The 72,089-nt window shown below is 47.6% G+C and overlaps 1 protein-coding gene across 1 annotated transcript in view; it reads right to left on the bottom strand.

Annotated features, from left to right (window-relative positions):
- The window catches only part of SDC2 (syndecan 2), a 127,331-nt gene extending 126,636 nt beyond the window's left edge, over positions 1-695 (bottom strand). Inside the window, exon 1 of the mRNA XM_075316233.1 lies at positions 316-695. Within this exon, the coding sequence (XP_075172348.1) occupies positions 316-375 (60 nt within the window). The 5' untranslated portion in view covers positions 376-695. The remainder of the gene's footprint in view (positions 1-315) is intronic.
- Between the last annotated feature and the right edge of the window lie 71,394 nt (positions 696-72,089).

Here is a 72,089-nt window from a genome sequence, read left to right as displayed (position 1 = left end):
GAGCCCATCCATAAGAGACCCTGTAGCCATTTGTTACAGCAGATTGCAGATAGTGACTTTTTATCATCGTCCAAGAATTTGTTACAAACTATTTATTTCCAAATAGAAAGTAGCAGGAAACTTTCTGCAACATTTGCTCCTCAGCTGCACATTAACCCACTCACACTTCAGCCTGTGGGTTATTTCTGAAACTACAACTCCCAGCATGCCTTGGCAGCCTGCATCCTGGGACTTGTAGTTTCCAGACTCAAGAATGTTGCTGTAAACAGGAGCAAAGAATAAAGTAGCATTGAGTAAAAAGCCGAAGGCACTCACCGTCTCCGCAGACACCAGGGCCAGCAGGGCAAAGCTTAGTAGTATCCACATATTCCTCATGATTCCCCAGTAAGGCTGTGCGGGTGACACCAGAGACACAGGAGAAAGTTGCGCAGCTCGCTCACTTGTTGCTGTCGGACTCCCCAGCAATGTCTGCCTCCGGAGTGTCCAGGCGCTGCCGCAGCACAGCGCACCGCCGCCGCCTCGGTGGACTAGGCTATAACTGTGATATCACAGCGCACTTCTCCCGGAGTGTGCGGCTGCAGAATGAGGCTCCGGCTCCGTGCGCTCCTCTCCCCCCTCAGTCTGTTCCTCCCTCAGTCTCCTCAGCAATCTGTAGAGATGGAGTAGTGCGACTCCTAGTTAAAACCCGGGAGAATGAGCAGCGCAGGAAGTGACATTCCTCCTCACAGCTCCTCCATGGCCTCCTCCTCCTCCTCAGCTCACAGTCACTGCAAGCCACATTTCTTACTGCAATTTCACAAAATGAGGTGCAAAAGAAAATGGCAGAGATTTACTGAGGAGCTGGTATGGGTGGCAACACTCACCTGTGCCAGGATCATTATTTCTCACACTCATTTTTTTTTTATTTGAGTAATGCCCCTTCCTTAAAGGGGTATTCACCTACCTTAAAGGGGTATTCACATCTCTAAGATCCTATCCCAATATGTAGTAGGAATAATAATAATAATAATATAATATTATTATTTCATTAATAAATAATTAATATTGAATAATATTAGCAAATCCCTCCAATTAGAAATGTAGTATATTTGGGCGGCACGGTGGCTCAGTGGTTAGCACTGCAGTCTTGTGGTGGCTCAGTGGTTAGCACTGCAATCTTGTGGTGGCTCAGTGGTTAGCACTGCAGTCTTGTGGGGGCTCAGTGGTTGGCACTGCAGTCTTGTGGGGGCTCAGTGGTTAGCACTGCAGTCTTGTGGTGGCTCAGTAGTTAGCACTGCAGTCTTGTGGTGGCTCAGTGGTTAGCACTGCAGTCTTGTGGTGGCTCAGTGGTTAGCACTGCAGTCTTGTGGTGGCTCAGTGGTTAGCACTGCAGTCTTGTGGTGGCTCAGTGGTTAGCACTGCAGTCTTGTGGTGGCTCAGTGGTTAGCACTGCAGTCTTGCAGAACTTGGGTCCTGGGTTCTAGTCACACTAAGGACACCATCTGCAAGGAGTTTGTATGCTCTCCCCGTGTTTGCTTGGGTTTCCTCCAGGTTCTCTGATTTCCTCCCACACTCCAAAAACATACCGATAGGGAATATAGATTGTGAGCCCCAATGGGGACAGTGTTGCCAATGTATGTAAAGCGCTATGGAATTAATAGCGCTATATAAATGAATAAATATTATCATTATTCTGGTTCAGTTTGTCTCTTACCTCATGTGCAGGGCATTACAGTTTAAGTATCCATATCGCTATATTTAAGGTGCCAATCACCCCGGTAACGTAGGGATTATTAGGCTATGCGCCCACGGGACAACGTACCTGCGGATTTACCTGGATTTTCTAGATAAATCCACAGGTTCTAGCAAGTACAGACACTCCCCATGTTATCCTATGGGATTTGGTGCGGTATATGCTGTGGATTTTCCGCAGCAGCACGTAACTGCATGTCAATTATTCCTGCAGAAATATCTGCGGAATTCCCGCTCCTCCACTATGGAGATACAGGAAGGGAATTCCACAGATATTTCCTCACTTGTCCCACAGGTTTACCGCAACAACTCCGCACATATACCGCAGCAATGGATAGCTGCGGACTCCAGACAGCAGTTACGGTAAACCTGCGTACAAACCTGCAGAAATATCCACGGGCACATAGCCTCAAGGCCGCTTTACATGCTGCGATATCGGTACCGATATCGCTAGTGTGGGTACCCGCCCCCATCGGTTGTGCGACACGGGCAAATCGCTGCCCGTGCTGCACAACATCGCCCGGACCCGTCACACAGACTTACCTGCCCGGCGACGTCGCTGTGACTGGCAAACCGCCTCCTTTCTAAGGGGGCGGTTCGTTCAGCGTCACAGCGACGTCACTAAGCGTCACTGAACCAATGCTCGATAGAAGCGGAATGGCGGAGATGAGCGGGACGTAACATCCCGCCCACCTCCTTCCTTCCTCATAGCGGTCGGGAGGCAGGTAAGGAGAGCTTCCTCGATCCTGCGGTGTCACACGGAGCGATGTGTGCTGCTGCAGGAACGAGGAACAACATCGTTACTACTGCAGTAACGATATTTGAGAATGGACCCCCGTGTCACCGGAGAGCGATTTTGCACGTTTTTGCAACGATGCAAAATCATCGGTGTCACACGCAGCGGCATCGCTAAAGCGACCGGATGTGCGTCACTAATTCCGTGACCCCAACGAGATCGCTTGAGCAATGTCGTAGCGTGTAAAGCCCGCTTTAGGGCTATCAAGTGATAATACACCCTTAGGCCATGTGGCCAGCCCGCACATGTGCATACCGTGATCTCCGGCACCACTTTATTGAAGACACTGCAGAGAGGACTATGAGCGGCATCAGCATGTGGCTCAATTTATTTTTTCTTTACATCTGCACACGCGCCCCTGACTCTCATAGTCTTCACCGCAGTATCTTCAATAAATTGGTGCCAGAGATCAAGGTGCATGCACGGATTCTGGCACCATTAAAAATGCAGTGCATTTCTGGAACTTTAATTACAGATATTTCAGCGACCAAGCATCCGCTCTTTCTACAGCAGGTACGCCTGGATTCAGCATCATAATGCCTGTATGGCACTGACTTTACTTCATATAACACAATCCTGGTGGTAGGTTCTCTTTAATATCTAATATTCATCATTGATTTTTTTGTTTCTAGGTGGCTATCATAGAGTACACCACTTGTTCTATACTCTATGTGTATCTTATTTAGTGCTCCTTTTTGTCTATTGACCCATTAACGACTATGAGCCGTAATCTTAAGTTATAGCGATCGCGCTATAACTTTACTCACAGGCCAATACCGGAAGTCACGTGACGTGATCATGTGAATCCAGTGGTTGCCATGGTAGCACAAGGTCATGTGATGACTCTTGTGCTCACATGACTCAGGTCCTGTAAGAAACAGTTGAGTGCTGCTTAATACAAGAGATGATCATTTCTCCCGGTCTGAGCGGTGCTGCTCTGATCAGCAGAAATGAATGAGCGATCAGACCACTGATCGTTATAGTCCCCTAGGGGACCTAGTAAAATAAAAAAAAAGTTTAACAAAAAAGTTTTAAAAAAATAAAAAAAAACCCCAAAAGTTAAAATCACCCCGAATTCACCCCATTGAAAATTAAAAGGTTACAAAAACAAAAAATACACACACATTTGGTATTGCCACTTTCAGAAATGCTCGATCTATGAAAATATAAAATCAATTAACCTGATTGGTAAATGGCGTAGCGGCAAAGAAAATTCCAAATGCCAAAAATATGTTTTTTGGTCGCCACAAATTTTGCGCTAAATGCAATAATAGGCAATCAAAATGTAGCATTTGCGCAAAAATGGTATGCTTAAGAACGTCTGTTTGAGACGCAAAAAATAAGCCATCACTGAGCCATAGATCCCAAAAAATGGGAACGCTACAGGTCGTGGAAAATGGTGCAAAACGTATACCACTTTTTTCGGAAAAACTCTGATTTTTTTAACCCCTTAGATAAAAGTAAATCTATACATGTTTCATGTCTACGAATTTGCACCGACCTGAGACATCACACCGACACATCAGTTTTACCATATAGGGAACACAGTGAATAAAATATCTCAATAACAATGCCATTTTCCAGTACACTATATGGTAAAACTCATGGTTTAGTTTAAAAGTACAGCTCGTTCAGCGAAAAAACGAGCCCTCACATGACCATATTGCCTGAAAAATAAAAGAGTTACATCACTCAAGAAGAATGGTGGAAAAAAAATGGAAGGTATACAAACAATATCAAGATCTATTTGACCAAAGGAACAGTGATTGACCTGGAGGAGTGAACCTGAACATCTACTGAGTCTTCACTAAAGCCACTGGAAGTGGAGCTAGGCTAACATGCTGGTAGGTAGCCAACAAGGGCAGCCCCAGGGGAAAATCGGCAGCTGGTGCCATGAGTATATACACCAATAGTCTCTGATAGTAGGAGCAACAATCAGTATTGTAGGTTCGGTCGAGACAGGTAGTTGCAGTAGCAGAGGCTGAGAGAGGTAGTTGCAGCTGATGAGATGGGCAGTTGCAACAGCGGAGGCCGAGATTGGCAGCCGGTAACGTAGGAGTGGCCGGTGTGCACAATTGCAGCAGCAGTAGTAGGTATGGATAGTTACAGCAGCAGCGAAGTTGTCATGCACTGGAACACAGAAGAGCTTCTGTAATACAGCACACAGAGCAATAACAGCAGCGGCAGCACAAAGGGACATGAGACCCAGCAAGACTAGGAACACGTTGCCCAGGCATCTCCCTTAAGGGGAAGGTGCCTTAAATACCTGATGCCTCTCGGACATAGGCTGAGAGTTGCTGCTAGTTAGGGCATACTGCCCTTTTATGAGGACACTACCAGGAGGCCTGAGCAGCGTGCACAGGCCCCAGGAGTTGGCAGCATTAGCAGGGGAGGGGGCTGTCAGATGTGGGCAGCTGAGAAGGTGAGATTGATGATGTCCCTGCCAGGGAAGAGGTGAAGAATAGCGCGAGTACACCAGTACAGGCATTGAAAATGTGTATTTTACATAGCACTCTTTTTTGTCTTTTAATATATATTTAATAAAGATTTAGCTTCTTTTCTTTGGGGGGAGGTTTATTTGCTTTGGTTGGTTACTTAGGGCCCCTTTACAATATATATATTTTGACGGTTTTCTTGAAAAGGCGATAATTTCAACTTTTTCTATTGTTTTACATTTTATATGTAGAACTTGAATGCTTGTACAATATACTGGAATTTCGCATTTCATCGGAAAATTAGCTATGAACTGGGGTGGGCTGGTCAGAGGGGCAGATACCCCCCAGGCTAGTCTCCTAGTAATTGTTTAGGGCTCCATGGTTCCCTGGTACTTCAGTAGCATTGACTTTTAAATCACCGTAGGATGCATGAGGCGTGGTTCATTTAACAGATTGTGATTGAGATGCAGATGATTTAATGCAAGGTACAAAAGCATCAGGCGGCCCAAAACAGTTACTAGGATAGCACTTGTTTACGGCTGCATGGTTTCCGCATGTTTTAGTGGCGCTGTTACTTTAATTATTTTGCCACGACAAAATTTGGAGTATGCACACACGCAACAACACGATGTGTGCGTCTGAAGATGCTTCTTGTTAACTGCTGGAGATGAGCACAGGTCTCTTAGGCACAGCAAGATGAGACTGTGTATAAGGGAGGCCAAGGGGAACAATATACTGCATGATGGGGCTGTATTCAACGGGTGTTGAAAGGAGCAATATACTGCTGGATGGAGGCTGTATATAGAGGGGTAAAGATAAATAATATACTATAGTATGGGAACTTTATATACAGTGGGCTGAGTGGAGCCATGTACTGTAAGATGGGAGCTGTATGTATAGTGGGCCAAGAGCAGCAATGTACAGCAGGATGGGATCGGTATATATAGGGGGCTGATAGGAGCAATACACTGCAGAATGGGAATTGTGTATATAGGAGTCTCAGAGAAGAGGTATTCTGCAGGATTAGACTGTATATACAGAGGCCAAGAAGAGCAATGTACTGCAGGTTGGGGACTGCATATACAGGAGGCTGAGAGAAGCAATGTCCTTTAGGATGGGGGCAGTATATATAGTGGGCCAAAAGCAGCAGAGTACAGCAGGATAGAGTATGTATATACAGGAGGTGAGAGAAGCAATATACTGCTGAATCGGGGTTGTATATACAGGTAATGAGACAAGTGATATACTGCAGGATGGGGCTGTATGTACAGTGGGCCAAGAAGAGTGATGTACTGTAGTTTGGGGACTATATATTCAGGGGTCTGAGAGAAGCAATATACTGAAGGATGGCGGCTGTACATACAGTGGACTGAGAGGAGCAATATACTGTAGAATAGGGCTGAGATAAACGGTATACTGCAGGATGGGGTTGTATATACATGAGGCTGAGAGGAGAAATGTACTGCAGGATGGGGCTATATATACAGGGGTCTGAGAGAAGCAATGTACTGTAGGATGAGGGCTGTATATATAGTGGGCCCAAAGAAGTAACGTACAGTAGGATGTACCATCCCCCTGAAAAAGCAAAACTACAAACATGCGAAACGCACATTGAACTTCTCTTTATGTCTGGCTAACTAGGTTTGGTGTATTTTATGATGGGTCAGATGGATTTCATTATCCTATATACAATGAAGGAAATAATTATTTGATCCCTTGCTGATTTTGTTTGCCCACTGACAAAGACATGAACAGTCTATAATTTTAAGGGTAGGTTAATTTTAACAGTGAGAGATAGAATATCCAAAATAAAATCCAGAAAATCATATTGTATAAATTATATCAAATTCTTTGCATTTCCCCTCTGGCAATCAAGAGTTAATACTGATTCTTCTTATATAATGTTATAGTTAGGGATGAGCGAACCCGAACTGTAAAGATTAAGGTCGCCCTTCTCTTAAAGATGGTCCTTGCTGCACTAGTGACTCTGCCTGTTTGTCCAAGTGTCTGTCCCTGCCCTGAGGGTCAGCAACCACAGACCCAGTCGCTGTCCTGGCACTGGCATCTGCCTCGCGGTGGGCGCTTAGTGAAGCTCATCCCACTAAAGGGAAAACCTGGCTTCTCCCTGTGGTCCAGTGGTTCATGGCTGCTTGCCACTTTACCATCTGAAGCAGTGAGCATTACAGATTGATCAGGACATGGACTACGCTTAGGGGTACTTCACACACAGCGAGATCGCTGCTGAGTCACGTTTTTTGTGACCTCATTAGCGATCTCGCTGTGTGTGACACTGAGCAGCGATCTGGCCCCTGCTGTGAGATCGCTGCTCGTTACACACAGTGTTGGTTCGTTTTTTTTATTGTTGCTCTCCCGCTGTGAAGCACACATCGCTGTGTGTGACAGCGAGAGAGCAACAATCCTGAATGTGCAGGGAGCAGGAGCCGGTGTGGCGCCCCTGAGGCTTCCGTCGCCACAGGACATTGCACCCCATCCAGCGGTGTGATGCCCCATTCTGGGTGAGGAAAGGAGTGAACACCGGTCCCCTGGTAAATCTACACAACACCCATTGTTAGGTACATACTGGGACCAGGGACAGTGGCAGTTACCCTCCCATGCTGCATGCTGGGAGGGGCCGTAAGACCCATCCCTGCTCCTATAGGGTACAGCTTAGCAACTGGGGAGGTGGGAGGAGCCACCAGAGAGCAGTCAGAGAAAGGAAGGTCAAGTTAGTTTCAGTTTACCTCAGAGAGTGAGAGAGTGAGGAGACAGCATGTAGCTGTGAAAGAGAAAGGAGCTCTGTGAGCTCAGAGTGTCCGCAACAGAGAAAGAAAGCAACAGAAGAAGGAGAGAGAGTGGGGAAGGAGGAGGAGGCCTGCAGGAGGCAGGCAAGGAGGAGAGAAGGAAAGAGAGCTCCAAGTCAGTCAGGAGCTGAGAAGAAGAAAGAGACGCTTCCTGGTGAAGATCCTGGGACTCAGAGGGTCCAGGTGACACCAAGCAGAGAGAAGAAGGGATTCCAGGGCCACGGATAGCTGTAGAGCTGTGGTGGCCTGTTCCACAGGAACATCGGTGGAGGGATCAAGCTGCAACAGGGGACGGTCCCTAGAAACCGGAGGAGTGCAAAATCATCTCCAAACAGTAAAAACCGAGGCCCAGGGAAAGTTGTAAACTCCCCGGGCCACAGCCCACAGCAGAACCTCTAGAAAAGGGAGAATCATCCGACAGGTGACCCCCCAGCCTGGAGGCTGTAGTGGAGGCCGAGCAGGTTCATCCTAAAAGAGCTAGGCTTAGGAAGACAGCTGAAGACAGAGACACCTTAGAGAGAAGGGTACCGGTATTTACTCCAAGAATCACCCAGAAATGGCGGAGGTCCCTGACAGTGGGTTCCAGTTGTCTGAGGGCACCAGTGTGCACATACCAGGACGTGTGAGTAAAGAACTTGAAACTGCACCCTTGGAGTGGTCTCTGTTATTTTATCTGCTTAGCCTTCCATTACACCATAGACTCTCACGAGCACCAACTGTGCCCCGGGGCACCGCTCCACCTGTGGGGAGAAGTACCACCATTGCTGCCATAACATCACCCCAGAGGCCTCACACAGCAGCGGCGGCTTAATAGCCGCATACCACAGGTGGCGTCACGAACACAAACTTTATTCAAACCCCAAGTCACCAGCCATATTTAAACTGACACCCACCAGGGCCACGGAGTCGGGCCACGCCACCACTGACGTCCCCCGGACTAGTCCGGCCCGGCACCGGGTGTCCCATAGCCCTGGGGTGGGCGAGTCACCGGCGTCTGACAGCCTGCAGTAAGCTGTAACCAAGGTAAACATCGGGTAGCCAAGGTGGTTACCCGATATATACCTTCGTTACCAGCCTCCGCAGCTCTCACGCTGCCAGTGCCAGCTCCTGCTCCCTGCACACGCTAAGTTTAGCGGTGTGAGCTGGTAACTAAGGTAAACATCGGGTAACCATATCCGATGTTTACCTTAGTTACCAGTGTCCGCAGCTTCCAGATGCCGGCTCCGTGCAAGCGCAGCATCGCTTGCACGTCGCTGCTGCCTGGGGGCTGGTCGCTGGTGAGATTTGCCTGTTCGACAGCTCACCAGCGACCATGTAGCGATGCAGCAGCGATCCTGACCAGGTCAGATCGCTGGTCGGATAGCTGCTGCATCGCTAAAGTGTGAAGGTACCCTAAGGCCCGTTTCACACGTCAGTGAAAAACAGTGACGTTTTTCACTGGCGTGTAAAACACGCACATGTTCCTGCGTGTGCTGTGAATCACGGCACACGTGGGTTGTCTAAGTGCAATCCGGGCTCCGTTCTCCGTGGCCCGTGATTGCACTTAGAAATCAACTCACCTGCGCCCGCTCCCGCTGTCCATGGTGCTGATCGCTCCCGCGACGCAGCATCCAGCCGGCGCTGACCCCCGCAGCAGCTGCTTCCGGGTCGGCTGTGTCGCGCATAATGAATATGCGCGACAGTAATCAGCCGGCACAGAAGGAGCAGGGAGAACGGGCTGCAGAGGACATCGCTGGACGCCGGGTGAGTTAAAATGTTATTATTATTTTAAATGCACGTTTTTTTCTGGCATGTGTTTCACGGACCACACCACTGCGTGGTCCGTGGAATATCAGTGATGCCAGAACAAAATGGACATGTCTCCGTGCAGCAATCACGCACACGCGGGTACGCTGCACGGAGACACGTGCAGTGAAAAATCACTGACGTGTGAGCAGACCCATTCATTATAATGGGTCTGCGTATGTCAGTGATTCTGGTACGTTTAAAAAAAAGCACAAACGTACCAGAATCACTGACGTGTGAAAGGGGCTTTACTCTGGCTCTGTGAGTGTTTTCTGAGCCGGGCTGTGTCATATCTGCTGCGACTTCTCTTTTGCAGTTGCGCCAAGGAGTCCAGACTGTGTGTTAATATGTAGTTCAATTCCGCACTCTCTCTTCTCAACTTAGATGGAATAATCAGGCACTAGTGTCCGCCTTTTGGGAAGGTGTATCTGGGAAAATTAAGAATGAACTGGCTGTCCGCGACATTTCTGTTACTCTGGATCTTATCTCTTATCTCCTTAGCCACATGGGTCGATTACAGGTTCCAGGAACAATCCAAGGAAGTATACCATGTAAGGAGACCTACGCGCCTGGTTCCAGCCTTCCAGAGAACGTTGGCTCCTCAGGCTCCAGCTTCTGCCCCGGTTCCTGAACCCTTGCAGGCGAATGACATCAAGATGTGTGAACAACGACAAGGACATCGCCAAGCCTTGGAGTTGTGCTTCTACTCGTGCTGTGGAGGAGCAGAGCACTTCATCCAGACCTGTTATTTGAGACCGGAACCCTCTTACCTTGGCTCAGTAGGGGGAGTCTCCCATTGTGAAAGCAGTTCCTTTTCTGTGCCTTGTCTGTGTCCATATCATATGGAGGAGTTTAGTTCTCTGAAATGGCTCATCTGAACTCCAGTTCTGTTGGAAGTTTCGTTCAGCGAGCTGTAGTCGATCGTTACCAGATTCCCATTCGATGCCTTCTGAAGCCCTTGTTGGTGTCGTCTGTGAATGGAATGCTCCTATCCGAACCCAGAGGTTTTGTTTCTGAGCCTGTGCAACTACATGTGGGAGATACGCATTCGAAGATTTCCTTCCTTGTTCTTCCAAATTTGTTTTGTACGTTTCTTCTAGGTCTGCCTTAGCTCCATGCTCATGAGCCAGTTCTGGATTGGAAATCTGGTAAGGTACTCCGTTGGGGGAAGAGATGCCATGTGAAGTGTCTGGTTAATGTCCATCCATCCAGGTCTTCTAAGGTACCATCTTGCCATACGCTCCTGTCTTCTGCCTGTCAGCCAGCTACCATTGACTTCTTCTAGAAGAAAGAGGAATCTCAAGGTGTCCGTGAATCCTCTGTGATGTCTGTCCCAGTTACCGGTTCCATATCTTAGCGTAAGCCTTCTAAACAAAGGTCATCCAGCTACCCCTTCCACCAGCCATCTCTTCTTCATCAACTCTGAGGACATAATTCTGGAGAGGAGATCTCCTTCTGGCTTGGTGAAGAGGGGGTGTAAGGAGGAGGGTACTGTAGCTCCGGCATACTGTAGCGTCTGCGTTTCTTCACCGCTCGCCTTCCTCCCTGCAGGAACGCCCAGTCACTCACCACTGCAGCCTGCCCGCACCACACTGCATGGCTTCCCCGCGGTCCTCCACTTGGGTGTTCCCCGCTTCTCTCTCCCGGGACCTGTGCACTCTGCACAGGCCCTCTGGGAGTGCTTCTATGATGTGCGCGTGCACTGCTAACCTCCTCTTAAAGGGCCAGTGTGCCATTTCCTGGAAATGCCTCTTAGCCTATTGATGAGAGACACTGGGTACTTAAGGCACTATCCAACTAGGGGAGGTGCCTGATCAATGGGATTAGTTAGTGGTTTGTTCCCTAGCCAGCTAGTTGTCAGATCGCCTTGTCCACTGTACTTCTCCGTTACAGTGCACAGTGTCCTGTTCGTACCCCGGTGTCCATGCCACCTGCATCAGCTACCCTATTGGTTCCAGCATTACTAATGACTGTGTCCGCCCACCCTGGCCATGCCACCTGCCTAAGCTACCCTGGTGGTCCCGGCTATACTAGTGACTTTGTCCACTAAGCCCGGCAATGCCACCTGCCTCAGCTACCTCATGGTCTCAGCTATACTATTGATGTTTTCCGTTTTACCTGGCCATACTCTCTGCCTCAGACTTCCCGGTGGTCCTTGCTGCACTAGAGAATTCTGCCTGTTTGTCCCTGTGTCCGTCCTTGCCCTGGGAGTCAGCTGCCACAGTCCCGTCGCTGCCCTGGGAGTGGCACCTGGCATCTGCCTTGCGGTGGGTGTTAGTCAAGCCCCTCCCACTAAAGGGAAAGCCCGGGGTCTCCCTGTGGTCCAGTGAGTCTACTCCTGCTTGCCACTTTACCATCTGCAGTGGTGAGCATTATACATTGCATCCCCCATCCAACCTCTGTGCTAGTGTCTGTGATTGGTTGCACACTGCTATACACCTCCCACCCTGTGTCCGTATCTGTGATTGGTTGCAGTCAGTTTGCTGTATGGTAGTTCAAAAATAATGAAATAATTTAAAAAAATGACTTGGGCTTCCGCCATATTTTGATAGTGAGCACGTGTAACACAATAACTACAGGCTGCAGCACACACCTGTGAGCTTTACCGTGGCTGGATATCAAACTGGAGGGCATCATACAGCATTTTGTTGTTTTTTTTTTTAAATCAATTAAATAAATATTTAAAGAAAAAAAAAAGACAAAGGTTCCCCTTCATTTTTGATAACCAACTATGGTCAAGCAGACATTGGGGCCTGGTATTATCAGGATGGGAGGAGTCATTGTTATTGGGCCCCCTAGCTTAAGAATACCAACCTGCAGCTGCACAGAATTGGCACATCACATTAGATGTGCCAATCCTGGTGCTTTACCCAGCTCATCCAGTTTGCACTGGTGCGGTGCAATTGAGGTAATATATGGGGTTAATGACTGTTGTGATTTGTCAATAAATTACAGCTGTCATCAAGCACTGGATTAGTAATGGGAGGCATCTATGAGACATCCTCATTACTAATCCTGTGTTTAAAAAGAAATAAACACAAACACAGAAAAAATCCTTTATTCTAAATAAAATACAAACATCCTCTTTCACCCTTTATTTAAATCCAAAAACACCCTTGCAGATTCAACGAAATTCATACAAAGCCCCACGACAATTCTCAGCTCTGCTACATCCAGAGGCTGCAGAGAGGGAAAACATGTTTGCTCTCTGCAGTCTCCGTGAATCACAGGCAGCCGATGGGGACCTGGCTGTGAGCAGGAAAAATCACTCAGTTCACCTGAAGTCACACCCGGGTTCCCACAGTGTGACCTTGAGGTGACCTGACTGCCAAACTGTTGGATTGCAAGACATGGCATAAAGGAGTACTGTTCTACAGAAGGCGGGTGTATACCAGGGACTGAGAGAAGCAATGTACTTCAGGATGAGGCTGTGTATAAAATGGCTGAGACAAGTTATGTACTGCAGGGTGGGATTGTAAATAGAGATGGCTAGGAGGAGTAAATCATTTGCAGCCTCATTAAAATCTGCTACATGCTGGAGAAAAGTTGGGAAATGGTCTGGTTTGGTAACTTACATATTTTCCAACATGGTGGCAACTGACTAACATACAACTTTGTGATTACTGTAATGCCAGCGTCCCTCCATTGCCCCACTTCCCCTTCTGCGCAGGTCTCCTGGCAACGTGTTTAAGACGCATGTATTCACCAGACTTCTTAAAAGGAAATGTGCGCACTCTGGAAGTGTCCCCAGTTTATGACTGGGAAGCACTGGATATTTAAGGCACCCTCCCCTGTAGGGAGGTGTCTGAGCAATGTACGTTACTAGTTTACTAGTCTGTGCCTACTAGTAACGTTGTCTAGTCCCTGTGTACCTGAATCTGTACTCCGTAATCTATACTCACATTAACCCAGGGTACCTGAACCCATACTCCTGAGACCTTAAACCTGACACCGTCCTGTGATCCCCCACCCGTCTTGTGATCGGTACTGCTAGATCGTCTTCAGTACTTGTACCCGACCTGCCTGTCCGTGTTCCTGAGTCCATCCTGCCTGTCCATGAACCCAAACCAAATCTGTCTGTATCTGGAGTCTATAGGCAAGTCAGCCCATCCTCAGCATCGGAGGTTCTGGTGAAAACCAGATAGGTACTTAGTCATGCCCTTCCTGGGGTACGTAGGCCTGGTTTGTGGCACAGTAAGTCCACACTTGCTAGCAAGTCAGTTACTCTTTATTTCCTTTTCCTGGTAGGTAGTGAGTGACACGCCCGCGGGATCTTGAGAACTACTCATCACCGGGCCGGTGTTGGGGGTTTAGGTTGTCACAGTGGCCTGGCCCGGCTCCGTGATCCCGTGGTGTCAACCAAAATGGTAGGGATGGGATGATGGCGATAATGAGAGTAGTTGTCTTTCGTGATGCCACCTGTGGTATGCGGCTATAAGGGGAGCTGCCGCTGCACAAGGTCTCTCTCTGCTGGGGCAAATGGTAATGCAGATCAGATATTGCAGCTCTCCACAGGCAGAGCTAGGCCACAGGGAGGATGTTGAGAGTAGTTGTCCAACCACTGTGGGAAGCGCAGGACGCGGTAAGGATCAGACGACCCAGCGGTTGCAGTTTAACCCTTTCACGACCGGCCGATTTTTCGCTTTCCGTTTTTTTTTTTCGCCATTCTTTTTCTGAGAGACGTAACTTTTTTATTTTTCAGTCAATATGGTCATGTGAGGGCTCATTTTTTGCGGAACGAGCTGTACTTTTAAATGAAACCATCAGTTTTACCATATTGTGTACTAGAAAATGGCAAAAAAATTCCAAATGCTGAAAAATAGCAAAAAAAGTGCGATAGCACTATGGTTTTTGAGATATTTTATTCACTGTGTTCACTATATGGTAAAACTGATGTGTGGGTGTGATGCCTCAGGTCAGTGCGAGTTCGTAGACACCAAACATGTATAGGTTTACTTTTATATAAGGGGTTAAAAAAAAATCGGAAGTTTGTCCGAAAAAAGTGGCGCACGTTTTACGCCATATTCCGTGACCCGTAGCGTTCTCATTTTTCGGGATCTTAGGCTCAATGACGGCTTATTTTTTGCGTCTCGAGCTGACGTTTTTAACGGTACCATTTTTGCGCAGATGCTACGTTTTGATCGCCTCTTATTGCATTTTGCGCAAAAGTTGTGGCGACAAAAAAACGTCGTTTTGGCGTTTGGAATTTTTTTGCCGCTACGCCGTTTACTGATCAGATTAATTGATTTTATATTTTGATAGATCGGGCGTTTCTGAACGCGGCGATACCAAATGTGTGTATATTTTTTATTTTTTTAACCCTTTAATTTTCAATGGGGCGAATGGGGGGTGATTTGAACTTTTAGGTTTTTTTGTTTTTTTTTAATTTTTTAAAACTTATTTTTTAACTTTTTTTTTTTATTTTACTAGTCCCCCTAGGGGGCTATTGCGATCAACATTCCGATCGCTCTGCAGTATCTGCTGATCACAGCCACAAGGCTGTAAACAGCAGATACGCTGTCTTTCTCTTTTGCTGTGCCCCGGGCACAGCGAAAGTGAAACCAAGTCATGTGTAGTACAGGAGTCATCACATGACCCTGTGCTACCATGACAACTATCGGGAGTCACGTGATCGCGTCACGTGACTTCCGGTTTCGGGTGGTAAGTAAATGCTTACCGCAATCGCGCTTATAATGGCGCTGTCATGTATTGACAGCGCCATATAAGGGGTTAATCGGCACGAGCAGATAACGATTCTGCTCGTGCCTAGCAGGCACACATCTCAGCTGTGAAAATCAGCTGAGATGTGTGCCGATCGCGGCATGCTGCCGCCGAAGGACCGCGGGCAGTAAGATTATGTCATTTAGGACGTAATTTTACTGCCCGCGGTCGTTAAGGGGTTAAAGTGTTTACTCACTGAGTTGCTCCAGCCGTTGGACTGCCAGACTCCGCTGTGTTGGGCTCCAGACAATCCCGGATTGTTCTGGGGCTGGTACTGGAGGATACTTTGTGAGTCCTTCTCCCTGCGCTGTGTTTTTTGAGTCCCTGCGACTTGAAGCTACACAGGGACCTGAGTCCTTGGGGTGGTTATGTGTAGCCCAGGGAATGGGACTGTCCCGGACAGTGTATCACTGGGGAATGTCACTTTGGTGGCCGTTACCCGGGCCCGTGCCCTGGGTGCTTTTTAATTGGGAGTATTTACAGGGGAGATTAAAGTCATTTGTGTGACGCCACCTTAATATGGGGAAACCACCGCTGCTGGATTGGTTACTCCCAGGGCTGGTGGTAATGGCAGCTGTGGTGGTAGGGCCTCCACAGGTAGGGCTGAGCCCGGGGAGATGTATGATGGAATAATAAGGGAGGCCACACCGTAGGTTGTAATTAACAGTCTCTACTCACTTCGGACTCTTGGACGGCTGGTTCAGGTCCCTGTATTGCCAGTGCCAGTTGATGACTTGGTTGCTTTGTCCCCGACACTCTCAGTGGGGTTGAGTCCCCATAGTGTGGAGCATTTGGGGCCCGACTGTCCCTTTTTAGTGGCAGTCTCCTTCTCCGTACAGGCAATGTGGACCCTGTAGGGCTGGTCTGTGTCCCGAACCCTGATTCTTGCTTTACTGCTTATGCCCCCGGATTTGTGGGTCAGTGAGGTCCGTGAAGGTCCCCTCACTGTGCAGGTATTTGCCAGGCCGTCTGGAACTGTCGCCTGACCTAGGGCCCGTGTACCGTGCGTGCTCTGGTCCCAGCGGTACTCGGTTGTACCCGCCCTGGCGACCACTCTCCTGTGCCACCGTTACACGATCCAGCTCTAGGCACGTCTGTTCACTTCACTCTCTACTTCAGACTCACTGCTGTCCCCTCCCACCAGGCTGTCTAGTTCCCTAGTCAGGCTCCGCCCTCTAGGTGGCCCTTCCCTTTGTCTGACTAGGCAGTGTCCCTGGTGTGGAGTGGTAACTAGGATTTTGGTGTGTCTAGGTGTTGCTGGCACAGGTGTTCCTGGGCCCAGGGGTAGGCCCTGCATCCCTGTGAGGATGCAGTTCCTAGTAGTGCCCTGAGTAGTTCAGGGGCACTACGGTTATGTTCTCCGTCTAGCAGGCAGCGCAAGTCCGTTGATAGGCCACCCTATGGTCACGGCTCCTGGCTCTATATGCTGCTTTGCCCCGGGTGCGGTTGTGCGCCAGAATATTTGAATTGGTGGATTCTACTGGCAGGCCGTAAATTTCCCACCAGCCTAGGGCTTCGCACCCTGAGATGTGCGCCGGTCTTGAGGGAGCTATCAGCTCTCCCCTCAGCGACCGTATTCTCCTGCGTCTCACTTGGTTCCCGGTGGTGACAAGACTGAATAAGTGTGTGTGTGGCTCCTGCGTCCCAGATCAGTCACCCCGCCCCCTCGAGTACCTGAGCTAGTGGGTGGCAGGCCCCAGATGATATGGTGACCATCCTAAATGACCCTGTCCTGGCCTGTTTGAAGTTCGCCACTGACCATCTGGGTGATCCAGAGGAGGCATGGGAGAAAGTCTTGTGTTCAGATGAGACCAAAATGGAACTTTTTGGTATCAACTCCACTCACCATGTTTGATAGAAGGATGAGTACAACCCTAAGAACACCGTCCCATCCATGAAGCATGGGGGTGGAAACATCATTCTTTGGGGTGCTTTTCTGGAAAGGGGACAGAACGACTGCACTGTATTAAAGGGAAGATGGATGAGGTCATGTACTGCAAGATTTCGACCAACAACCTTCTTCCCTCAATAAGAGCATTGAAAATGGTTCATGGCTGATTCTGCCAGCATGACAATGACCCAAAACAAACAGCCAGGGCAACTAAGGTGTGGCTCCGTAAGAAACATTTCAAGGTCCTGAAGTCTCCAGACCTGAACCCAATAGAAAATCTTTGGCGGAAGCAGAAACTTAATGTTACCCATTGACCAACCGATACCTGACAGATCTGGAGAAAATCTGTATGGAGGAGTGGGCCAAAATCCTTGCTGCAGTGTGTGCAAACCTGGTCAAGAAATATAGGAAACATTGACCTCTGTAATTGCAAACATAGATTTCTACCAAATATTAAGTTTTGTTTTTCTATTTTATCAAATATTTATTTCATGCACTAAAATGCAAATTCATTATTTAAAAATCATACAATGTGATTTTCTGGATTTGTTTTGTATTCTGTCTGTCACAGTTGAAGTGTACCTACAATAAAACTAACAGATTTCTCCATTCTTTGTAGGTGGGATAACTTACAAAATCGGCAGCGTATCAAATACTGTTTGATTTCTGTGAATAGGTTGTGTTATGATTTCATATTATATAAAGCCTTTGTTTTTATATGTCATTTGTAGAAGGATACAAAAATCCTATACTTACAAAAATACCAATATATATTAAAAAATGTCTATTATATGAACCTTTCGTGGCTTACTATTGGTTTAAGGCTGCTTTACATGCAGCGACATCGCTAGCGATGTCGCTCGTGAAAGCACCCACTCCCGACGTTTATGCGTCACGGGTAAATCGCTGCCCGTGGTGTACAAAATCGCTAGTATCCGTCACACATACTTACCTTCTTAACGACGTCGCTGAAAAAAACTGAGATAAAAAGGCAATTTGGATGTAATTTCACACAAAATCCCCAAAATGTTGTAGATAGAATTATTCAAACCTTTCCAAAATGGTGGGTAAACAACTTTGCTTGAAGCATGTGATGCTTGTTCAAACTCACTTGTGACAAGTAACAGGTGTGGGCAATATGAAAATCACACCTGAAACCAGACAAAAAAGGGAGAAGTTGACTCAATCTTGTATTTCTGTGTGCCACACTAAGCAGAGGAGAAAAGAACTGTCTGAAGACTTGGGAACCAAACTTGTTGAAAAATATCAACAATCTCAAGGTTACATGTCATTTCCAGAAATCTTGATGTTCCTTTGTCCATGGTGCACAACATAAACAAGAAGTTTACAACCCATGGCACTGTAGCTAATCTCCCTGTACATGGATGGCAGAGAAAAATTGTTGAAAGGTTGCAACGTAGGATTGTCTGGATGGTGGATAAGCAACAACAATTAAGTTCAAAAGTTCCAAAAAATGCAAACTGTCCTGTAGGCTCAGGGTGCATCAGGATTAGTGTGATCTATCCATCAACATTTGAATTAAATTAAACACTACGGCAAGAGACTCAGGTGGACCCCACTGCTGTCACAGACATAAAAAAGCTTGATTGCAGTTTGCAAAACTATATGCGAGAAAGCTAAAAATCCTTCTTGAAAAGCATCTTGTCAACAGATGAGACCAAGATACAGCTTTTTGGTAAAGCACATCATTCTACTGTTTACTGAAAATGGAATGAGGCCTACAAAGAAAAGAACACAGTACCTACAGTCAAATATGGTGGACGCTCAAAGATATTTTGGGGTTGTTTTGCTGCTTCTGGCACTGTGCCTTGATTGTGTGCAAGGTATCATGAAATCTGAAGATTACCAAAGGATTTTGGGTTGCAATGTAATGTCCAGTGTCAAAAAGCTAGGTTTACATCCTACGTCACAGGTCTTCCAGCAGGACAATGACCCCAAACATACTTCAAGAAGCCCCCAGAATTGGATAGAACCAAAGCTCTAGAGGGTTCTGAAGTGGCAGCAATGAGTCCAAATCTAAATCCCATTGAAAACCTGTTGAGAAATCTTAAAATTGCTGTTTGAGAAAAGCCGCCTTCAAATATGAGAGAGCTGGAGCAGTTTGCAAAAGAAGAGTCCAAAATTCCAGTTGAGAGGGGTAAGAAGCTTGTGGATGGTTATAGAAAGCAATTGGGTGCAGTAATTTATTGCAAGGGCTGTGTAACTAAATATTAAGTTGAGGGTGCTAAGGGTACTTTCACACTTGCGTTGAACGGTATCCGTTGCATTGCGTTGTGTAACGGATGCAACGGATGTGTTGCATATAGTGGCACAACGGATGCAACGGATGCTGCAAAACAATGCAATTAGTTTTGATTTTTTTTTTACAGTTTTACCAGCGGCAGACTAATGTAAACGATCAGCTGATCGCTCCCAGTAGCCGGCCGCCGGGTGATCAGCTGATCGCTCCCTGCAGCCGGCCGCCGGGTGATCAGCTGATCGCTCCCAGTAGCCGGCCGCCGGGTGATCAGCTGATCGCTCCCTGCAGCCGGCCGCCGGGTGATCAGCTGAGCGCTGTCACTTGCCGGCACCCGGGCATGCCGGCGGGCGGGTGCTCAGCTGAGCGCTGTCACTTGCCGGCGGCCGGGCATGCCGGCAGCCGGGCATGCCAGCGGGCGGGCGCTCAACTGAGCGCTGTCACTTGCCGGCGGCCGGGCATGCCGGCGGCCGGGCATGCCAGCGGGCGGGCGCTCAACTGAACGTTCGGCCACCGCGAGCCAAAATAAAGTTTGATTTAAAAAAAAAAAAAAAGAGCATGCGCAGTGGAATCCAGAGGATTCCGCTGCTCAAAATAACGTTACATGCTGCGTTCCTCCCGCTGGGCGGAAGCAACGGAGCGTCGCCCAGCGGAAGCAACGCAGGTCCTTTTGGTACAATCCGTCACCCATACAAGTCTATGGGAAACAGCGGAATCCGTTAACGGATTCCGCTGTTTTCCAAAAGGGCGGATTGTAGCGGAAGGAAATAAACGCAAGTGTGAAAGTACCCTAACACTTTAGTCCATTTTTGGAGCTTTGTATGAAATTATGTCCAATTTGCATTTTTTCTCTCAGTTTTTTGCTGTTGTTCCAATACATACAGAGGCAATAAACAATTGTATGACAAAACATGTGTAATTGCAATAATTTTCTGGGAGGAATATTTCATTTTCTGGCACAGTTTCAAGGGTGTCAACACTTTCGGCCGTGACTGTATATTACTTTTCATTCCATTTTTGGGAGGCAGCAATTTTTGGCATTATTTCTTATTTTTTGTTTACAGCGTACACTGTGTAGGAGAATGATCATACAGTATGAGTCATTAAAACGTAGTTCATACTTATTTTGTATAGGTTTTTTTATTGATTGTTTTTGTCATAAAGCATCTTACATTGTTGGAATGTGATTTTTTTTAATTTTTTTGTTTGTGTTGTGAATTGAGATTTTTTTTATTTTATTTTTTCAATTCTAACATTTTTATTCTCACAAGGGCACCTCGCTTTCCATGTATGATATATCCCTCACTCATATTTCTGCACATCCTTATGGCATATTTATTAGCAGTCTCATTAGCGCTTACATTTTTGGGCTTTTTTCTCCCTTAATTTTGATATTTAGTTATTTCACAGTAGAGGCCATTCCCATGTTTAAACCTGAATCCTCCATGAGGAGAGAACAAGCAGTGAGAATCTGAGGTATGTTTAGTAATAGAATTCATATTTTTATTTCAATGAATTCTTTGAACTCTTGGAATTCCTTCCTTTCTTCCTTTGTTCTCGGTATAGTAAAACCTGTCTTCATACCACAAAGCTTTACTTCAGCCTATGAGAAACAATATCAGTACTGTACTAAGGTCACGGTTATGATAGTTGAGCATTTTCTCATGCCAGATTGAAGTATTGCATTTTTCCGAAATATGGTGGACTGTAAGGTGTATACGTAAAGGCAACCATTAGAGTTGAGCGAGTATCTAACTATTCGTACTTGCTATACCCATAACGAGTACTGTCTAATACTTGCGTATTCGTTCCGAATAGCATGTGCAATGCAAGTCAATGGGGAAAAACTCACAAAGTAACGAGTAGCCCGAATGCTGTACTATTCGTGCGAGTAGCGAATAGTGTGGCGTTCGGGTTACTCGTCGTTACATTGCGAGTTTTTCCCCGTTGACTTGCATTGTACACACTATTCTTTACGAATACATGAGTATTAGACAGTACTCATTATGAGTATAGCGAGTACGAATAGTGAGGTACTCACTCAACTCTAGTAACCATTCTTGGAGCTATGGGACCCTTGGCTATGGAAGGTTCGTAGCTTCGGTATGTTATGTTTGCTTACATAAAGTTCATATTCAGATTCAAAATAGCTTTATTGACAGATCCAAGTACATGTTGGCAATGACAAGCAAGTAGTAAAAATGGGGATAGCAGTTCGTCCATGGTGGGGTATAGAGGCCCATCCAGGGTTAGGGGAAAGAGGTTCCTCCAGGGTGGGGGATGGAGGCTCCTCCAGGGTGGGAGTTGGAGGCTCCTCCAGGGTGGGGTATAAAAGTCCATGACATATCAGGCTCCTCTTAGGGGTACTTTGCACGTTGCAACATCGCTAGCCGATGATAGCGATGCCTAGCGCGATAGTACCCGCCCCCGTCGCACATGCGATATCTTGTGATAGGTGCCATAGCGAACATTATCGCTAAGGCAGCTTCACACGCACTTACCTGCCCTGCGACGTCGCTCTGGCCGGCGACCCGCCTCCTTTCTAAGGGGGCGGGTCGTGCGGTGTCACAGCGACGTCACACGGCAGGCGGCCAATAGAAGCGGAGGGGGCGGAGATGATCGGGACGTAAACATCACGCTCACCTCCTTCCTTCCCTCCGCATACCTGTTGGAGGCAGGTAAGGAGAAGTTCCTCGCTCCTGCGGCTTCATACACAGCGATGTGTTCTGCCGCAGGAACGAGGAACAACATCGTACCTGTCGCTGCAGCGAAATTATGAAAATGACCGACACTACACAGATCACCGATTTACGACGCTTTTGCGATCTATTCTCGGTGCATCTAGGCTTTACATGTTGCGACGTCGTTACCGGTGTCGGATGTGCGTCACTTTCGATTTGACCCCGGTGATATCGCAGCAGCGATGTCGCAACGTGCAAAGTACCCCTTAGGTTTCCATGCTTGTAGCACATTGCCTGACCCACTGTGGTTTGACAAATCTACCAGCAACACCAAATACCCTGTTAGGGTATGTGCGCACGTTGCTTTTTACCTGCTTTTTACCTGCTTTTTTGCTGCTTTTTCTTCTGCGCTGTTTAATGCCAAAATGGATGTGTTCTTCTATTCAAGCAAAGTCTATGGGAATTTGGGTTTCTTGTTCACACTATGTTGTTCAAAATGCTGCCTTTTTGTGGCAGAACTTTGGTCAAAAACTCAGCTTTTCAAAGAAGCAACATGTCAATTGTTTTTGCCATTTGGGTTTTCCACTGCAAAGCTGAGTTTTTGACCAAAGTTCTGCCACAAAAAGGCAGCATTTTGAACAACATAGTGTGAACAAGAAACCCAAATTCCCATAGACTTTGCTTGAATAGAAGAACACATCCATTTTGGCATTAAACAGCGCAGAAGAAAAAGCGGCAAAAAAGCAGGTAAAAAGCAGGTAAAAAGCAACGTGCGCACATACCCTTAGACATGACACTGCCGGCTAGACAAAACAGTACTCCCATTGGCAGTTCTTGCCACTTGTTCAATTTGTTGACCCGAAATCAATGTAATCTGGGATTAGGGTGTCTGCCTGAGAAAGGATATAGTTTGGGTACAACTGAATCAAGCTGTTCAGATGGTGTGTCTGTGTTTTTGAAGTGCGCCAGATTATCGCAATGTCAGAAAAAATTATCTGGTTCATAATGTCAAATATACTTTAGGTGTTGCTGCATCTGCCTCGGCTTCTTGTTGTAACCCTTTTGCTGGCACAGTTGTGGAAATACTGTATCTGCGTGTATTGCAGATTTGTCTGCTGGTCACGCATGCAGACGTTTGATTGTTGAAAGATTTGCTGAACAAGTAACAGAGCTTATCCTGGAAGTAAGCCAATTTGGACTCCTTTTCAGAAGGTGAAAAAAAATTCCCCAATTTGCTTCTAAAACAGAAATCTAAAAGCGTAGCTATCCAATATCATGTTAACAATGCTCATGCCCTCCAGCATGACCAAGGGACCCATTGTTTCATTGTTATAACCTTACTAAAATAATTGATTGTCATGGCACTGGGTTCTTAGGACACTCTCCCACTAAGGGAGGTGCCTGAGCAACATTTTCACTTAGATTGTTCCTGCTTGCTAACTAGTTAACAAGTCCCAAACCTCCTGTTCCTGTCACCTGTACCTGTGCACTCTTTCCTAGACCCTCTGTACCTGCTTGCCTCAGATGCCCAGTCCGTATCAGCCATCCAGCCTGCAACTGCCTGCACTAAAGACTCTACCTGTCTGTAACTTATCCCGTCCCTCCCCTGGGAGTCAGCTGCCACAGTCCCGGACACTGCCTTGGGAGTGGCACCTGGCATCTACCAACAGCTAAACCCATCGGCTCTGGTGTATACCCAGTAATAATAATAATAATAATTATTCATTTATATAGCGCTATTAATTCCACAGCGCTTTACAAACAATGGCAACTCTGTCCCTATTGGGGCTCACAATCTAAAATCCATATCAGTATGTTTTTTTCTTTTTTGGACTGTGGGAGGAAACCTGAGTACCCGGAGGAAACCCACGCAAACACGGGGAGAACATACAAACTCCTTGCAGATGGTGTCCTTGATGGGATTTGAAACCAGGACCCCAGCGCTGCAAGACTGCAGTGCTAACCACTGAGCCACCGTGCCGCCACCATAGGTCCATAGTTAAACCTCTACCACGTCAGTGTAAGCGCAGGTCCCCCTGTGGTCAACTGGGTCCACTAGCGCTCGCCGCCTGTGTAACAGTTTGTGGAATAGTTTGTCCAGGCCATGGATCCCGCTGACTCCTATACTCTGTCCCTGTACAAACTATACCATGAGATGTCGTGCATGCGGAAACAAGGCCAAATCCTGGCCCACCTACAGTTGCTGAATGTCAGCCTGAATGCTTCAGCTCCGTCCATATCCGGACATTGTCTGTCTGCTCCATCTCGTTTCGACAGCGACCCAAAGCAATGCTGAGGGTTCATCAAACAGTGCACTTTGAACTGTTGGCCCACCAATTTTCTTCAGTCTAGGCAAAAGTAGCATTCCTGATGTCGCACCTCGGTGGGAAGGCAAGGGACCCGGTTACCTCTAACGTCCTGGACTTCCTGGAGGCCTTTCAGAAACTTGCTTATGAGCCTGGCCAAGTATCTTCTGATCCATCCTCTCTTCTGCAGTTGCATCAAGGAGTTCAAACTGTGGGTTAGTATGCAGTTCAGTTCTGCACCCTCTCCTCAGAACAGTTATGGAATAATCAGACGCTGGTGGTCTTTTGGGAAAGTCTATCTGGTAGTATTAATGATGAACTGGCCAGCCATGATATACGCTGGATGATCTGATTTCCTTGGCTACTCGGGTCGAATTGCAAGTTTCAGGAACTTTCTATGGAATTGTCACGGGAAAGGAAACCTATGCGCTTGGCTCCATCCCTTCAGAGGCTGCCAGTTTCCCAGTTTCCAGTTCCTGGGCCAGCTCCTGAGCCAATGCAGGTTGACTGTATCAAGATATCCAAGCAACGAAAAGAATGTCACCGAGCTATGGGTCTGAGTCTCTACTGCAGAGGAGCAGAGCACATACTTATTATGTGAGGCCAGGACCCCATTCCCTTGGGCCGGTAGGAGGGGGCCACACTCAGCGAAAACAGTCTCTCTTCTTCTTTGACCCTATCTGTGTCCATATTGTATTGAGGAATTCTGTTCTCTGAGAATGGCCCATATTGATTCCAGATCTGCTGGAAACTTCCTTCAACAGGCAATGGCGGATCGGTACTAGATTCCCATCTGACACCATCAGAATCTCTTGAGGGTGTCGTCTGTTGATGGAGTACTCCTGTCTGAACACATACGTTTAGTTTCTGAACCAGTGGAAATACGGGTGGGAACTTTGCATTCAGAGAAGATCTCCTTCCTTTATGTTTCCAAACTTGTCTTGTTCATTTTACCTGGGTCTACCGTGGCTCCGTTCTCACGAGCCTGTTCTGGACTGGAAATCTGTAGAGGTGCTCTGTTGGGGTCAGAATTGCCACAAAAGGTGCCTGGTTAGTGCTCATCCGTCCTGGTCTTCTAAGGTACTAGCTTACATCCGGTTCTGCTTCCTGCCTGTCAGCCTGTTGCTATTGACTTCAAAAAAAGGAGAGAGGAGTCCCAATGTGTCCTTGAAGCCACTGAGATGATTACTCTGCACAATGGTTCCGTTTTCCATTCAGTGTCTGGGAGAAAGCCTTCTAAGCAGCAGCCATCCAGTCTAAACCTTCCACCTGTCAGCCTACTCATGTCAACTCAGAGGACATCATTCTGGAGAAGGAATCTCTTTGTGGCCCGGTGAAGAGAGGGTATAAGGTGGGAGGGTACTGTAACGCCGGCGTCCCTGCAGGCCTACACCCTCCTCCGTATCTCCATGGCCATCAAGGTGCTCTCCTGCTGCCTCCTGCTTCCAAGGCCTGTGGCTGAGAGGCACCCTCTTACTAAGAAATGTGCCTGAGCAACATGGTCACTTACTTAGGTGCCTTCTTGCTAGCCAGTTGTCAGGTAGTTGTCAGGTCCCATGTCTCCACTGTCCATTACCTGCACGTGTCTGCTATCCCATACCTGTCAGTACCTTCTGTATCCACCGTACTTGCCTGCACTTCCTATCCTGTCTGAATCAGCCTTCCTGGTTACACCTGTTAGCACTAGAGAAAAAGAATAGGAAGTCAGCTTACCCCATTGATGTATTGTTTCCACAGGTATAGTCCTTGAGGATACCCGCACGGACCCAGTTGGATTGTCCATGAACAATAGAATGTATAGAGAGAACTAATAATCCAGCGATAATCCAGGAAGTTGTTGAATGAAAAACTTAACATTTATTCATGTATTTCATTATATTAAAATCCCAACTTCGAAAAAAAATCACTGTGGACGTGTCGTGTGACAATCACATATTTTATACAGTGGGGGAAATTCGTCCACTGACAAAGACATGAACAGTCTATAATTGTAAGGGTAGGTTAATTTTAACAGTGAGAGATAGAATATAAAAAATAAAATCCAGAAAATCATATATAATTTATATACATTTATTTGCATTTTGCAGAGAGAAATAAGTATTTGATCCCTCTGGCAAACGAGGATCAATACCTGGTAGCAAAACCCTTGTTGGTAAGCACAGCAGTCAGATGTTTTTTGTAATTGATGATGAGGTTTGTGCACATGTCAGGAGGAATTTTGGTCCACTCCTCTTTGCAGATCATCTCTAAATCATTAAGATTTTGAGGCTGTTGCTTGGCAATTCGGAGATTCAGCTCCTCCATAAGTTATCTATGGGATTAAGGTCTGGAGACTGGCTAGGCTACTCCAAGACCTTAATGTGCTTTTTTTGAGCCACTGTTGCCCTGGCTGTATGTTTTGGATCATTGGCGTGCTGGAAGACCCAACAACTACCCTTTTTCAATGTCCTGGCGGAGGGAAGCAGGTTGTCACTCTGGATTTTATGGTTCATGGCTTCACCCATTGTCCCATTGATGCGGTGAAGTAGTCCTTTGCACTTAGCAGAGAAACACCCCCAAAACATAATGTTTCCATCTCCATGCTTGACAGTGGTGATGGTGTTCTTTGGGTCATAGGCAGCATTTCTTTTCCTCCAAACATGTAAAATATATCTTTGTACCGTGTTAGCCAGTTTCCTCCAAACATGGTGAGTTGAGTTAAGGCCAAAGAGCTCAATTTTTGTCTCTGACCACAGCACCTTCTCTCAATCACCCTCAGAATCATTCAGGTGTTCATTGGCAAACTTCACAAGGTCCTGCCTTCTTGAGCAGTGGGACTTTGCGGGCACTGCAAGATTTTAAGTCATTACGGCATAATATTTTACCAAAGGTTTTCACTGACAGTGGTCCCAGCTGCCTTGAGATCATTACCAAGTTGCCCCCGTGTAGTTTTAGGCTGATCTCTCACCTTCCTCAGGATCCTGGATACCCCACGAGGTAAGATTTTGCATGGAGCCCAAGATCGATGTCGATTGACACTTATTTTGTATTTCTTCCATTCCATTCCTGCCTTACATTGCTCATATACTGTAGACTCTGCAACACAATCAGCATTGACATCCATCACGTTCCAATGTCCCAAACCGGGTAGAGCTCAGTCATATCGTTCCGAGACCTTAAATCTGGAGGCCGTTCTTTTACAGCAGATTAACTCACTGACTGCCTATTTATCGTTGATCGCCCACGAGACTTCTCGGCCTAAAACGCAAAGATTTAAAAGACTAAGATAAAAATTAATAATTTCCTACAAACCAATATATCTATCCGCTCAGTTCCTTCTATGCTTTAGGACTACGTGCAAAGATATACACTATTGTAAAACATGTCATCATTTGGCATCGCATCTACTCAGGTTATTCTAGGTTTTTTCCTTTAAATTTCAATGAATGTAGATTTCTTTTCTCTTTTCCTTAAAGCCAGCTGGGTAATGGAGTCAGCTTGTTTTATTACAGAAGTGTGACGGTTTATTCATGTCCCTCGTTCTGCATGATTTGTGATCACTATTAACAATTTTCTTTTATCTATTTTTATTCCTAAAAGCAGTTACTCCAGCGATGTTGAAGTAGAGGAAATGTTGGCTTGACATAAAAAGAAACACGAGATCTGAGATGTCCCAGAATAGGTTGTGGGAAGGTTCACAATGCGGAGGAACCCGTAGCTAAACTATAGAAAGTCCTCCACTGGAAAGAACACAGATAAAGCCGATCTATATCCTCGCTATGGTTCTACCTACCTATAGAGGAGAGAAGGTGGTAAACAACCTAGTGCAACACCTGTGTATAGATGGCAATGTAACTGCATGCTTCAGAAAACCCCAATTACTCTCATATTAAGGTTAAATGTACAAATGTATGTATCAGATCTGTTCACACATCAAGTGACATATTAGATATGCTGACAGGTTGGCTGGTGAGATCATCTGAATGCTGTCTATTAAATGGCCTATAAGTGCTTCCAAAATGCTTTCTTAAAAGAAATGGTTGGGTGGTGTGGGTGGTAATAGGAAGGTCAGAGTTTTGATTATTGTTTCTATGTAAAGGGAAGCTCCAGTATTCTTTCTGATTTATATGATGGGTATATATGTATGTGTGTATATATATATATATATATATATGTTACGGGGGGCTGTCTGATAATAACTTAAAGGAGTATCAGACAGTCAGGGTCCACCGTGCAAAGACTCTGCTGCAGACTATGGCAGAGTGCAATACCTCTGTTAACTCACAGAAGGATATAATAAGTAAGTAAAGCAATTCCTCCCTTACTTGGAGGGTGTGTGGAATGATCTCTGTTAATAATCACAGAGACAAAGGCAATGTGTGTGAAATGGCACCTACCTAGGTCCGCTCTTCTAGTGGTGCAAAAGAGACGAACAGCAGCGTAAGCCGCACAAAGCTCCTACCTGCGTTCGCTCCACTAGTGTGCGAGGACACGAACCACTAGATATGGCACCTGCCTAGGTCCGCTCTTCTAGTGGTGCAAAAGAGACGAACAGCAGCGTAAGCCGCACAAAGCTCCTACCTCTGTTCGCTCCCCTAGTGTGCGAGGATACGAACAACTGCCAGACGCAGTATAAGGAACGTTACTCTAGCGGCAACGTCCACCTACGAGTCGAATCACAAGGCCCAGCCAGACCATGTGCCTCAGGCACCTGCCTATGTCCGCTCCCCTAAGAGGTAAGGATACGGACAGCAGCCAAAGCTGTAAGGTATAAGAACGCTACCCTGCCGGTAGCGCTCACATAGCATAGACAGAGGAATGCCTAGAGGAACGCACACAGAGCGTCTACTCTTATGCATGAACCAAGAGGACTGAGCGCCATGCGGCGTGTGTCAGGGTCTTATATAGACTCTGTGCCTCATCCAAGATGGAGGACACCAGAGCCAATCCGCTGCCAGAACGACAAGAGTGACGTCATGCTGGCCTATCACCGAGCAAGGCGTCACAAGCACATGACCAGCGACCAATCGGCATAGAAGGTGTCAGAGACATGTGACCTCGTGTCAGCGATGATGTCACCCGCACATGTGCAATGGCTCCAAGATAGGACTTAGTCTCCAGTGCTCGCACATGTGCAGTAGCAAGAAATCTGGACTTAGTCTCCAGCGCTCGCACATGTGCAGTAGCAAGAAATCTGGACTTAGTCTCCAGCGCTTGCACATGTGCAGTAGCAAGAAAGCTGGACATAGTCTCCAGTGCTCGCAGCAACCGTAACAGTACCTCCCCCTCAAGGGCCCCCCTCCCGGCGACGCAGGTAATCGGCAACTAAGTCGGGAGCATGGACAGCCTCCTCAGGCTCCCAAGAGCGATGTTCCGGGCCGTAGCCCTCCCAATCTATCAAGAAGAACCTGCGCCCTCTAACCATCTTAGAACCAACTATGGCTCGTACCTCATAGCTAGAGCGAGAGGAATCAGAATCAGGAGAGCGCACTTCACGAGCGTGAGGTAAAATTGCCGGCTTTAGCAGTGAAACATGGAATTTGTCATGGATCCTAAGATGGACGGGTAACTTCAATTGGTAGACTACAGGATTTACCTGTCGAAGAACTTCATAAGGACCCAGGAAGCGAGGAGCAAATTTGACAGAGCTCACTCTAAGTTTCACGTTTTTTGCAGAGAGCCACACAAAGTCCCCTGGAGAAAAGACAGGAGCCGGGCGACGAAACCGATCGGACACCGTCTTCATACGGTCCTTAGCTGCTTGTATCGACTCTTGAGTCCGATCCCAAACCTCTCTGGCATTAGTTGCCCAGTCGGCCACAAGAGGAGGAGGTGCAGCAGCGGGAAACGGTACCGGTACCCTAGGGTGTTGCCCATTATTGAGTACGAACGGTGTCTGCCCAGTGGCCTCAGCCAGCGAATTGTTAAGGGCAAATTCTGCCCAGGGTAGGAGGGAGGACCAGTTATCGTGGTTCTCAGCAACAAAGTGTCGAAGGTATATAATCATGGATTGATTGGTACGCTCAACCAAACCATTGGTCTCCGGATGGTATGCCGAAGATAGATTCAACTCAATTTGCAGAAGGCTACAAAGATCTCGCCAGAAACGGGAAGCAAATTGCGGGCCTCTATCACAAATGATACGATCTGGCATCCCGTGAAGCCTAAAGACATGCTTGAGGAATAGTTTGGCTAGTACCCTGGAAGATGGGATTCTCGATAACGGTACGAGATGAACCATCCGGGAGAAATGGTCCGTAATGACCCACACAAATCTATGTCCCTGTGAACATGGAAGATCACCCACAAAGTCCATGCCTACCACCTCCCATGGTCTATCTGGCACTGGTAAAGGATGCAAGAGCCCAGCTGGTCTCTGCCGTAATGGACGGTTGCGAGCACACGAGTAGCAGGAACCGACATATCTCTTGACGTGGCTGGCTAAGTGTGGCCACCAATACCACCTCTCCAGTAACTCTCGTGTCCGCCTAATACCAAAATGCCCACCCACCTTTGAGGTGTGGGCCCATGACAGTATATCATTCTGTCGATCAGGCGGAACAAAGGTCTTGCCCGGTGGGATTTGGTCTAACGTCACAGGGGAGAGCGTATGAAAAACCCTGGAGGGAAGGATAAGACGAGGTTCGTCAATCTCTTCCTGGGTAGAAAGCATAGAGCGAGATAGGGCGTCTGCCTTGTTATTCTTACTCCCAGACAGATAGTTGATGGAGAAGTGAAAGCGGGAGAAAAACAAGGACCAGCGGGCTTGGCGAGGATTCAGACGCTGAGCGGTTTGTAAGTACGTCAGATTCTTATGGTCTGTATAGACCTGGAAAGGATGTTTCGCTCCTTCCAGCAAGTGACGCCACTCCTCCAAGGCTAATCTCAAGGCGAGCAGTTCCCTATCCCCAATGGTATAGTTTCTCTCTGCCGGTGAAAAGGTTTTAGCAAAGAAGAAACACGGCCTTTTTCTACCTGCACCATTCTTTTGATACAAGACCGCACCAGCACCCACTGAAGAGGCATCAACCTCTAAGAGGAAGGGCTTACTCTCATCGGGTCTTTGAAGAACGGGAGCAGTTGAAAAGTGTCTTTTTACTGCCTCAAAAGCCTGAGATGTCTCAGTAGACCAGGCTTTGGGATTAGCACCTTTCTTAGTCAAGGCCACCAAAGGGGCCACCAAAGTAGAAAAATGGGGTATGAACTGCCTGTAATAATTTATGAATCCTAAGAAGCGTTGCACCGCCTTCAAGGAATGAGGTTCGGACCATTGCAGGACAGCAGAGAGCTTCGCAGGATCCATAGCCAGGCCCTCTTGTGAGATAATGTAACCCAAAAAAGGCAATGAGGACTGCTCGAATACACATTTCTCGAGTTTAGCAAACAATGAGTGCTCCCTTAAACGGGAAAGGACACGAACGACATCCTGACGATGAGTCTCCAGATCAGGAGAAAAAATCAGGATGTCGTCCAGATACACCACTACTGAGGATAACAGTAAATCCCTGAACACATCGTTTACGAAGTCCTGAAATACTGCGGGTGCATTACATAACCCAAAAGGCATGACGAGGTATTCATAGTGACCGTCTCGGGTGTTAAAAGCGGTCTTCCATTCGTCACCCTTTCGAATTCGTACCAAGTTATACGCACCCCGCAGATCCAACTTCGTAAAAACTTGAGCTCCTCTCAGTCTGTCAAAGAGCTCCGAAATTAAAGGTAATGGGTATTTGTTCTTTATTGTGATTGCGTTGAGACCCCTGTAATCTATGCAGGGACGCAAATCACCCTCTTTCTTCCGAACAAAGAAAAACCCAGCTCCCGCGGGAGAGACAGACTTACGAATGAACCCCTTCTCTAAACTCTCTCTTATATAGGTCGACATGGCCTCCGACTCAGGTATCGACAGGGGGTAAACCCTGCCTTTAGGTGGAACCGAACCTGGGATAAGGTCTATGGCACAGTCATACGGCCTATGGGGTGGGAGAACCTCAGCACCCTGTTTGGAGAACACGTCAGCGAAATCCAGATAGGGTGTAGGTATGGGAGAGAGATCAGTAGATGCAACCGCAATGACCTTAGGTGGTAAGGGAAGACATCGGGACTGACATTTCGAACCCCAACTAATAATGCTGTCAGACTCCCAGTCAATGTGAGGAGCATGAGTCCGAAGCCATGGAAGACCCAGAAGGACGTTGTCTATACCCTCAGGCAAAACAAGAAAAGAAATCTCCTCTATGTGACCCTGAGACAGGGAAAGGCGCAAGGGAACTGTCCTCAATGTAATGGAGTCAGACAACATAGTTCCATTAACAACACGGACAGGAATAGGCGCCTCTAACATGATAGAGGGAATATTGTGTCCCTTTACAAATCCTGAGGACACAAAAGTCCCGTCAGCTCCGGAATCCACAAAAGCCATAATAGGCCATGTATTCTCAGATAACGAGAGCTGACCTGGGATACAACACTTAGAGGGTGCAGAAGACGTCTCTAGTAACCCCCCTCTAATGGTTACTAGGCCAGGGAGTTTCCCTGACGACTAGGACACTTGTTGGCATAGTGCCCAGCCTGACGACATACGTAACATATAGGAGGACCAGACTTGCGTAGTCTGGGGGACGTATGACCTAACTCCATAGGAGTGGGAGATGTTTCAGATGCTGAGGAAGATGGTAGTGGACCCTCAACAACTGGAATAGCCCGATGCTTAGGGCGTGAGGAAGAGACCTCGTGTCTACGTTCCTTATGGCGTACATCAATCCTCGTTGCTACTGTGATCAAGTCCTCCAGAGAAGCAGGGACCTCACGAGTAGCAAGAGCATCCTTGACATAGCCTGCCAACCCTCTCCAGAAGATAGGAATCAACACCTTCTCTGGCCAATCTAGTTCTGCCACCAGAGTTCTAAAAGCAATGGCATAAGAACTAGTGGATAACGAACCCTGAGATAGATCTAACAGTCTCAGAGCCGCATCATGGGTAACCTGCGGACCCATGAATACCGCCTTAAGAGCATCAAGAAAGTCTTGATGTCTCAGAGTAACCACATCAGAGCGCTCCCATAGGGGAGTCGCCCATTCTAAGGCTTTGTCCTGAAGTAAGGAGATGATAAAGCCTACTCTGGACCTCTCCGTAGAGAAGCGAGAAGAGTTGACCTCTAGGTGTATCTGACACTGACTAATGAAACCACGACATGATCTGGCATCGCCAGAATATCTGTTTGGCAGAGCAAGTCGAGGATCATGTGCAGCTGTCACCATGGTCTGAGGTTTATCCTCTATACTCTTGAGCCGTGACTCAAGTACTTGTATGTAACGGTGTAACTGCTGATATTCTGCCATAACTGCCAGACCCTTGGCTCAGTCCTAATGTTACGGGGGGCTGTCTGATAATAACTTAAAGGAGTATCAGACAGTCAGGGTCCACCGTGCAAAGACTCTGCTGCAGACTATGGCAGAGTGCAATACCTCTGTTAACTCACAGAAGGATATAATAAATAAGTAAAGCAATTCCTCCCTTACTTGGAGGGTGTGTGGAATGATCTCTGTTAATAATCACAGAGACAAAGGCAATGTGTGTGAAATGGCACCTACCTAGGTCCGCTCTTCTAGTGGTGCAAAAGAGACGAACAGCAGCGTAAGCCGCACAAAGCTCCTACCTGCGTTCGCTCCACTAGTGTGCGAGGACACGAACCACTAGATATGGCACCTGCCTAGGTCCGCTCTTCTAGTGGTGCAAAAGAGACGAACAGCAGCGTAAGCCGCACAAAGCTCCTACCTCTGTTCGCTCCCCTAGTGTGCGAGGATACGAACAACTGCCAGACGCAGTATAAGGAACGTTACTCTAGCGGCAACGTCCACCTACGAGTCGAATCACAAGGCCCAGCCAGACCATGTGCCTCAGGCACCTGCCTATGTCCGCTCCCCTAAGAGGTAAGGATACGGACAGCAGCCAAAGCTGTAAGGTATAAGAACGCTACCCTGCCGGTAGCGCTCACATAGCATAGACAGAGGAATGCCTAGAGGAACGCACACAGAGCGTCTACTCTTATGCATGAACCAAGAGGACTGAGCGCCATGCGGCGTGTGTCAGGGTCTTATATAGACTCTGTGCCTCATCCAAGATGGAGGACACCAGAGCCAATCCGCTGCCAGAACGACAAGAGTGACGTCATGCTGGCCTATCACCGAGCAAGGCGTCACAAGCACATGACCAGCGACCAATCGGCATAGAAGGTGTCAGAGACATGTGACCTCGTGTCAGCGATGATGTCACCCGCACATGTGCAATGGCTCCAAGATAGGACTTAGTCTCCAGTGCTCGCACATGTGCAGTAGCAAGAAATCTGGACTTAGTCTCCAGCGCTCGCACATGTGCAGTAGCAAGAAATCTGGACTTAGTCTCCAGCGCTCGCACATGTGCAGTAGCAAGAAAGCTGGACATAGTCTCCAGTGCTCGCAGCAACCGTAACAATATATATACAGTTAGGTCCAGAAATATTTGGACAGTGACACAAGTTTTGTTATTTTAGCTGTTTACAAAAACATGTTCAGAAATACAATTATATATATAATATGGGCTGAAAGTGCACACTCCTAGCTGCAATATGAGAGTTTTCACATCCAAATCGGAGAAAGGGTTTAGGAATCATAGCTCTGTAATGCATAGCCTCCTCTTTTTCAAGGGACCAAAAGTAATTGGACAAGGGACTCTAAGGGCTGCAATTAACTCTGAAGGCGTCTCCCTCGTTAACCTGTAATCAATGAAGTAGTTAAAAGGTCTGGGGTTGATTACAGGTGTGTGGTTTTGCATCTGGAAGCTGTTGCTGTGACCAGACAACATGCTGTCTAAGGAACTCTCAATTGAGGTGAAGCAGAACATCCTGAGGCTGAAAAAAAAAAGAAAAAATCCATCAGAGAGATAGCAGACATGCTTGGAGTAGCAACAACAGTCGGGTACATTCTGAGAAAAAAGGAATTGACTGGTGAGCTTGGGAACTCAAAAAGGCCTGGGCGTCCATGGATGACAACAGTGGTAGATGATCGCCGCATACTTTCTTTGGTGAAGAAGAACCTGTTCACAACATCAACTGAAGTCCTGAACACTCTCAGTGAAGTAGGTGTATCTATCTCTAAGTCAACAGTAAAGAGAAGACTCCATGAAAGTAAATACAAAGGGTTCACATCTAGATGCAAACCATTCATCAATTCCAAAAATAGACAGGCCAGAGTTAAATTTGCTGAAAAACACCTCATGAAGCCAGCTCAGTTCTGGAAAAGTATTCTATGGACAGATGAGACAAAGATCAACCTGTACCAGAATGATGGGAAGAAAAAAGTTTGGAGAAGAAAGGGAACGGCACATGATCCAAGGCACACCACATCCTCTGTAAAACATGGTGGAGGCAACGTGATGGCATGGGCATGCATGGCTTTCAATGGCACTGGGTCACTTGTGTTTATTGATGACATAACAGCAGACAAGAGTAGCCGGATGAATTCTGAAGTGTACCGGGATATACTTTCAGCCCAGATTCAGCCAAATGCCGCAAAGTTGATCGGACGGCGCTTCATAGTACAGATGGACAATGACCCCAATCATACACCCAAAGCTACCCAGGAGTTTATGAGTGCAAACAAGTGGAACATTCTGCAATGGCCAAGTCAATCACCAGATCTTAACCCAATTGAGCATGCATTTCACTTGCTCAAATCCAGACTTAAGACGGAAAGACCCACAAACAAGCAAGACCTGAAGGCTGCGGCTGTAAAGGCCTGGCAAAGCATTAAGAAGGAGGAAACCCAGCGTTTGGTGATGTCCATGGGTTCCAGACTTAAGGCAGTGATTGCCTCCAAAGGATTCGCAACAAAATATTGAAAATAAAAATATTTTGTTTGGGTTTGGTTTATTTGTCCAATTACTTTTGACCTCCTAAAATGTGGAGTGTTTGTAAAGAAATGTGTACAATTCCTACAATTTCTATCAGATATTTTTGTTCAAACCTTCAAATTAAACGTTACAATCTGCACTTGAATTCTGTTGTAGAGGTTTCATTTCAAATCCAATGTGGTGGCATGCAGAGCCCAACTCGCGAAAATTGTGTCACTGTTCAAATATTTCTGGACCTAACTGTATACAGTACAGACCAAAGGTTTGGACGCACCTTCTCATTCAAGTAGTTTTCTTTGTTTTCAGGATTCTAAAAATTGTAGATTCACATTGAAGGCATCAAAACTATGAATTAAAACATGGAATGAAATACTTAAAAAAGTGTGAAACAACTGAAAAGATGTCTAATATTCTAGGTTCTTCAAAGTAGCCATCTTTTGCTTTGCACACTCTTGGCATTCTCTTGATGAGCTTCAAGAGGTAGTCACCAGAAATGTTTTTCCAACAGTCTTGAAGGAGTTCCCAGAGATGCTTAGCAGTTGTTGGCCCTTTTGCCTTCACTCTGCGGTCCAGCTCACCCCAATCCATCTCGATTGGGTTCAGGTCTGGTGACTGTGGAGACCAGGTCATCTGGTGTAGCACCCCATCACTCTCCTTCTTAGTCAAATAGCCCTTATACAGCCTGGACGTGTGTTTGGGGTCATTTTCCTGTTGAAAAATAAATGATGGTCCAACTAAACGCAAACTCGATGGAATAGCATGCCGCTGCAAGATGCTTTGGTAGCCATGCAGGTTCAGTATGCCTTCAATTTTGAATAAATCCCCAACAGTGTCACCAGCAAAGTACCCCCACACCCTCACACCTCCTCCTCCATGCTTCACGGTGGGAACCAGCCATGTAGAGTCCATCCGTTCACCTTTTCTACAAAGACACGGTGGTTGGGTCCAAAGATCTCAAATTTGGACTCATCAGACCAAAGCACAGATTTCCACTGGTCTAATGTCCATTCCTTGTGTTCTTTAGCCCAAACAAGTCTCTTCTGCTTGTTGCCTGTCCTTAGCAGTGGTTTCCTAGCAGCTATTTTACCATGAAGGCCTGCTGCACAAAGTCTCTTCTTAACAGTTGTTCTAGAGATGAGAAGGTGTGTCCAAACTTTTGGTCTGTACTGTATATCATATATATAATTAGCACTTTTCATTCTTTATATATGTAATCAAGGTTGTATTTACAGCTCATACTGCCCTAAGCAGATGTAATACTGACTGCAGAGTGAAATATAACATTTTTTTGTTTTCAAATTTTGCCTCTCCATTGCAGAGATACTTCCAAAGTATTTGGCACCTACTGAATTTACTTTTGTTAAGTTCAAGTGGGTGTTATTAAATTGGTTTAACTGGGTGTACCATGTACTTCTTCGTCCTGAATGATGCTGACCAATCATAAGCAAGCAGTGACACAGCAGAAAAAGAACACGCCCCAAGAATAGCTTAGAGCAGATTTCTCTGTATATGAGCTCTCCTGTGTGATATAAAGCACAGATGATTAACATCTTTCAGTAAAGGTTCTGGGGGAGGGGTCAACAGTAGAGATGAGTGAACGGGGTCCCGTTTTTGAACCAAACCCAAAATTTCAAAATCAAGGTTCGGGTTTGGGGATCGGATGCTTTACATACATACAAAACTCATGCGAGCAATTCTGTGCTCAGGTATGCTTGGTGCTCAGTCCTGTGCAAGCCTCTTGCAGTGGTTGAACGGCGCACACTGGGGGTAACAACAGTGTGCTAAGATTTAGCGTGAAACAAAAAAAAGAGAGTTTGAAAAAGTCCACCCACCCTCCCCAGTAAGTGATCAAACTGTCAATCAGTGACTGGATCCAGGGTTCGGGTCAAGCTCGAGCCTGTGGAGCTAGGCTTATTTGCTGCCTCTGAACTGAGCCTCAACGGAACCGCTCATCTCTAGTTGGCAGAGCTGAGTTTAACTGTGTCACATTACAAACCATTCTAATGTTCCTAAAGGTGGCGTTACACTCAACGACAGATCTAACGATATATCGCCGGGGTCAAGGATTCCGTGATGCACATCCGGCATCGTTAGCGACATTGTTGTGTGTAACCGCTCCGAAGGACTGTTAACGATCAAAAATACTCACCTTATCATTGATCGTTGACACGTTATTCATTTTCATAAAATCGTTGCTGTGGCAGGACGCTGGTTGTTCGTCGTTCCCGAGGCAGCACACATCGCTATGTGTGACACCCCGGGAACGAGGAACAACACCATCCCTGCGGCCACCCACAATGAGGAAGGAAGGAGGTGGGCGGGATGTTACGCCCGCTCATCTCCGTCCCTCCGCTTCTATTGGGTGGCTTCTTAGTGACATCGCTGTGACGCCAAACGAACTGCCCCCTTAGAAAGGAGGCAGTTCACTGGACAGAACGACGTCGCTAGGCAGGTAAGTCCCATGTAACGGCTCCTAACGATGTTGTGCGCCACGGGCAGCGATTTTCCCGTGACGCACAACCGACGGGGGCGGGTGCTTTCTCCATCGACATCGCTAGCGATATCTCTGCATGTAACACCGCCTTTACTCTTCTTCAGGCACCGTCAGCTTTGCTGTACTGCTCCTTCCCCCCACACTGCCTGAGATTTGTCAGTAATCACATTAATGTTTGTTGTTCTCACAGCAAGAGTAGCCGAGAACTGACTGCTCCTGTTTGAGATAATAAGGCTGGGGCCACACGGGGATTACTGCGATCCCCTCGAATGATACTCGGTTCACGCTGGCAGTACAGCATAGCCGAGTGTCATGTTAGTGTCCCTGCGACTGAGGTCTGACTGTGCGAGCGGACCTCAGCTGCGGGGGGCGGGCCGGCACTGAGGAGGTGAGGGAGGGATTTCTCTCTCTCTCTCTCCTCTGTAGCTGGCTATTGCCATTCTCGCACTGCACTCGCGGTACACCGGTGTACCGCGAGTGCAGTGTGATTTTTTTTTCTTGCCTTATACACTTAAATTGCATGCTGCGATTGTTTTCTCAGTCCAATTAGGGCTCAAAAAATAATCGCTCATCTGCACTGACACACAGGCTAATATTGGTCCGAGTGGAATGCGATGTTTTATCGCACTACACTCGCACTGTTTTTCTCGCCGTGTGTCTTAGGCCTAAGGCCTAAGCCACACGGCATGAAAATCGGTGCGAGTGGAGTGCGATAAAACATCGCATTCCTCTCGGACCAATATTAGCTTGTGTGTCAGCACACATGAGCGATTATGTTCTCAGCCCTAATCGGACCGAGAAAACAATCGCAGCATGCTGCGACTGTAATGCGAGACTCTCTCTCGCACCCATTCAAGTCTATGGGGCGAGAGAAAAATCACACTGCACTCGCATTACACCGGTGTAACACTCGTTCAGAGCGAGAATCGCAATAGCCGGCTACAGAGATGAGAGGGAGATAAATCTCTCTCTCCCCTCCGCAGCGCTGGCATGCCCCCCGCAGCTGAGGTCCGCTCGCACGGTCGGATCTCAGTCGCAGGGACACACGCATGACACACGACTCTGCTGTACTGCCAGCGAGAGCCGAGTGTCATGCGAGGGGATCGCAGTAATCCCCGTGTGGCCCCAGTCTAACAGCTCTGATCTCACTGCGGTGCTAGTACAAGTTTCCCTGAGCACAGCAGACATAATAGTAAGTAAATCTCACACACTAAGAAACCTGCTCTAAGCTATGGTTGGGGTGTGCTCTTTCTCCAGTGTGTTGCTGTCTGCTTATGATTGGGCAACATCATACATGGGGAGAAGTAGACGCCCCTAGTGATAACTCTGATAACTTTATTAAGTCTAATTGGGTGTTAACTCATTAGGACAGGTGTTACATACTTGGATTGCTAATATCATCACAAAAAAAACAAACAAAAACTTAGGCACTATTACGTACATTGTGTGTATAGTTGACCAAAAATTTGGTGAAAACTCCTCTTCAAGCCATTGAAAACTTTTTTACACAAGGTAATCGTAATGATTCACTCATTTTGGATGTCCTTTACAATAATTGCCCAGTGTAAACATTGTTGTTGATCTTCAGTTATGCTGCTTTAGAAAAGTAATTTGTAAAAAATATCAACACACTGTAAATGGATATTACACTTACTACAATACAAAAATGAAATACTACAATACATTATAATAAATATCACAAGAACTTGAATAACACCACTAAAGTGTAAACAGCAAGCCATACAATAATTGAATAATAGCGCCACACCATGAATAAATAACACAATAGAATGCTCGAAAATTGGTAAATAGCCCTATAAAACTAACAGAATTTAACAAAAATGATGCCATACACATAACACTGTCCATTAAAATGTTTTCATACAAATATTATCCCCCCATAAATTGTGCCATACAGACAGTGCTCCTTAAAGAATAACAGTCATTTAATTTTTTTTTTCATACATCAATAGTACACATGGATATAAGAAACATTCAATTTGTCTTATCAGAGAAATCTGCTTTTTGTCCTCTTGGACTTATCATTCACTCTCAAAATTCGGAATTCATAGATGATCGAATCTGTATACAGTGAATACAGATTTCACCATTACTGAGGAATTGACAGTTGGTGCTCGTAAAGCTCTATGGAGAAGTGTAACTGTCGTTTCAGGAGAACTTGCAGCAGGATGTCTGTCTGTCTCTAGCTTCTCCTTCTCCTCTCCATACAACTTAAAAATAACCAACTGCTCTCTCCTATTTCAGTAATGGGGAAATCAGACTTCACGGGCTATAGATTTAACCATAAGTAGTGATGCGTGAATATACTTTGCACTATTCATCACTCACACAAATATTAAGGTATTCACGATATTCATTGCAAGTTTTGCCCCTGATTTTCAGGCACTAAACATGCGGGGATTACCCTGCCAATCACAGTAATGCCGTAGCCATCTTTGCTACTGGCATTACTGTGATTGGGAGGCCCAGTTAAAAAAAATTACATGCAGTCATTAAAGCAGGAGAATAATACATTCTTAAGGCCGCTTTACACGCGGCGATATCGGTACCGATATCGCTAGCGTGGGTACCCGCCCCCATCTGTTGTGCGACACGGGCAAATCGCTGCCCGTGCCGCACAACATCGCCCAGACCCGTCACACTACTTACCTGTCCGGCGACGTCGCTGTGACCGGTGAACCGCCTCCTTTCTAAGGGGGCAGTTTGTTCAGCGTCACAGCGACATCACAGCTGCGTCACTGAACCGTTGCCCAATAGAAGCGGAGGGGCGGAGATGAGTGGGACGTAACATCCCACCCACCTCCTTCCTTCCTCATAGCGGCCGGGAGGCAGGTAAGGAGAGCTTCCTCGTTCCTGCGGTGTCACACAGAGCGATGTGTGCTGCCGCAGGAACGAGGAACAACTTCGTTACTGCTGCAGTAACGATTTTTGAGAATGGACCCCCATGTCACCGATGAGCGATTTTGCACGTTTTTGCGACGATGCAAAATCGCTCATAGGTGTCACACGCAACGGCATCGCTAATGCGGCCGGATGTGTGTCGCCAATTCCGTGACCCCAAAGAGTTTGCATTAGCGATGTCGTAGCGTGTAAAGCCCCCTTTAGTTTCTACATGGTTGTCACACTACTTCCTGGTTCGATCATTAATCTTCATGAATATGTACTGATTTCCCAGTAACAATGTCTGTGATTGGTTGCAGTCCTTCTTCCCCTGCCCACACTGTGTGCCGGTATCTATGAGTGGCTGCCCTCACACTAGCTGTCTACTGGGTCCCTGGAGTGGAGTGTAAAAAAATAACTGATTGAAAAAAAATGGTGCCGGATCTCCAGTATTTTAATACCTAGCGCAGATAAAGCAGATGGATAGAGGTTTGCATTCCCCAGATGTACACGTTATCTTGGCTGTGTATCAAAATACGAGGGACCCCATTCATTTTATTTAAAAAAATTTCAATAACTAATTAAAAAAAAAATGTTTTGTGGTCCCCCAAAATAAAAGAAAAATCAGACAGCTGGGGGCTGGTACTCTCAGGCTGAAGAGGCCCATATTTATTGGACCCTCCACAGCCTAAATATAGCAGCCTGCAGCCATCTCAGAAATTGATGCATCCATTAGATGCGCCAATTCCGGCACTACACCCTGCTCCTCCCAACTGACCTGGTGCAGTGGCAATTGCGGAACTATAAGGGGTAATAATAGCTGTGATTTGTCAAAAAATGACAGCTGTCATCAAGCCTTGGGTTAATAATGGGGAGGGGTCTATGAGAACCTTCCAATACTAATTGTGTAAGTAAAAAGAAATAAACACAAAACACACACAAAAAAAATGTATTTGAAAAACAAAAACGAAAACACCCACTTTCTCCAATTAACTAACTATTAACCCCTTAATGACCACGGGCAGTAATATTACGTCCTAGCAGTCATGTTACTGCCCGTGGTCTGCTGCCGGCAGCTTGCCATGATCGGCGCACATCTCAACTGATTTTCACAGCTGAGATGTGTGCCTGCCAGGCATGAGCAGAATCGTTATCTGCCTGTGCTGTTTTACCCCTTAAATGGCGCTGTCAATATGTGGCAGCGCCATTATAATGGCATCGGCGGTAAACATTTACTCACTGGTGGTTGTCATGGTAGCACAGGGTCATGTGATGAGTCCTGTAGCTCACATGAATTACTTTCGGTTTCACCTGGCCCAGGGCTGGGTGAGGCAGAAAATGAGCATATATGCTGTTTACAGCTGTGTAGCTGTGATCAGCAGATAGGGCAGAGCGATCAGATTGCTGATCCATATAGCCCTCTAGGGGCGGGCATTTCTGAACGCGGCGATACCAAAAGTGTGTAGATTTTTTAGTTTTTTAACCCTTTAATTTTCAATGGGGTGAAAGTGGGGTGATTTGAACTTTTAGGTTTTTATATTTTTTTTCATTTTTTAAAACTTGTTTTAACTTTTTTTTTATTTTACTAGTCTCACTACAAATTTTGTGCAAAGTGCAATAACAGGCGATCAAAACATAGCATCTGCGAAAAAACAGTATAATTAAAAAAGGCAGCCAGAGATGCAAAAAATAGGCCATCAATGAGCCATAGATCCCAAAAAATGAGGCCGCTACGGACACTGAATATGGCGTAAAACGTGCACCACTTTTTTCAGACAAACTTCTAATTTTTTTTTAATCCTTTATATAAAAGTAAACCTATACATGTTTGGTGTCTACGAACTCGCACTGACCTGAGGCATCACATCCACACATTAGTTTTACCATATAGTGAACACGGTGAATACCATATCTCAAAAACAATAGTGCTATCGCAGTTTTTTTGCATTTTTTCCGCATTTGGATTTTTTTTGCCGTTTTCCAGTACACTATATGGTAAACCTTATGGTTTCATTTAAAAGTACAGGTCGTTCCGAAAAAAAAAAGCCCTCATATGACCATATTAACTGAAAAAAAGTTACGTCTCTCGGAAGAAGAATGGCGAAAAATAAAAACGGAAAGCAAAAAAATCGGCCAGTCGTGAAGGGGTTAAACAAATCCCTCCACACTGCAAATACAGGGGCCTTTAGCATAATCAGCAAAAAATGAGCAGGTTTTCCATCACAGTTCGTGTCCAAAAATTTGGAAAAGGGGAGCATCATTCTTGTATTACTTGTAGTGGAATGTAATGACCAGAAGGACATCTACATGTTGACTACCCTGTATGTGGACAACACTGTGATGATCAGAGAGAAGGGTGCACAATATGGGACACTACTACAGGATGGAGCAAGAGGACCCTAAGGGGACATTACTATTAGAAGAGAACCAGTAAAGGGGACATTACTAAGTGCAATGTAAGTGCAAACCTGGATATTGGTAATGCAGCTGATGTGATTTATTTGGACTTTGCAAAGGCATTTGATACTGTACCACATAATAGCCTTATACTAAAGCTCCAGAAGCAAGGACTAGGGGAAACTATATGCAACTGGGTAAGGAATTGGCTAAAAGATAGGAAACAAAGAGTAGTCATAAATGGAACATTCTCTAAATGGGCTATAGTCAGCAGTGGGGTGCCGCAGGGATCTGTGCTAGGACCGATTCTTTTTAATCGCTTTATTAATGACCTTGTGGATGGGATTGATAGTAAAGTGTCAGTCTTTGCTGATGACACCAAACTATGTAGGATATTAAAAACTGACCTTGATAGTATAATATTACAAAAAGATCTGGATAAGATGTCAGAATGGGCAGATACTTGGCAAATGAGATTTAATGTTGATAAATGTAAAGTAATGCACCTAGGACGGAGTAATCCTATAACTGTGTATACATTAAATGGAAGTAAACTCGGGACTACAGAACAGGAGAAGGACTTGGGTATTCTCATTACAAATAAGCTGAGCAGCAGTACTCAATGTCAGGCAGCAGCTGCTAAAGCAAACAAGATTCTAGGGTGTATAAAAAGAGAGATTAGATCCCGTGATCCCAACGTATTGTTACCCCTCTATAAATCACTTGTAAGGCCACATCTGGAATATGGGATCCAGTTTTGGGCTCCACATTTTAAAAAGGACATTCAGAAGTTAGAGTCAGTTCAAAGGCAGGCAACTAGACTATTACAAGGAATGGAGGCCTCCCATATGATGACAGGCTGAAAAAGTTAGATATGTTTAGCTTAGAAAAAAGACGTCTCAGAGGAGATCTCATTTATATGTATAAATACATGTGTGGTCAATATAAAGGACTGGCACATGACTTATTTCTTCCAAAGACAGTACTAAGGACCAGGGGGCACTCACTGCGAGTGGAAGAAAAGCGATTCCGACAGCTAAATAGGAAAGGGTTCTTTACAGTTAGAGCAGTCAGACTGTGGAATGCCCTACCACAAGAGGTAGTAATGGCAGATACTATAACAGCTTTTATAAAAGGGCTGGATGATTTCCTCAGTACACAAAACATTGTTGGTTATAAATGACTTTGTGACCAAATGTAGAACTGGTGGAGGAAGGTTGAACTAGATGGACCTAGGTCTTTTTTCAACCTTAGTAACTATGTAACTATGTAACTACAGGATGAGCAGAAGGATGGGGCACAATACTATAGGATGGGGACAGGGATGGGCACATTACTACATTATATGTGCTGTGGATGTGATGTGATTGCGCTGTCACAGATGAGAGGTAGTATCACTGCTCTGTATTTTTAATGTTGAAGCGATCAGTGCTGAGCAGAATACTGACATCCAATGAGTGTGCAGGGGGCGGGGCTGGACAGTGAGGACAGGCGGTGCCAGCTCTGACTGAGAGGTTTGGCAACCAAGGAAAGGGAAAAGTCAAGTTTGCTTGAGCTGCAGGTAAATAAAGTGTCTGCAGAGAATAAAGTGATAATTCAAGAGGAACAAAAGTTAGAAAACAAAAAAAAATAATGTAGGGATGTTTTAGATGACAATACAGCACAGATTTACTTAATTTTTTTTTTCGAGTTTATGTCTGACATCTTCTTTAACTATTTTCTGTGACATAACTTTGGTTTGAAAAGTTTGAAAATTGCAAAACTTTCAAAATTTTCACAGATTTCCTTTTGTTTTCACAAATAAATGCAAAGAAAAAAAAAAATCTCAATTTTACCATTTACATGAAGTACAATACGTCACAAGTCTGAGAATCTCTGGGACTCGTTGAAGCGTTCCATAACCTCATAAAGTTACACTGGTCAGATTTCTGAAATTGTGCTGTGTGATAAAACTGCACATTTTAGTGTGTCCTTTTATTGTGGCCAGCCTAAGGCACACCTGTGCAATAATCAGCATCTTGATATGTCACACCTGTGCAATAATCATGCTGTCTAATCAGCATCTTGATATACAACACCTGTGAGGTGGATGGATTATCTGGCAAAGGAGATGCGCTCACTAAGACCCGCAACACACATCCGTTTAATTTGTACGTGTGTGGTACGTATTTGCACGTACCGGAGACACGTACACACGGAGACCCATGTTATTCAATGGTAGATGGCACACACACGTAAAATCACACGGAACGTGTGACCGTGTGGTAAGTACGTGTGTGCGCTTTTCTACACGGACGACATGTCCGTTTTTGGCCGGCAGCACGCAGGCACGGACCCGCTTTAGTCTATGGGTCCGTGCCTGCACGTACCGCACACGGAGTATGTCCGTGTTCAGCATGTATCGTGCGTGTGCGTTTTTACACTAGCGATCTTATTTTTTGTTTTTTTTAAATTAAAGTCAGTATACTTACCTTTTTTTCTGCTGTTCTCAGTCATACTTACATTGGCGCTCGTTTTTTTCTTCCCCCGGCTCATACCACTCCCCGATCACCAACGCGGCAAGGAACAGCTGTGCAGAGAATACGCGGCAACAATTACATTGAATATGCCGGCCGCTCATTAATCAATCTCGTATTCCCTGCTTTCCCCACCCACAGACGCCTGTGATTGGTTGCAGTCAGACACGCCCCCCACGCTGAGTGACAGCTGTCTCACTGCACCCAATCACAGCAGCCGGTGGGCGTGTCTATACTGTGCAGGAAAATAAATAAATAAATAATTTAAAAAAACGGCGTGCGGTCCCCCCCAATTTTAATACCAGCCAGATAAAGCCATACGGCAGAAGGCTGGTATTCTCAGGATGGGGAGCCCCACGTTATGGGGAGCCCCCCAGCCTAACAATATCAGTCAGCAGCCGCCCAGAATTGCCACATACATTATATGCGACAGTTCTGGGACTGTACCCGGCTCTTCTTGATATGCCCTGGTGCGTTGGCCAATCGGGGTAATAAGGAGTTATTGGAAGCCCATCAATTAAGTTAAACTTAATTGACACTCAGCTGAACAACTCTTTGCGTATAATATCTGGTGCTATTAGACCTACACCTGTTCACTGGTTACCTGTGCTGGGTCATATCGCACCCGCAAATCTAAGAAGACAAAAGCTCCTACTTAAAGAGTACACTAAAGTAGTGAATAATGAAAAACTTCCAATACACCAAAATATCAGAGATGTTACAATACAACGATTGAAATCAAGACATCCACCCATCCGAACTGCAATCACCTTGCATGAACAAAACTTCAATTTAGAGGAGAAATGGCGAGAACTTTGGGTCAATGTAGTAGAAGGTGATCCCCAAATGTTCCCTAATTTACAAAACCCTCCACCAGGCTTCAATCTACCAAGGAAAACATGGGTTACTCTAAATCGTATCAGAACAAACTTTGGCGTCTGTGCAGATTTTATGTATAAGTGGGGAAAATATGACTCTCCGACCTGTGACTGTGGAGCAGATGGTCAAACTATCCAGCACATTGTTGAGGAGTGCCCCCTGAGATCCTACCATGGTGACAAGAAGGATTTCTATATTGTAAATGATAACGCTATTGCATATATAGAAAATCTTGATATTCAAATTTGATTTTTATCCTGTTGATATTTTTCAATCACTGTCTATTGTCTGGTGTTTATTTTTATATGATGGTAAGATATACGTTCATACGATTAAATTAAATTGGAAGCCCATAGCTGCCAATAAGTCCTAGATTAATCATGCCAGGCGTCTCCCCGAGATACCTTCCATGATTAATCTGTAAATTACAGTAAATAAACACACACACCCGAACAATCCTTTATTAGAAAAAAAACCACTAACAAATTGCCTTGTTCACCAATTTAATAAGCCCGAAAAAGCCCTCCATGTCCGGCGTATTCCAGGATGGTCCTGCGTCGCTTCCAGCTGTGCTGCATGAAGGTGACCGGAGCTGCAGAAGACACATCCGCTCCTGTCACCTCCACGCAGCTAATGAAGACAGCCGCGCGATCAGCTGAGCTGTCACTGAGGTTACTCGCGGCCAACGCTGAAAACAGCTGATCGCGCTATTCCCTTCATTAGCTGTGTGGAGCTGACAGGAGCGGATGTGTCTTCTGCAGCTCCGGTCACCTCCATGCAGCACAGCTGGAAGCGACGCTGGACCATCCTGGAGTACGCCGGACATGGAGGGCTTTTTCGGGCTTATTAAATTGGTGAACAAGGCAATTTGTTAGTGTTTTTTTTTCTAATAAAGGATTGTTCGGGTGTGTGTGTTTATTTACTGTAATTTACAGATTAATCATGGAAGGTATCTCGGGGAGACGCCTGACATGATTAATCTAAGACTTATTGGCAGCTAAGGGCTTCAAATAACTCCTTATTACCCTGATTTGCCAACGCACCAGGGCAAATCGGGAAGAGCCGGGTACAGTCCCAGAACTGTTGCATATAATGTATGCGGCAATTCTAGGCGGCTGCTGACTGATATTGTTAGGCTGGGGAGCTCCCCATAACATGGGGCTCCCTATCCTGAGAATACCAGCCTTCAGCCGTATGGCTTTATCTGGCTGGTATTAAAATTTGGGGGGACCGCACGCCGTTTTTTTAAATTATTTATTTTCCTGCACAGTATAGACACGCCCATCGGCTGCTGTGATTGGGTGCAGTGAGACAGCTGTCACTCAGCGTGGGGGGCGTGTCTGACTGCAACCAATCACAGGCGTCTGTGGGTGGGGAAAGCAGGGAATATGAGATTGATTAATGAGCGGCTGGCATATTAGAAAGTAATTGTTGCCGCGTATTCTCTGCACAGCTGTTCCTCGCCGCGCTGGTGATCGGGGAGCGGTAAGTATGAGAGAGGGCTGCTCACTTCTGTCACTCGGGGGATTAGCGGTCACTGGTGAATCCTTCACAGGTGACGCTAATCAGTATGCGGCACACAGACAGAGCCGCGGCATGACAATGAAGTCGGGTGAAGTTCACCTGAGTTCATTCTCATCGCGCAACTCTGTCTGCTGTCAGCCGACATGTATCAACGACATTGTGCAACACACAAACGGACATTCCACACGGACATTCCACGTACACATACACGGGCATTTTACACACAAACACGGACATTTTACATGTACACACGGCTCGCATACGCCATCACTCGGATGCCATACGTACCGGAGAAACGCCCCAAAAAAACGGAACACGGACCCGAAAAACGGACCTTGTCACACGGACGTTTTTTTTGCGGAAGTGTGTTATAGGCCTAATACAGATATAGACACATTTGTGAACAATATTTGAGAGAAAAAGGCCTTTCTGTGCACATAGAAAAAGTCTTCAGCTCATGATCAATGGGAGCAAAAACAAAAGTGCTGTGTTTAAAGTTTTGTTCCATGTATCATTATATTCTTGGCTTAATAAAGCTGCACTAACCCCTCCTGCCATGGTCAGTTTTTATGTTTGCACTTGTGCTATTCCCTCCCATACATACATAACTTTTTTAATTTTCCATCCTCATATCCTTCCATAATGGCTTGCCTTTTATAGGATGAGTTGTAGTTTGGAATGACAAAGAATCTGTCACCAGGTTTTTGCTCCCCCATCTGAAAGCAACATAATGTAGGGTAGAAATCCTAATTCCAGCAATGTGTCACTTACTAGGCTGCTTGCTGGTGTTTTGAAAAAAAAATAAATTAAAAAATATCACTATTTTATCAGCAGAAGATTATCAATAGAGGTCTAATAAACCTGCTGCCGTGTACTCCTCCATATTCATCAGCTCTGTATATCCCCATAACCACCACTGATTGGCAGCTTTCTGTGTACAGTGTACATGAGCAGAAAGCTCAGTGGTTTGGGTAGGGTTATACAGAGCTCAGGCTGCTCTCAGATGAATTTGCAAAAACCTGCTGACAGATTCTCATTAATTTCTGTATTGTACAAGGCATGTTGTATGTAACAAACCACGTACACATCATGGCAGAAACCGTGTGCGAAGTGTCACAATTATTGAGGGAGCGAATTATACACATAATGCCATTATTGGCTCTAAACGCATTAGTCTCATCTGTATAGTAGCATGTTTTGCATTTACAGTCACCGCACCTAAGAAAATAAACCTTCAAAGCAAAAGCCCGGTGTTACCGAGTTTAGCAGAGTTGGACCAAAAATAAGTACGGCATAAAACATCGCCAAGAGACCAGACTGGTTTATAAACGCATCTGACTCCGTCCCCAAAGATTTCTTCAGGCACAGTACCTTGGTTAAGATTGGGAGAACAATTCTTTTGATTTCTTTGTATTGCAAGATATAATTAATTTATAAAAAATGGTAAATGTTTTTGAAATTTTGAGTTATTGTCATTTTACTTAGAAAAGGCAATTCTAATTTTGAATTTTTTTATGGTTTTTACAATACAGGTAAATAATTATACATATTCATAGATCGATCTTCAACAGAAGCCACAATAGCATATATTTATTTGTTTTGTAGTTTATTTTTATATTAATAATAAACTATGTTTTATTTTTTAATATTTTTCTAAAATTATTTTTTTTTTAAAAAACTATTTACCTGTTTTTAGTCCCTCCGCTGTCATTTGATTTCTTGAACTATATGCTGCAACACTTGAATGGATGGGCTTCGAAGAGTACTACGATGGTGGTGACGCCTGTCTCCTGACTATTATTGGCATACTGTGATCCCTGGTGATGAGGTGACAGATGGGTGCCAGAATGGACCTACCAAGCTTGTACAGCGAGCAAAATGATACTGTTAGAGACTGACAGTGGCATTGAAGCAGTTTAACAGTTTAACAGCAGTAAGTGGAGCTATCTGCTATCGCTGCTATTAGACACAGATACTGAGGGTTGGCACTGCCCTATGTGGAGCGCGCTACCATGTATAAATACTGTATTTTTCATTTTATAAGACGCACCGGATTATAAGACGCACCCCAAATTTGTATTTGCATTTGTAAGATGCACCCCCATTTTCCCCTCAGTTTTGGGGGAAAAAAGTGCATCTTACAGGCTGGAAAATACGGGAATTACATAGAATGTCCATTTGTTATGTTGTTAGTTTTCACCTTTAGAACTCGCTCACACTATCATATAGATGGGAGAACAGAGAAAGAAAAATTAACAGGGCACTAATCTGTGGATATCCGTCAGGTAGATAACCAGGATTCACATTAAGCGTTTTACCGCTTTATCCTGTGATGACTGGGTAGAAGGACTTTGGCTGAAAGCACTGACAACAGCTACGCGGTGCTCATTCAAAAGGCAGACAAAAACTCCAGTATATGTAGAGGTAAGAAAAAAGAATAAGCTCTCACCGGTTATTGCTGTGCGGTGGTAAGAACATTTATTCATGCTTGGAAGTTACATGCTGTGGCAAGCGGGGAGGGGGTAAGACAGGACAGTACATTAGACGACGGCCGTTTCGCACTCTATAGTAGTGCTTCAACGGGTCTAACCAGGTTAGACCCGTCGAAGCACTACTATAGAGTGCGAAACGGCCGTTGTCTAACGTGCTGTCCTGTCTTACATTCTGTGGCAAGCGGGGAGGGGGTTACTTCCAAGCATGAATAAATGTTCCTACCACTGTACAGCAATAACCGGTGAATGCTTATTCTTTTTTCTTACCTTCACACTATCATATAACTCAGACGAGTACAATGCTAGAAAAAAGAGATCTTCCGGTAAAATGCTCGAGTGAAGCCTGTCCGAGCGTCCCACTGCTCTGTACAAAGCATGATAGTGCTCACTCATCACTAGTAGCTAGAAATCTAGGCTTTATCTGTTTAGGTCTTTGTGTTGTTGGGTTTCTTTGTTAGTTTAGCACATTTGCTAGTTTGTTACTTTTTAGATCTATCTGTTGTCCCCTCTTAGAAATTGGCATGTGTGCCACAATTATATCCATAAAGTGATCTGCTAAATGAGATGGTGATCATCCTCAGGGCTCATTCAGACGTCCTATCTGATTGTAAGAGTGCTATCCATAGTTTGCATGGTTTTCAGAGAAAGCACTCTGTAATATTGTATTGGGCCATATCTGTGAAAAATCGCAGACCCATGTCCAATTTTGATCACCCTCTTTCACCACTTTATTAATCCCCAAATACCCCTCCAGGTCTGACGTAATCCACATGAGGTACCACGATGCTTTCAGCTCTGCTACATGAAGCTGACAGCGAGCGGCCACAGACCACGACCGCTCTCTGTCAGCTCCACGCAGCAACTGAAGTGAGCCGCGCGATCAGCAATGACGTCACTCAGGTTACCCACGGCCACCGCTCTCAGGTGGAGGACTGCAGCTGTGGCCGCGGGTCACCTGAGTAACGGCACCGCTGATCGCCTGGCTCACTGCAGTCACTCAGGGGATTTGCGATCACAGGTGAGTCCTTCACGTGTGATCGCAAATTAGGCAGCGACACAAAGAGAGCTGCGCAATGTCAGTGAAATCGGGTGAAGCTCTGATGTCACTGCTGTGGACTCCTGTGTCCTGGCACTGACCTTGGAGGTTCATCTGAGTTCATGACAGCACACAGAGACAGAGCCGCGGGAAGACAATGAAATCGGTTGCAGTTCATCCGAGTTGATTCTCATCGCCCGGCTCTGTCTGTGTCTGCTGTCAGCGGGCATGTAGCAGAGCTGAATTGCCGGGGGACGGCACTGACAAAAATACATCCAAAACACATGCAAAATGCATCCAAAATACATGCGATTTGGATGCATTCTTTTTTTCAACACGCAGCGTCAAGTCTGCCAGAGGGGGCATTTATTTCTGCACTGGTCAGGACGCAACGTGCGCATGAGCCCTAAAAGTATAAAATTAGATGCCATATGGATGTAAAAAATGGACACACGGGTGGATAAGGCTACTTTCACACATCCGGTTTGAGCACTGCGGCTCAATCCGACTGTGAAACCTATGCAACGGATGCGGCGAAACACCACATCCTTTGCATAAGTTTTTACATGTGGCCCGTCCGTTTTTTTCCAGTTGCGGCACGCTACTGAGCATGCGCAGTGGAAGAAACCGCATGCGGCGGCCGGATGCGTTTTTTGCCGCATCGCGCCACATCCGGCGTCCATAGGCATGCATTGAAAAATGCGCCGCAGCGGCCGAATGCGGCCCGATGCGGTTTTTTTTGCCGGACAAAAAAAAGTTACAAGATACGTTGCCGCCGCTTTACTTAATTTTGCCGCATCCGGAAAAAAACGGATGCAACGCAAAGCCATCAGGCACAATCCGGTAACAATAAAAATCTATGGGGATAAAACAGATGCGGTACCGGATCCGTTTTACCCGTTTTTTTCCGGATTGTGCCTGATGGAAAAAACCTGATGTGTGAAAGTAGCCTTACAGGTAATAATTGTAATGTAAATTGTCCATTTTTTTTGCCAGTATGACAATCAGATGATTTTTCATATGCTAATCTGATTGCATCCTTTATGTTGCAGATGTCAATTATTTGTATTTTTTACTTTTCTCACTTCCTATATTTTTTCTTATGTGATCACGTGATCCGCACATTTGCCATCATTTCTATTAATAATTGATATCTGACAGCTTGTCTGTGATTCGTAGCGACCACATTCAAGCTGTTTGCTGATATAATATAGGAACAGTTTTTCAATTAAGCTGGGTTCACACTAAGCGACAGCGACAACGACGTCGCTGTTACGTCACCATTTTCGGTGACGTAACAGCGACCTTGTAAGTCGCTGTTATGATCGCTGCTTAGCTGTCAAACACAACAGAAGCAGCGATCATAACGTCGCTGTGCTACATGTGCTGAGAGCAGGGAGCCGCGCTTAGCGCTGGCTCCTTGCTCTCCTAGGTACAGCACACATCAGGTTAATTAACCTGATGTGTGCTGCAGCTACATGTCACAGTGCAGAGAGCAGGGAGCCGCGCGCACTGCTTAGCGCTGGCTCCTTGCTCTCCTTGCTACAGCACACATCAGGTTAATTACCCGATGTGTGCTGCAGCCACTTGTGCACAGAGCAGGAGCCGGCACTGGCAGCAAGAGCGGAGGCTGGTAACGAAGGTAAATATCGGGTAACCAGGGAAAGGTCTTCCCTTGGTTACCCGATGTTTACGCTGGTTACAGCTTACCGCAGCTGCCAGAGACGCCGGCTCCTGCTCGCTTCATTTTGTCGCTCTCTCGCTGTCACACACAGCGATGTGTGTGTCACAGCGGGAGAGTGACGACCAAAAAATGAAGCTGGGCATTCAGCAACGACCGGCGACCTCACAGCAGGGGCCGGGTCGTTGCTGGATGTCACACACAGCGACAGCGACGGGACGTCGCTGCAACGTCACAGAAAATGGTGACGTTGCAGCGACGTCGTTGTCGTTGTCGTTATGTGTGACACCAGCTTAAGTCTATAGAGACCTTCCCCCTGACAAGTCCACTTCCTGACTGATTCATGTAATGTGATATGATTAAAGCAATCAGGAATCTGGTTACATGCAGCTGAATGTTGTCATCCTGAGGTTAACACTCTTGGATGGGAACATGACTCGATACAGGATTTGGTTGCAATAGACATTCTTTAGCTCGTTAATATTTGGGCGGGATAACAATTCAATTTTCTTGCTTAAAGAGGTCCTGTTATCAGGAAAAAAGTGGACACTTTTTGTTCTTATTTTATTCTCGTGATTCCCCTAAGTAATCCGTTTTTGTTGTTTTTTTTTGTTTTTTTTTATTTTAAATCCACCATATGTACAGTTGTGCTCAAAAGTTTACATACCCCGGCACATTGTTTGCTTTCTTGGCCTTTTGTGAGAGAAAATGAATAACACAAAATCTTTTTTTCCACTCATGGTTAGTGGTTGGGTGAAGCCATTTATTGTTAAACTACTGTGTTTTCTCTTTTTAAATCATAAAAACAACCAAAAACATCCAAATGACCCAGATCAAAAGTTCGCACAACCCAGTTCTTAATACTGTGTATTGCCCACTCTAACATCAATGACGGCTTGAAGTCTTTTGGGGTAGTTCTGGATGAGGCGCTTTATTTTCTCAGATGGTAAAGCTGACCATTCTTCTTGGCAAAAAACCTCCAGTTCCTGTAAATTCCTGGCTTTCTTGCATGAAATGCGCGCTTGATTTCTCCTCAAAGTGGGTCAATGATGTTGAGGTCAGGAGACTGAGATGGCCACTCAAGAACCTTCACTTTGTTCTGCTGTAGCCAATGACAGGTCGACTTGGCCTTATGTTTTGGATCAATGTCATGTTGTAATGTCCAAGTACATCCCATGCACAGCTTCCGGGCTAATGACTGCACATTTGCTCCCAGTATTTGTTGATTCATCTTTCCTTCAACTTTGACCAAGTTTCCTGTGACTTTGTAGCTCACACATCCTCACATCATCAGCGATCCACCTCCATGCTTTACAGTAGGAATGGTGTTCCTTTCATCATAGGCCTTGTTGACACCTCTCCAAATGTAATATTTTGGTTGACCCACGGGGTACGAAGGGTTACTCATCACCGGGTTGGTGGAAGGGGTTGGGATGTCACAGCGGCTATGCCCAGTTCCATAACCCGGCGGTGTCAATAAATGGGGGAGATGATGGAGATAGTAGTTATTCATGACGCCACCTGTGGTGTGCGGCTGAGATAGGAGCCGCTGCTGTTAGAGGTTTTCTCTGAGGGCAGATGGTAGTGCAGCTAGGTTGGTACAGCTCTCCACAGGCAGAGCTCAGGCCCCCAGGGATGTTGGGAGTAGTGGTCCACTCTAATAAAGTAGCTCGGGGCGCGGGAGGGATCAGACAACACAGCGATTGCAGTTTAAGTTCTTTACTCACTGGGATGTCACCACCTTTGAACTGTCGGACTCCGCTGTGATGGGCCACAGCCGATCCCAGATAGTTCGGAGGTCAGAACCTGTGTTTTACCCATCATGAGATGTTTCTTGTGTGGCACCTTGGTAATGAGACAACTCTTTATAGGCTATCAGTTGAACCAGCAGATATTAGTTTTCACTAAGTGACAGGATTGCTTTACAATCACGGATAGATTTCAGCTGGTGTCATGACTTTCCATGACTTTTTGCTTTTGCACCTCTCTTTCTTCATGTTTCCAATACTTTTTCCCTGTGTCATTTCTCATAATTACACATAACTTAATTTATGGACATCTATGGTTTGATTTCTTTGCCTGTGTGGATTGGATCGGTTGTTACCGACATCTGGTGAGTAATTCATGTCAATAGAACCTTAGAAATATATTTACGTAAGAACATTTCTGACAGGTTCTAAACATTTTTCAACCTCTACATACTGTTAAATGTTTGCTGTCTGACAAGGGTATATTTTACTTTAAGATGATTCTTGCTTAAAACATGAACTGTGAATTCAGTAGATTACAAAGTGTCTTGCTATAAAGCTTCCTTCATGAAGGGAGATTTCATCAGGTCAGGGTTTCATCCCCAGCATGTTCCATGGAAGCTGAAGTAGGACAACGCTTTGAGAAAAACAACAAAACAAAAGGAAAACCTATTAGATCAGAGACATGTGAAGAATGTGTTGTCACTCAGTCAACACAGATTATATATGTACCGCCCCCACAACAGCTGACGGGCTGCTCGGATCCGGATCCGCAGTGGCTCGAGGGGTCTCCGAACCCGAGGCGGGGTCGCGCAGCCTCTCGAAAATAAAAGGGGGTTAGAAAGGGTGGATTTGATAATGTTTGTGACGCCACCCACGGTTCGTGGTAAGAATTGGGATACCACCGCTGCTGCGTTTAGGGGAGAGGGGAGCGCCCGGGAGCGATGGAATGGCAGCTATTGGGCAGGGGAAGGTGTCCCGGGGCTCGGTGTTGGCAGGCTGTGGACCCATTGGGAGCAAAGGGGCACAACGTACTCACACAGTCCAGAGATGCTGACACTGATGTCGCGGGCGGGGAGGGCGGCGCCGACGCTGCGCTCGCTAACGCTCGGGTCCGGCGCTGCTGCTGCTGCTGCTCGGTGGCTCAAGCGGTGGGCCGGATCCGGGGACTCGAGCGGCGCTCGTCGCCCGTGAGTGAAAGGGGTAGTTTGGTTTGGGGATTTGGTCCGTGACGCCACCCACGGTTTGTGGTGAAGGTGGGCACCACCGCTGCTGGTGACGGGTTCCCGGGAGCATTGTTAGGGAGCAGCTGAGATGTTTTCCCCCTCCGTGGGTAGGGGTTGATGGTCCCGGGGCCCGGTTGGGGTGACGGGGAAGCAGGGCTGGCCAGGTGCAGGGTCGCTTGGACTGCGCAGCGCTGTGCCGGTCGGCACGGTAGTACTCACTCAGCCACAAATGGAGGCACAGTCTCTGGTAAAACAAACGGCTGGATGGACGGGTCCTGCAGCCGGCTGCTGTGGCTCCTCCCGGACGGTTGGTGGTGGCTGCCTTTCCCTGCACCTTTTGTGTGTGTTCGGTCCCGATGGCTTCCCACCGGTAACCCGCTCCCCAGCGTGGATATGTGCCGGAGGAGCCCTTTTGCCCGCAGGCTCTGGCCCTGGGAACTCTAGCTGTGGCGGTAGCTGTATTTCCCTTTTGCTGTTTGGACGGTTGCCTTCAATCGGGTCTTGGCTGCTAGGAAACCCCTGGGGTTCCGGTCACTAACGGATCTGACCTATTTAACGGCGACTCCAAGCCTGGTCGGGGTCCGCATGCCCTGCCGGTTTGTGCTGGCTTCACTTCGCTCCCCGGTTCGGTACCGGCGGGCCACCGCCCGACCCCGGTCCTACGGTTCCGCGTTGATCTGCCTCTCCTGCAGACGACCACCACCGTCTGCCAACCTTGCTCTCGGTGCCCGGGCCACGTACCCGGACACGGTCAGTTTTTGCTCCTCTCCTAACACTTCCCTAACTCAACTAACTTCCTTTTCCCGTCTCCAGGACTGTGAACTCCTCAGTGGGTGGGGCCAACCGCCTGGCTCCACCCCACCTGGTGTGGACATCAGCCCCTGGAGGGAGGCAACAAGGATTTGTGTCTGGCTGATGTGCCTATCTCGGGGTGAGGGGTGTTGTGTTGTAGTCCCTGTGACGACCTGGCTAGTCCAGGGCGCCACATTCCCCCTTGGTTAAATGCAGACCGTCCGCGGGCTGCCCGTCCATCACCGGTTTTATTTTTCAAACTGTAAAAAAAAGGTAGAAAACATATAAAACATTTAACAAGGCATCTTTATGAATCTTCCCATAACGGGAGGCACGGTACTTTAACGTTACAAAACACATTTTTATTTATAACGGTCGGCTTCCGCTCTCCCACACAAACAACCTGGCCCTGATGCTGCCCCTAAGAAGTGGGCAGCACCCCTTGACCCCAGTCCAGATCCAGGCTGCCCGAGCGGGTACGGGTATGGTGTTTCGCACCCTACGGTCACTTCAGGGGAACCCACGTCCATGGGGGACCCCTGACCCCCGGAGGATGGCCACCGGTCCCGGTGGTGGCCGGGCCCCAGCCTGCTCTGCTGCGGGCCCTTCCTCCAATCTGCCTCTCTGGAGGCGGCAACGGAAACATGCCAATATATTTACATTTCCACTAGTTTGTGGGTGCCCTGCTAGTTCTCAGGCATGTCCATAAGCAGTTTCTTATGCACGGTAACAAAGGGTCCCTACGGGGACAACTTGCCGGCAACGGCCGGGTCAATCACAGTCGACAATCAGGTGACATCTTCGGTTTAATTATTTTTCATTTAACAGGTAACGGTACTGGTGGTCCCAACGGGGACAACTGTGCAACGGAGGGACCGCTGACTTTACTTTAGATCTACACCGCAGGCTGGAGAAGGGGACTGGGCCGCCTCTTGGGCCTCCTGGCCTTCTCTCAGCTTGGCATCCAGGGAAAACCAGCCCCTCTCTCCGCAGTGCCGCGTGTATTGTACCAGATCGCCGGGGAGCAGGTTACGGCCCGGGTGGCCCTCTGGCAGGTGGGCATTCACATCCTGACGGGCCACAAACACCTCGACCTCCAGGCCCGGCTCGAAAATAAATCCATACCCCCGGCGTGGATCAAATCTTCTCACTTGTCCTTCGTGGATCGGGCCCCGCACCCGGAAGGTAGCTCTGCGGAGGCTCTCTTTATCCTGTATGGTGCGGGCTATTAGCTCAGCTTTCCGCTTTCCCCTCTCCGCAATCTCTCGGCCCAGCGGGGTCAGTTCCCTGTCCCAGTAAGGGGCAGCTGCTTGCCCCTGCGCGCGGGTCGGGCCCCGCGGGATTTCCACTACACTGCCCACTACTAGCGGCCTTGGTGGAAGATCCAGCGGTGTCATGGCCTGGGGCGCTGCCTTGCAGCAACGACCCGGCGCAGCCTCAGCCGACGTGTGGGGGATGGGTACAGGGGTCCTCTCCCGCTTGACCTCTGCCTCCTCCTGCACGGGACGGATCACTGGAGCCGGAACGGGACTAGGCACGGTCACTTCTGGTGCCACTGGTACGTCTTCGCCGACGGGTAATGCCTTCGGAAGCTTCCAGGGAAGCGGCTCGGGGCGGCTACGGGCTTTAGCTGCAGGCTGGTCCGCTTGGGCGGACTGGCAGGGTTCCGCTACCGGTTGTGCGGGTAGCAGGCCTAGTGGCGGGGCGGTAGCGACTAACACGGATAGCGGGGGAGGCAGCAGGGTGAGCGGGCGCAGACCGGGCCCCTCAGCCGCAGCGGCCGATCACTTAGGAATACAGGGGCGTGGGTCACTTAACCGCTCCTTCAAATTTTCCTCCTCCTCGCGTCTCCGTATGGCCGCCACCACGTACGCCATGTCGGCCTCCCACTTCTCCAGGAGGAGCTGCATTCGGACCTACAGGCGGCTGCTCAGCTGGACGGTCCGGATCTCCACCCACGCTGCGGTACCAGGCGCGGGCGCGGGGACTGCGGTGTTAGCGGACGGACTGTGCATACTGGCAACGGTATCTTTCAGGAACTAAATATGGCGCCAGAGTCCTGGCGTCCCTGCTTTTATAGCCGCGGTTTACATGCGGCCGGACGCCATCCGCCCCCCCTTGGTCTTTTCTCAGCACCTCCTCTTATGGGGCGGGGCTTCGGCTTTCGCGCCTCCACTGCTCGAGAAGACGCTCGAGCGGGAATATCTTCGCGCCCAAGATGGCGGATTCTGAAATTTTTCGGCCGGACACCGCCGGCGGGACACAAGGCGCACTTCTACCAGCTGGTAGAATGGTAAGATCCTGTTTGTGACGCCAAGTTGTCGCGGGCGGGGAGGGCGCCGCCGCTGCTGCGCTTGCTAACGCTCGGGTCCGGCGCTGCTGCTGCTGCTCGGTGGCTCGAGCGGTGGGCCGGATCCGGGGACTCGAGCGGCGCTCCTCGCCCGTGAGTGAAAGGGGTAGTTTGGTTTGGGGATTTGGTCCGTGACGCCACCCACGGTTTGTGGTGAAGGTGGGCACCACCGCTGCTGGTGACGGGGATCCCGGGAGCGTTGTTAGGGAGCAGCTGAGATGTTTTCCCCCTCCGTGGATAGGGGTTGGTGGTCCCGGGGCCCGGTTGGGGTGACGGGGAAGCAGGGCTTGCCAGGTGCAGGGTCGCTTGGACTGCGCAGCGCTGTGCCGGTCGGCACGGTAGTACTCACTCAGCCACAAATGGAGGCACAGTCTCTGGTAAAACAAACGGCTGGATGGACAGGTCCCGCAGCCGGCTGCTGTGGCTCCTCCCGGACGGTTGGTGGTGGCTGCCTTTCCCTGCACCTTTTGTGTGTGTTCGGTCCTGATAGCTTCCCACCGGTAACCCGCTCCCCAGCGTGGATATGTGCCGGAGGAGCCCTTTTGCCCGCAGGCTCTGGCCCTGGGAACTCTAGCTGTGGCGGTAGCTGTATTTCCCTTTTGCTGTTTGGACGGTTGCCTTCAATCGGGTCTTGGCTGCTAGGAAACCCCTGGGGTTCCGGTCACTAACGGATCTGACCTATTTAACGGCGACTCCAAGCCTGGTCGGGGTCCGCAGGCCCTGCCGGTTTGTGCTGGCTTCACTTTGCTCCCCGGTTCGGTACCGGCGGGCCACCGCCCGACCCCGGTCCTACGGTTCCACGTTGATCTGCCTCTCCTGCAGACGGCCACCACCATCTGCCAACCTTGCTGTCGGTGCCCGGGCCACGTACCTGGACACGGTCAGTTCTTGCTCCTCTCCTACCACTTCCCTAACTCAACTAACTTCCTTTTCCCGCCTCCAGGACTGTGAACTCCTCAGTGGGTGGGGCCAACCGCCTGGCTCCACCCCACCTGGTGTGGACATCAGCCCCTGGAGGGAGGCAACAAGGATTTGTGTCTGGCTGATGTGCCTATCTCGGGGTGGGGGGTGTTGTGTTGTAGTCCCTGTGACGACCTGACTAGTCCAGGGCGCCACACTGACAACAGACAAACTAAAGTCTTCAACGCCCTGTAGCCTTATTCCGAACACTTTGGGTCCGTGCCCTTTTGGCGTTGTTGATTGGTCTGAAGCCTTGTCCCTTGACTCCGTGTTTACACTTGGTGGATCCCTTTCACCTAAAACTACTAGGGTCCCACTCACCTGCGTGGCTAGCAGGGTGAGCTTGCTCTCAGGGTTCACGCTTGGGATTTTATGGACGGTTTTGGGAAGTCCTATCCCTCTGTTGCACTAGTACCCCGATTTTGGAGCGGGTGGAGAGCAGTTCATGAAGATTCCGTTCCCGTCGGGTGAATTCCTGGGTTGCATGAAGCCACTTCCCAGCCTAGGGTCCGCGTACCCCGTTGTGCCCTGGCCCCTGCCCGGTTGTAGCACAATGCCGCCGGTCTGCCCTCTGTGGCAGTACCGTGCCCCCTGTCACTACCCCCTGCGATCGAGGTTCCAGCTCCTTCCAGGCCAGACCAACGTCTGGCACCTGGGACGGTTACAGCAGCTCAGCTCTCCTTTACTCCTGACACTTCTGGTCCTCTTTCTACCATCCCTCCATTTGGGTGGCCCTATTCCCCTCAGGCTGTCCAGTGGGTGTTTGGTGGGTGTGGTGCAGAGTGTTCCTCATGATTTGTGTATACCTGTTCTTACCAACACCAAAGGGACAGGACCCGTAACCAAGGAGGAGCGGGTACCATGCAGAAGGGCAGATTTCACGGCACCCTTGTGACGACCTGATAGGCCAGGGCATCACAATATATATGGATAGCAAGGTTCCGGGTCAGAAGCACATCATGCGCAAGAGCGATTAGTTGGCAAATGGGAGGCCTGTGGTAGACCCAGTCCATCCTTGTATGACATGGATGGGCATCCATCTGAAAGGCTACCATATACTATTACATTTCCACCACAGTGGATGTTGGCTGCTCCTTCTTTACAGGTGATTGCTAGTGATTTCAGAAGTCAGGTTCACAATGACCAGCTCTTTGCCAATCCAACTTCATTCCAAAAAAGGGGTTATCTCACCAGTAGATGAGACACCGGCAAACCAACTTATTGGGTTTATGAGAGATTTTTGACACTACCGCAATGGATATATATATTTCCAATTATTATATTCTCTCTGTAAGGCATCAATTTATTATTATAGGAAGTTAACTTGATTTACGCTATCAAACCCATGTAATTATACTGCCACACAATGCTATGATAAGTATGTCCTCCTGCAGATGGAACATATATGTAACCTCCGTATTCTCCTAGACTCCCTCAGTATTAGCTTCTATGTACAGTGGGTATGGAAAGTATTCAGACCCCATTACATTTTTCACTCTTTGTTTCATTGCAGCCATTTGGTACATTCAAAAAAGTTCATTTTTTTTCTCATTAATGTACACATTGTGCCCCATCTTAACCGAAAAAAACAGAATTGTAGACATTTTTGCAAATTTATTAAACAAGAAAAACTGAAATATCACATGGTCATAAGTATTCAGACCCTTTGCTCAGTATTGAGAAGAAGCACCCTCCTTTTGAGCTAATGTGACGCCCTGGACTAACCAGGTAGTCACAAACACAACATCACACACACCTCCTCCCCTGGATAGTCAACAACAGTCAAACAAAATCCTTGTTGCCTCCTCCAGGGTCTGATGTCCACACCAGGTGGGGCGGAGCCAGGTGGTTGGCCCCACCCACCGAGGAGTTCACAGGCCTAGAGGCAGGAAAAGTGACAGATTCGAGTTGGAGTTGAAAGTGAGAGGACAGAAACTGTTAGTGTCTGGGTAGGAGCCCAGGCACTGTCAGCAAGGTCGGCAGACGGTGGTGACCGTCTGCAGGAGTAGGTACAGGTCAGCGGAACTGTAGGACCGGGGACAGGCGGTGGCCCGCCGGTACCGAGCCGGAGAGCAGATCTGTACCAAGCACAAAGGCAGGGCCATCAGACCCCAACCAGGCTAGGAGCCGCCAAAAAGGTCAAATCCGATAGTGACTGGGCCCTCAGGGGTTCCCTCACACCCAAGACCCAACAGAAGGCAACCGTCCACACAGTGAGGATCAAAAGCCACCGCCATAGGCTAGAGTTCCAAGGGCCAGCGCCTGCGGGCAAAATGGGCTCCTTCGGTACATACACGCCGAGGAGCGGACTACCGTTGGGCAACCATCGGAGTCAATACTTACTACAACGGTGCAGGGAAAGACAGCCACCATCAACCTGTCCGAGGATAGCAAAGACACTGCAGCTGGCTGCGGGACCCGTCCATCCAGCCGTTTGGTTTACCAGAGACTCTGTGAATCTGTGCCTGAGTGAGTACAACCGTGCCATCCGGCACCGCGCCGCACTGCCTCCGCAACCCTGCACCCCAGCTATCCTGCCTCCCCGTACTGCCACCGGGCCCCGGGATCACCAACCCCTACCCACGGAGGGGGAACCGACATCCTAGCTGCTCCCTGCCATCGCTCCCGGGATCCCCGTCACCAGTAGCAGTGGTGCCCATAATCACCACGACCCGTGGGTGGCATCACGAACTATCTCCCCAAACAAACGACCCCCCCTTTTCACTCGAAGGCGAGGAGCGCTGCTGGAGTCCCCGGGTCCGGCCCACCGCTCGAGCCACCGAGCAGCAGCAGCCCCGGACCCAAGCGTAGTGAGCGCGGCCCCTCCGCCCGCGACACTAGTACAGTCATGAGTCTTCTTGGGAATGATGCAACAAGTTTTTCACACCTGGATTTGGAGATCCTCTGCCATTCTTCCTTGCAGATGCTCTCCAGTTTCGTCAGGTTGGATGGTGAACGTTGGTGGACGCCATTTTCAGGTCTCTCCATAGATACTCAATTGGGTTTAGGTCAGAGCTATGGCTGGGCTGGTCAAGAATGGTCACAGAGTTGTTCTGAAGTCCCTCCTTTGTTATTTTAGCTATGTGCTTATGATCATTGTCTTGTTGGAAGGTGAACCTTCCGCCAAGTCTGAGGTCCAGAGCACTCTGGAAGAGGTTTTTATCCAGGATATCTCTGTACTTGGCCGCATTCATCTTTCCTTCAATTGCAACCAGTCGTCCTGTCCCTGCAGCTGAAAAACACCCCTATAGCATGATGCTGCCACCACCATGTTTCACTGTTGGGATTGTATTGGGCAGGTGATGAGCAGTGCCTGGTTTTCTCCACACATACCACTTAGAATTATTACCAAAAAGCTCTGTCTTCTATCTAGCTTTCTTGTGTCTTGCACTGAGGAGAGGCTTCCGTCGTGCCACTCTGCCATAAAGGCCCGACTGGTGGAGGGCTGCAGTGATAGTTGACTTTTTGGAACGTTCTCCCATCTACCTACTGCATCTCTGGAGCTCAGCCACAGTGATCTTGGGGTTCTTCTTTACCTCTCTCACCAAGGCTCTTCTCCCACAATTGCTCAGTTTGGCTGGACAGCCAGGTCTAGGAAGAGTTCTGGTGTTCCCAAACTTCTTCCACTTAAGGATTATGGAGGCAACTGTGCTCTTAGGACCACTGATTACTGCAGAAATTCTTTTGTAATCTTGTCCAGATCTGTGACTTGCCACAATTCTGTCTCTGAGCTTCTTGGACAATTCCTTTGACCTCATGATTCTCATTTGGTCTGACATGCACTGTGAGCTGTGAGGTCTTATATGACAGGTGTGTGCCTTTCCAAATTATTATTATTTATTATTATAGCGCCATTTATTCCATAGCGCTTTACAAGTGAAACAGGGTATACTTACAACAATCATTAACAGTACAAAACAGACTGGTATAGGAGGAGAGAGGACCCTGCCCGCGAGGGCTCCCAGTCTACAGGAAATGGGTGATGGTATAATAGGTGAGGACAGAGCTGGTTGCGCAGTGGTGTACTGGAGTGAGGGCTATTGTAGGTCCAATTCCTATCAGTTTAATTGTTTAATTAAACACAGCTGAACTTCAATGAGGGCGTAGAACCATCTCAAGGAGGATCACAAGGAAATGGACAGCATGTGACTCAAATATGAGTGTCTGATCAAAGCGTCTGGATACTTATGTGATATTTCAGTTTTTCTTGTTTAATACATTTGCAAAAATGTTTACATTTCAGTTTTTTTCTGTCAAGATGGGGTGCAGAGTATACATTAATGAGAAAAATAAATGAACTTTTTTGAACTTAACAAATGGCTGCAATGAAACAAAAAGCGAAAAATTTCTGAATACTTTCCATACCCACTGCATAATGCGTTTTATTCCCAAAAGTATGTGTACCACCCCGCTATCGGCTGCCGCTCGGATCCGGGCTCGTTGGTGGGTGGCTCGAGCGCCTCCGGACCCGGGGTCACTTCGCTCTGAAAGGATGCTGGCGCTACGCCGGAGCCGTGTTTGAGTTCGTGACGCCACCCATGGGATGTGGTGAAGGTGTAGACACCACCGCTGCAGTTACAGGGGAGATGGTTATGCAGCAAGATGTTAACCCCTCCGTGGGCATGGATGATGGCCCTGGGACCCGTTGGGGAGAGCTTGGCAGTGCAGGGCGATGCGCGGCCGGAGGGCACTGTGGTACTCACTGTTATTGACACACACAAGTCTCTGGTAAACAAAGTTGATGGTGGTCGGTGCCCGCAGCCGGCTGCGTATGGTCCCCCACCCGGTTCGGTGGTCTTTGCCTTTCTCCTGCACCGTGTTGTGTATGTAGACTGCCTTCACTTCAGCGACGGGAGTCCGCTCCCCGGCGGTATGTGTGTCGGGAAAGCCCGTTTGCCCGCAGACGCTGGCCCGTGGGATCTCTTTGCCTGTGCGGCTGTTGTCTTCAGTCGGGACTTGGGTGGGAAAGGACCTATAGTCCAGACCTCAATCAGTAAATTAACTCGGTCCAGTGGCTTCTGGACCTCGTTTCAGGGTCTGAGTACCCCCCTGTGTGCTCCGGTTTCCAGTCGGTTCCCCGGATCGGTACCGGCGGGCCACTACCCTGTCCCGGTCCACCACGGTTCCAACTGGTCGTCTTCCCGGCTCCTGCAGGCTAGGCCACCGTATGCCTCCTAGCCGAGGTACCAGGGCTACGACCCTGGCACCTGTCAGTTCCCGCTGCAGACCTGTCACCACAGGCCTCCTGCACTTGAACTCTCCAACTCCTCACCACTCTCTGACTACCACTGACTGAACTGCACTTGATTGAACTGTTTGTTTTCCTGCCTCAGGCCCTCTGAACTCCTCGGTGGGCGTGCCAACTGCCTGGCTCCGCCCACCTGTCCATTAAGCACTGAGGGACGTGACTAGGGTTTATGTGTTTGGCTGATGTTACCTGTGTGAGACTGGTGTTGTGCGAGGCGCTATTTGTGACTACCTGGCTAGTCCAGGGCGTCACACTCCCCCTTGGTTAACTACAGACCGTCCGCGAGCTGTCCGACCACCACCATTTATTTTTCTTTCTGAACTGGAAAAAGATAAAAGAGACATTACCAGTATAATAACATATGTACAATTATGAAGGCTTTTTGGTTCTTCCCTTGATGGGAGGCATTCTGCTTTAATGTTGCAAACATGTAAAAACATTTGTATTAACCGGGAACGGAACGGGACAGGGTCATTTCAGTTGTCCACCCAAACAACCTGAACCTTGATGCTGCCTCTAAAAACAGGTCAGCACCCCTTTTCCCCAGTCCAGGAATCAAGTTCGGGTCCGGGTGTTGCCCAAATGGGTTGGTACAAAGTTCCATATCCGGCAGTCTCTCAGAGGCCCCACGTCCAGGGAACCCCTGACTCGGAGGGTAGTCACCGGTTGCTATGGTGACAGGACCTCGGCCTCCTCTGCTGCAGGCCCTTCCTCCAACCAGCCTCCCCAAGGGCTGCAGGACCTGAAAGGGTGGTCCGGGATTATTTACATGCCCAAAAGTTATTGGGTGGACTGCAAGTTCTCAGCCTTGTTCATATAACTGGGAAATAATGGGAAAATCAACAAAGTCCCAACAGGGACGGGCAGTATAGTAGCCGGGAACCGCTACCTTTCAACATTTTTCTTCATCCTTAAACAGCAATCTCGTGGCGCAGCTGCCGTTGCTGCCGCTCCCAGTATGGGGCACGGGCTCCGTGCTCCCCTTCCTGCCCAGGAGCCAGGCTCACTCGGATGCCCCTAGCGCAGGCTACGACCGGACTCACATTCTGCCGTGGGCCTCACTGCTCAGTGGCCTGCTCCTCCTCCCTGCAGGGGCTCTCCGGCTGCTCCACAGCCAAGACTGGGTACCTGGGAGCGACCAGCGTCGCTGCTGCGGTCGACTTCTGGGCGAGGATTGCCTCCGTTGCGGCTGGGCGGACTGCCGGAGCCGTCGTCATCTCTGTTGCGGCCATGCTCGGGGCCGGATGGGATGTCGTCGGCGGTGCTGGAGCCATGGTGACGGTAAGGCCTGAGGGCCCAGCAGCTGGGTCCTCCCCCGTAGATGGTACGGGCTTCGCTGCCTCGGACTGGGGCAGCGGGTCGGTTGGGGCATTGGCTGCGGGCACAGGCGACGAGGGAAACGGCGTGGCGGACGGGAGAAGGCCGGGCCCCTCAGCCGGGACGGCCGGTTTCTGGGGAACATAGGGGCGTGGGTCACTGCTTACCCGCTCCTCTGAGATCATCTCCACTTCACGCGCCCGGACGGCTACAGCCATGCCCTTCATCTCCGACGCCCACTTCACCAGCATGAAGTGGGCTTGGGCCTGGATACTCCGACACATCCTGCCGCGCTGGTTTCCAGGAACGGGTTTCTGCAGAGTCCTGGCGTCCCTGCACTTATCAGCCGCAGTTACATCAGCTCTTCCCGCTTCTCCCCCTTGGTCTTTTCGTGGCACTCGCTTCTTTTTCTGCTGGGCAGTTTCGCTTTCCGACCGTGCGCTTTGCTGCACGACCGTGTTCCCAGGGGGCGGGGCTTCGGCTTTTCGCGCCCTTTCTGCGGGGTAGAAGACTCTGGTGGGAATCTTCGCGCCAAAAGATGGCGGACTCTGAAAATTTTCAACGGGTCACCGCTGACTTCAACTTCAAGGCGCACTTCACTAGGTAAGTGATTAGGTAAGTATCCAGTTCGTGACGACAGAAGAGTCCATGTGTACTGCCTCGCGTTCGGCTGCAGCCGAGCCGCTCGGATCCGGGCTCGTTGGTGGGTGGCTCGAGCGCCTCCGGACCCGAGGTCACTTCGCTCTGAAAGGATGCTGGCGCTTACGTAGGGGGGTGGTAGGTAGGTATATGGCCGGAGCCGTGTTTGAGTTTGTGATGCCACCCACGGGATGTGGTGAAGGTGTAGACACCACCGCTGCAGTTACGGGGCACCCGGGGGAGATGGTTATGCAGGTTATACACGAGCATGGATCCGGGCGGCTCGGCGGCCGCAGCCGAGGCCGCAGGGCGGTACACATGAGGTTGACATTAGCGTTAGTGTGAAACAATGTGATCAACCACGAAAGTATTCCATGGCCACTGGACGGGAAAAAAGAGCCACCTCTGACCATACAGCATCTGTGGCTCTACTTCTGATTAGCTAGTCTGGTGCAATGTTAAAGGGAACCTCTCAGGTCCAATATGCAGCCAAAACCACAAGCAGTTCTGGTTGCATATTTCTAATCCCCGTCTAATTGTCCCTGTATACACTAAAATACATAAAGAGTTATTTAAAAAAGTATTCCTACAGATCCTTTATGATATGCTAATGAGACCATGGACTAGTCGCAAGGGCGTGATTTCTCCCAACTAGTACGCCCTCTTGGACCCATGCTATTCAATGCCCATTGTCATCGGCACAGAACTCTTTATCTATGCTAGTGTATACAGGGACAGTTAGGCAGGGATTAGCAATAGGCACCCAGAACTGCTTGTGGCTCTGGGTGCTTATTGAACCTGACAGGTTCCCTTTAAATATGCGTCGAGCTGTAACAATGACATTGTGCCAGGTTGGATTATAATTAAAAGAAGAGCCATGGATGCTGTCAGGTAAGAGGCAGTTCTCACAGCTCCCATGCCATGGCCAGAGATTACTGTCATTGCTACGCTAGGTATGGGAAAGTACCAAGTGCACTGCGAAAGGAAAGGGAAACTGCTGGGCTCTAAATCAGGAATGGATGGGATGAGCTCTTCGTCAACCCCACTAAACAACAATAGAAAACACAAGGAGGACACACAGGGGGAAAAACATGAACTAGTTATCATTAGATGATTAGGTAGGAGTTCAGCAGAGTTTTCAGCAACAAAACCACAGAGGAGTACAAGCCACCTGCTTGTAACCTCGGTTTGAAGGAACTGAAAATATCACCAGCACCAGACCAAAGGAAGGAAGGAGTATTTAAAAACCAAGGGAATACTGATAATCAACAGCTGGGTGGAAGCCGAGCTCCTGCTGGGTCCAAAAGGGAGGGAGAGATGAATCCATCAGGAAAGCTACCTATACCAATGAATACTGATAGCAGAAACAATGGGAAGTCAGGGAGCATTCTGCGCCACCAAACACTGTGACCTTCTATCGCCAGAAACCATATGACTGTCTGATACACGTGACACACCCGTGACAATCATGGCCGATAGACAAGGTCGTGTGGATCTATTTGCACCAACTGTCATCAATATACTGTACATCATTTCTATAACTTTGCAATGATTTTCATGCCTCAGCCTGTCAAATATCTTTGAGACTATTTTACACTAATGATGTTTACTTATGTCTTTGTCTGATCTCTTTCTCTCCAGCTACTTAAGGTCCAGTCACACTAAGCAACTTACCAGCGATCCCAACAACGATAGGGATCGCTGGTAAGTTGCTAGGAGGTTGCTGGTGAGCTGTCACACTGCGACGCTCCAGCGATCCCACCAGCAACCTGACCTGGCAGGGATCGCTGGAGCGTGGCTACACGAGTTGCTGGTGAGCTCACCAGCAACCAGTGACCAGCCCCCAGTCTCCTAGTTACAGCACACATCAGGTTAATTAACCCGATGTGTGCTGCAGCTAAATGTGCACAGAGCAGGGAGCAGCGCACACTGCTTAGTGCTGGCTCCTTGCTCTCCTAGTTACAGCACACATCGGGTTAATTACCTGATGTGTGCTGCAGCTACATGTGCACAGAGCAGGAGCCGGCACTGACAGTGAGAGTGGAGGAGGCTGGTATCAAAGGTAAATATCGGGTAACCAAGGACAGGGCTTCTTGGTTACCCGATGTTTACATTGGTTACCAGCCTCAGCAGAAGCTGGCTCCCTGCTCACTGCACATTAGTTGTTGCTGTCTCGCTGTCACACACAGCGATCTGTGCTTCACAGCAGGACAGCAACAACTAAATAATGGCCCAGGACATTCAGCAACAACCAACGACCTCACAGCAGGGGCCAGGTTGTTGCTGGATGTCACACACAGCAACATCGCTAGCAACGTCACAAAAGTTGTTCGTTACCAGCGATGTTGCTAGCGATGTTGCTTAGTGTGACAGGGCCTTTAGATCCTCTATGTGTTTGTTCAGTCTTTGCATTGGAACAAATTGCTCACCAGGTAACTTTGTTGCTCTATGGGGAGTCAGGAACTTAATGTTTCCTTCATGTAAAAGCACAGATGGAAGCCAGCTAAATGGAAAATTGTTGTTTTCATTGTCATTCATTACTTAGGATTTGTCTTACTAACCTGTCTATTTTAAGATATCAATTTCATCACAAACTAAATTTTCTATAATCATCTCGTATCTTCAGTATCTTCATTCTACAAAAATCTCTCGTTAAATTGAAAAACCGTCAAGAACTCTTTACGAGTGCCCTAAGGTGATGTACAGTAAATAATGATCCAATGTGTTTTTTAAAAAAAGTAATTCAAAAATTGACATTTTTTAAAATAAAATACGCATGAATAAACAGTAAAATACTAAAATGGACTATTTAAAGGGATATTTTAAGAAAACTTGTAACCTTTTTTTCAGGGTGGATGAATAATGTTAGGTTGGTGGGGACCTCCACATCTCTTACCACGAACGCTTGTCCTGTGCAGAGAAGTTGTAAGGAGCAATGACTGAACACGCTTCATCCAGGGAGATGGCCGTGTGAAAGCTGTTAAGGTCTATTTCATCAGGCCATGTCCACATGTTCAGTATTTGGTGAGTTTTTACCTCAGTATTTGTAAGACAAAACCAGGAGTGGAACAATCAGAGGAAAAGTATAATAGAAACTTGAGCACCACTTCTGTATTTATCACCCACTCCTGGTGTCACTGTGACTTTGGAATAATGGAGAACAGGGGATCCTAATCTGTCGCTCAATCTAGGGGACCATATGCTATCCCTTATCTCAGGGATACTCCTGATGGTGGAGAGGTCTGACTCTCCTTCATGGTCTTGCTCCTGACCAGTCCTGATCTGATTCCCCCTCCCCCTCCCCTCCAGGGAGAGAACACTAGTGTGTAGAAATCCACAGATGAAGACAGACAAGGGAAAACCATTATACTAAAACCACAGGTAGGTTTTTATGATTCATGAGGACTGTGATAGCTTATAAATAATAATTACATTGTAATTCCTGATATTTGACCCAAGGCTGCAAAGTATAAGCCCATGGTGTCCTGTTGTAAAAAGAAAATGTATACTGTGCATTATATGTTTTCGTACTAGATGTGTTTATATAGTTCAGTCTACTATAAAGTTCGAAATAGAAAAAAGGCCACTGTTTTGCCATATGTCAGATGACTCATGA

Source organism: Anomaloglossus baeobatrachus, chromosome 6, assembly GCF_048569485.1.
Source record: "Anomaloglossus baeobatrachus isolate aAnoBae1 chromosome 6, aAnoBae1.hap1, whole genome shotgun sequence".
In the NCBI taxonomy this organism is placed as follows: Eukaryota; Metazoa; Chordata; class Amphibia; order Anura; family Aromobatidae; genus Anomaloglossus; species Anomaloglossus baeobatrachus.
This window is presented reverse-complemented; position numbering and strand designations above follow the sequence as displayed.